Source organism: Liolophura sinensis, chromosome 10 (assembly GCF_032854445.1).
Source record: "Liolophura sinensis isolate JHLJ2023 chromosome 10, CUHK_Ljap_v2, whole genome shotgun sequence".
NCBI classification, from domain to species: Eukaryota; Metazoa; Mollusca; class Polyplacophora; order Chitonida; family Chitonidae; genus Liolophura; species Liolophura sinensis.
This window is the reverse complement of record NC_088304.1, coordinates 33,119,633-33,191,721: the sequence shown is the minus strand read 5'-3', so window position 1 is coordinate 33,191,721 and position 72,089 is coordinate 33,119,633. Positions and strand designations below refer to the sequence as shown.

The 72,089-nt window shown below is 39.5% G+C and overlaps 3 protein-coding genes across 3 annotated transcripts; 2 read left to right on the top strand and 1 right to left on the bottom strand.

Moving 5' to 3' along the window:
• The first annotated feature begins 124 nt into the window (after positions 1 to 124).
• LOC135477127 (protein transport protein SEC31-like) lies at positions 125 to 1,198 on the top strand. Its single transcript, XM_064757282.1, has one exon. The coding sequence runs from the start codon at positions 125 to 127 to the stop codon at positions 1,196 to 1,198; it is 1,074 nt and encodes a 357-aa protein (XP_064613352.1).
• A 21,481-nt stretch (positions 1,199 to 22,679) lies between these two features.
• Positions 22,680 to 52,045, bottom strand: LOC135477126 (GPI transamidase component PIG-S-like). The gene is made up of 16 exons (XM_064757280.1): positions 52,027 to 52,045; positions 51,412 to 51,551; positions 50,646 to 50,736; positions 49,545 to 49,646; positions 48,146 to 48,283; positions 47,229 to 47,338; positions 46,549 to 46,669; positions 42,662 to 42,723; positions 41,680 to 41,794; positions 38,421 to 38,510; positions 36,546 to 36,721; positions 34,809 to 34,859; positions 32,910 to 33,038; positions 31,492 to 31,594; positions 26,157 to 26,214; positions 22,680 to 23,334 (listed from the first exon to the last, which is right to left on the bottom strand). The coding sequence occupies exons 1-16, from the start codon at positions 52,043 to 52,045 to the stop codon at positions 23,211 to 23,213; spliced, it is 1,629 nt and encodes a 542-aa protein (XP_064613350.1). The 3' UTR covers positions 22,680 to 23,210.
• Positions 52,046 to 68,086: 16,041 nt separating this feature from the next.
• Positions 68,087 to 71,602, top strand: LOC135477125 (phospholipase A2-like). The gene is made up of 5 exons (XM_064757279.1): positions 68,087 to 68,210; positions 69,432 to 69,613; positions 70,056 to 70,215; positions 70,871 to 71,020; positions 71,521 to 71,602. Exons 2-5 carry the CDS (start codon positions 69,445 to 69,447, stop codon positions 71,600 to 71,602), a joined length of 561 nt encoding a protein of 186 aa, XP_064613349.1. The 5' UTR covers positions 68,087 to 68,210; positions 69,432 to 69,444.
• The last annotated feature ends 487 nt before the right edge of the window (positions 71,603 to 72,089 follow it).

The following is a 72,089-nucleotide window of genomic DNA, read 5'->3' as shown; positions in this document are numbered from 1 at the left end:
CTAGCACCATGGCTTAAGCCAAATTCCACGGGATAAATCACCAAATATCTGTAGCATAAATCCCCTAATCTACTGTTTCCTCTTTACAGGGTTCCTGAGGCAGTTTCCTTGGTATGCTCGCCGGATGGCCAGTCGCCCTACGACTTCGACCAACCAAAACCCACTGTTGATCAATCAAGGGCCGTTGTCTACCAATCAAGAACCGTTGTTGATCAATGGCCCTCTAAGAAGCACTAATACCAACAGTGGCAGTCCTCTTCAACCAAACTCACGAAACAATCAACAGCGGCAATTAAACAGCCAGTGGTCGGCCCCGTATAGATCTAATGTTCGTCCGCCTGCGAACCCGCCTGTGAGAGCTTACAACATGCCAGGGATCAGTGTCAGAGGCCCGTTGCTCAATCAAAGAATTAGACAGAGGGTAGCAAGTTTCAATAATCGTGGCCCTCTACTGGGCAGTGCACCAACGAATAACATGGTTGCAGCCGTTCCACTGGTTGATCCGCAAGACCCCCCGGATATGGTGAACGGAGTTCCAATCACGGAAGCCCCGGAAGTACCTGAGCCCCCGGATCCCACAGACCCACCAGAAGTACCTCCGGCAAGTTCTGGTAATGTCATGCCTAGGCAAGGTCCCGGGGGTTCTTTGCTGCCGATGATTCTTGTGGAACCCACCGACCCACCGGACATTACCGACCCCCCTGAATACCCTATGGCAGTAGCCACACCTGTACCAAGGAACACGATACCTCCGCCAACAATGGAGACGTTACTGCAGCCTGCGCCGAGCACATCAGCCCCCGTGGAACAGGCTACCCCGTGGCCCACCATGCAAAATGCGCTCAGCAGCCCACTGAGAACCCCAACCACACCCATCCCGACACAGCCTGTTATGGACAGCCAGGGCCCCGTGTTCCAGCAAGCTCCTCCGTACATAGTCACCTCGCCAGCCACGGCACCACCCCTCACAGCCACCCCACCTACCATTAACCGGCAATCCGCCACTAACGCGGTGAAACAGGCTACCGGACCCTCTCCTCTGCAAATTACAAACCTGGCGCCAAAACCGACACCAGCTCTCACCGCAGCGCCCAATACCGGCAACAGGCCGTCCTCGTGGGTCATGGGAGCTAATTTTCAAAATATGTCACCCTGGAGACGCATGTTGTGGAACAGATACTTTCTTAACTCTGCGTAACAATGCATGAAGGTATGTCCTGGTTGGAAAATGTGACCTTAGATTCAGCTTTATATCGATTAACCGCTTTTGCATAATATTTTTAGCCTGGTTGTGTTGAATTATATAATTTTTTTTATTAAGATTTGTTTTTCTACCAAATACCCATGAATTCAGTTTCAGAATTTGACGCCGCTAATAAAAAATTTGATTGGGGACTAATTAAAACCATTCCACTGGCTATGGCTATATTTTAATATCTTTGTGTAACAATTTTTGGATGAATTAGCACTTTTAATCAAGTAACATCGTTGAACACATATTATTATTGTGAATTAAACGAAAAATTAAAAATGAACCTTAAATAAAGTTGACTTCGGGGCGTCTAGAAGAGAATAACGCTGGAAATTTCTAACTAGATTATTTCACTTGCTTGACTTCTGGATAGAAAGATTATCTCCACCTCACAGATGCAACATTTTGTGGCTCCTAAACCTGCAAAACTGCATCTGAAAGTAAGAAACCTGTATGTGTTCGTAAAGCTCGGTTTTAGATTATGTATTCCATACTCTCAGTCAAGCCCGTCAAAGTCGAGGGACATTGGTGTTCATACATAACAAATGCTGATATACAAAGTACAGCATTCTAAGTTCCAACATGCCTTACCGTTATTAAATCTGAAAGTAATGTACAAATACGTGCTTAGTCCTAATTAAACACGATAAGTATGTCAATCATTTGTGAACGTATGAATAACACAGACGACCTGTCCCATAAGAGTCGGTCATCACTGACCATCCATCGATAACCTACAGCGCGTGAACTTCGGCGACAAGTGACCTGACCACGACACGTGGCCTAGCCACTGAGCCATGGGATCAGATATAACCACCACGATATCAAAACATAGGACATCCTAGTATGCATACATTGTGCTCACTGAATATTTATAAGATCAGTTTGCCGTTCACGTGGGGTCAGGTCACAGCATAAAATATCTGATGTATTGAAAATCGTCGTGTTATTTCACGTGAATATCAGTAATATTACCAATATCAGTAAGGTGTTTATAATGACCGACTAGACGAGGCACTAAACGGTTGTACACTTAGAATGGTAAATGTAATTTAGAAACAGGACTTTAAACGGTATTAGACGCTTTTTGTTTTCAGCCGTAATCAGAGATGAGGAAATCATATGACTACAATTCGGCTTCTGGGTGAAGGAAACAGTACAGTGGTCACTGTAAGTTTGGACTCAAGTCACCGACCTACACTTTGATCCGAATAACCATATACAATCTTGTGATGTCTGTCAGCCCGATGTACTTAATCTGGACACAAAACGAAGGACCTTGCTGAGAACCCAAACGCACTTAATCTTGACACAAACCCACAAATCCTTGCTGAGAACCCGACGTAGTTAATCTTGACACAAAGCCACAAATCCTTGCTGAGAACCCGACGTAGTTAATCTTGACACAAGCTCACTGGTCCTTGCTAAGAACGCAACATAGTTAATCTTGACACAAACCGACAAATCCTTGCTGAGAACGCAACATAGTTAATCTTGACACAAACTCACTGGTCCTTGCTAAGAACGCAACATAGTTAATCTTGACACAAAGCCACAAATCCTTGCTGAGAACCTGACGTACATGTACTTAATCTTGACACAAAACCACATATCATTGCTAAGAACCCGATGCACTTAATCTTGACACAAACCCACAGATTCTTGCTGAGGAATCAGGCTTGACAGAAGCCAGGGAAATTAATTTGCTAAAATCCAACGTGCTTAATGTTGACACAAGATCACAGGGACACGGACAAAGCCCTCCCCTACACAATTCATGTAATGTACAATGACACAAGCTAAACAGAAAACTATGGACTGTAAATTCTCCAGACCCTAACCAAAGAAATTTATCTGGTGAAAAAAATCCTGGAATGCCTGTGTTGAAACAGTCTGAGCAAGTATGTAATGACAAGTTTACTGGGGAGATTTGTCAAATTATCACGCCATCGTCACTGCTCTGATTTTATTCTCTGCTGTGGTCTTTCAATATCAGAATATCGTCTGTAATTAAACAACTTGCTAGAAGTTGGAAATGTTTATGTTCAAAATCTCTCCCATGGGAAACTCTCTAGAAAGGTTTTCTTTGAAAATTTCTATGGAGACTGAAAACATGTGTTGAAAATCTAACTTAAAAACAGACATTTCTATTGAAAGCTCCCTGGAAAAAATATCTCGTCTGAACTGTGGATGCTAGCATCTGATATGAAGTGTGATGTAGACGAACACAAGTTATCTTTTACAGATTGTATTTATTTTTTCGTAACAAAATGTGCGTTGACACATTAAATAACATAACTTAATATGAATCAGTAAGATTTACTAAGCAAAAGAGACACAACAGCTATAAAGCAAATAAATATGTTACATGTTGCTGAATAATTGGCACACTACAAGGATTTCCTAAAGACAGCGAATAGAGAATATAATGCAAGGAAGTGTCAAGTCGTTATAACAGGTACAGACCGAGGACTGGAACACACACTAGCACACCCCAGAGGTCATGGCGCAGCTCGACCCTGAAACAAAGATATCAGTTGTTATATTTCTTTATTTGTTACTAATTTTATTTGCCTTTAACGCCGTATTCCAGAATATTTGTCTAATGCGACATCAGTCAGATTTACACGTAGAAAAACCTGACCAACTTCCTGACATAGCCGCAGCGAAAGGAGTGAGAGCCGGATTCGAACCCACGACCTCATTTATCAAGAGCATGCTATAGTCGAAAGCACTATAACCACATCCCTGAATTGTTGTGAAAATGTAAATGCAATGTTACATTGTAAATTTCAAAGTTAGCTGAAAACTGAAGTAACCATCTTCTGTTAGAGCCTGGAAAATTGTATTATTTACATTTTAAGAATTATTCGAAAGAATAAAATGCAAGAAAAAATTTAAAAAAACGGAGATAGTCTCCGTAAACTATACAGCAGTATAATACAAGACGATCTCATGTCTATGAAATATACGGTATGTATAAAGAAATGAACAGATAAGAATTTGGATTTGTTACTGAATTGTGATATAGTAAGCATTTGGTATTGAGTGTGGAAAATTGCTGTTTTATTTCTAGTTATGATTATATCAAATTGATAGCTCAGACATAATCCGAAGTAAAGCGCACAAATATGGGGTTTGGTCAGAATTCTACATGTTATCTCCATTTGATTTTAGAACGTCAAAAAATTGTTTTGGTTCTGGCTTTCTCTTCGGACGACGAGTCAGACATGCGCTGTACAGTCTGTAGCACGTGCTTGTCTAGGAAGCAACTACGGCATCATGACGTTTTGAATACAAAGAGAGATAAGCCGTGAACCTGTTTCATACATTCTACATGGAATCGCAAAGATTTAAATAAAAGCAAGCGCAAATTCACAACAGCTGGAAGTTTTCGCCAATTATGCATATACATACATTGCAGAAAAGCATCTCTGTATATTTTAAATGCGTTTGTCAACAATCTGCGGATAGTGGTGGGTTTCCCCTAATTCTGCCCGGTTTCCTCTCACTATAATTTTGACCACCGTCGTATATATGAAATATTGCTGAGTACGGCGTAAAACACCAATCAAATAAATAAATAAATCAAGTAAACAAGCTAAGATGTGCTAACATTACGCGGCCAAAAATGCACAACTGTCCATCTTCTGCAGATAATGATACCGATTATCATTATCATTACTTTGACCCTTAACAATGACGAAGGATATTTAAGGCTTGCTTCTACAAATGATCACAGCAAAATACAAACAAATTATCATTAGGCCATCTTGCAGCGATCAAGTAAGCAATGGCAGTATGCGTCCAAACAGACATTCGTATACCAATCAACCAATGTGGACGTTCCAAGTCAATAATCACAAGGCCAATTCCCAAAACAACGTATGACACAAACCACCAAAGCACTGAGAAAGTATATGAAGGATGACGTCAGGCCGTAATCATGCAAAGAGAAGCAATCATCAGACTTTCAAACCAATTGCATTTATTTGTTTAAGGAAACCATAGTGTTCAAGGTAAACCTTTGGCAAGTTGCTGACAAACATTACCACGTTTAACATGCATATATATATATATATATATATATATATATATATATATATATATATATATATATATATATATATATATATATATATATATATATATAATTTATGGTAATTTATGTCAAACTGCGCCAACGGTCACGCGAGCACGGTCGACCACTCCATACCTCGCAAACAGTGATTACGAGAATATCCACAATTTCCTTGAACAAGGTCGGAATTAAACCCACACCTGTCCTCACTACTGAAAGTTGAACATCTTTACCACTTGGCCACAAATCGCTCCCCTATACCAATAAGACTCCCACAACCATAGTATATCTTCCAGTGGTTCAAGTGCATGATCTGAGCAGATCGCTCCAAATGAGACTGTTCTTAGTTTTCTGTTCCATATCACTATCTTACCTCCAAGACCCATTCTTTGGCTCTGATGCTCCTTTTGACACGACTGGGTCGGGCTGACTAACAGTTCTGGGCAAAGTTGTTGTCGTTGTTGCCGTTGTATGGGTTGTACTATGAGATAAAGTCAATACTGGAAGACGGGTCGGTTTAGGAGAGACAGAAACTGTCTTCTGAGGAACTGTGAATCCGTTCCTGGATGGAACGTTCCTAAAATCTGTTGACACAGTTTTTGAAGAAGCCGTTGTTGTATCATCAGTTATCGTGTTTACTGACCAGTCATCTGTCGTTGAATTTGACAACTTTTTTAGTGAGGCTTCCCTTGTGGTTGCTACTGCTTCCTTCCATGATGTTGTTGCGACTCTTGTTGCTGTTGCTGCAAATGCGGATGTTGTTGCTACATTTGTCGATGTTGTGGCTACTTTTGCCGTGGAGGCCGAAGTGGTATTGCGACCCATTGTTCTGTTTTCGCTCAATGGGTGGGATGTCGCGATACCGCTAAACGTACTCCTGTATGTTTCACCTGTATCAGAACGATCTGGTGTAACTTTTAAACTTTTTGCATCGCCACTAGGTAAATAATACGTAGAATTAAGCGCTTGCGTTGTTGTTGTAGCTGTTGTTGTAGTTAACGGCTGCTTGCTGGCTACTAACAAAGCTTGCCGCGCTGTTGAACTTACGTTTTGATAAAAAGCAGTCTGCCCCTGACTCAATCTCAGTCGATGGGTGCCACTGTTTATAGCACTGTTGTCCTGCAGGAATTGTCCGCTGGCAGGCGCTGGGGGAAGTATACGTCGGCCAAACGTCGTCGGTGTAAGGTTGGTTGCCGTAGGTTGATTCAGCTTCTGTAGAAAATCCATCATGACTTTGTTCAGAATGGCGTCGACATCTACGGAAAATGCAAATTCATAAGTTAATTTCAAACTGATGTCATCTTCCAGGAAAGCATATGTAGATACCATTTCCGACACCAAATTAAATCTATACCAGAGGAAATACTGACTCAGGCCAGACTGAAACTCGGGACATGATTATCAGCGTTAATTTCAGTTGCACTATAGATATTCTCTTCTATAGTACTTTATTGGCGCTCAACGTTCAAGGAAAACTTGGTGTCTGGTGTCTTCAAAGTGCCGTTCCTGTGAGTGTGTGTTACATTACTGAATTTTGCAGTTATTCATACTCCCAAAGAATACAGACAAAATAAACAAACCCTTCTTGACTACAACACTTTATACTCCTCAAAAAAGTACATGTGTTTTATGTTATCTGTGTGAAATAACTCAACATGTAGAATAAAACCGACAACAGTGTGACAGTTGGCAAATGGCCACACGTAACCGGTGAAATCCGGCCGCTTGTCAGTTTACCTCAGTTGGAGTCCTAACTGTTCATGTAAGTGATAAAACAACAGCAACTTTTCACATACCCCTAGCAACATGGTTTAAGCAGAATTAGTTAAAAACAATTGCAATGATGTTAAGCGCGATTTATTAAACGCCACTGATCGAGACAGACTCAAAATGCTGTGTTGCAACGGCACCTACTAAGTGTGACTTTTTATGGAACAAATATTGGCATAAATCGTGAGAACTTCTGGTGAAAGGAGACTTTCCTATCCCACTGCTGTTTAACACCTGTCGCACCACATTTTCATTTACACGACAACAGTAAGGCTTATTGGTCGTGGGAAACCAGAGTGCTTGGGGAAAACAACCTATACCCTCGTCAGATACCTGACAAAACCCCTGATTCATCTAACGAGAGCTGGATTTGAACCTACGACATGATGGATCTGAAGCGGAAATAACACTTTAAACGAATGAGTCGACTATCCAATTTCCCAAGGTGAAAGGATATACTGCGACGTATAAAGATACCCAACACTCTGATTGCGAAGGCCTTTAGTATGTGAAGTCGTTCATTACAAATAAAATGTGGGAAATGGACTCAAGGTTAAAATAACAGAACTGTATTTTTGTGAACTAACAATAAACAAGAGAGCGAGTTATTTAAATATTCAAGTAAACGAGCTTTTGACTCACGTCAATAGATTGAGACATTAATTGTGTGTGTGTCTTCATGTTTTCTTTTTAGGTTTTAGCACATCAATAGCACAGGGTATTGTCAAAGGTTGTACAGTGAAAACAGGGTTAAATTCAAATTTATTAAATGAGATACTTATCTGTTATATTTACATTGTCTCTACATCCGTCAGCTCTGTGTGAAGAGAATATATCAAATAAATGATATAACAGTAAGTTATCATCAAGTTAGATCTTATATCTGTTTACCGGACTGGGTATATAAGAAGATACGTCGCTGCATAATAAATCTTATAATTTATTAGATTATGCATAATTTTATCTGTTACACTTACTTAAGAACGTGAGAAAATACAACAAATATGATATCTAACCAGTTGTCTTGTCATTATTATGATGTACGTCTTTAATTATTTTGTCACTCCAATTGTGTGAAGATAAGCAGGATGAAGGGGCAAAGGGAGATAATTTGCTATGTGGTCTGGCGGTGTGTCAGGGTGGATAGATTTCTGAATGAAGGATCCTGCATCTGGAAAGGGATATACACCCAACACTATCCGATGTTTATTTTGAAAGGGAAATTAAGCACTGGAGCAGAGAGTACAACACCTGACATATTTCGATGCCAGATATTTACAACATCTGGTTTCTATTTAAAAATTTGCTGCTTTACGTAAACATTCAGAATACTGAGAACAGGCCGTATTTCACCTGTTCCGTAGGTTTGACCATTTCCGAACTACAAGCTGCTACTCTGGGTCTACTCTCTATATTGTGATCTATTATACTGGTAATGTGAATTGTCCACGCAACGGAAAGAATGATGAACTTTCTCCACATGACATGACATACGGTGCCGTGTTATTCGTATAATAGCCTCAATAAGTATCGGTACACTGGGTGCAAGTGCAATGTACAACGACAATGTGATACTTGGCAAATGTTAACCAGTGAAATACGGCCTCTTTGTCAATTTACCTCAGTTAGGGTTTCATTTAAAATGTTCATGTAAATTCTAGCTAATGGTAGCGATATAGGCGAGTCCTCGCACCAATCAAATAAATATATCAAATGAATAACAGTTGTGGTATTCTAGATCCTAAATAAAGAATAAAAGCCTTTGAAAATGTGTGTGGCGGTTAGGTGTTGACAGTAAATACCGGTACGGTTGCTGACGGTAAATACCTGTACGACCGTTGACGGTAAATACCGGTACGATTGATGATGGGGAATACCGGAACGATCGATGACGGTAAATACCGGTACGATTGATGATGGTGAATACCGGTGCGATTGTTGAGAGTGAATACCGGTACGATTGGTAACGGTAAATACCTGTACGACCATTGTTGGTAAATGCCGGTACGATTGATGATGGTGAATACCGGTGCGATTGTTGAAAGTGAATACCGGTACGATTGGTAACGGTAAATACCGGAACCATCGATGGCGGTAAATACCGGTACGATTGATGATTTGGAGTACCGTTACGATCGATGACGGTAAATACCGGTACGACTGTTAACGGTAAATACCGGTATGATTGTTGATGGTAAATACCGGTACGATTGATGACGGTAAATACCTGTGCGACTGATGATGGTAAATACCGGTACAATTGATGACGGTAGATACCGGTACGATTGTTAACGGTAAATACCGGTATGATTGTTTATGGTAAATACCGGTACGATTGATGACGGTAAATACCTGTGCGATTGATGATGGTAAATACCAGTAAGCTTGTTGATGGTAAATACCGGTAAGCTTGTTGACGGTAAATGCCGGTACGACTGATTACGGTTATTACCGGTACGATTGATGGCGGTAAATACCGGTACGACTGTTGATGGTAAATACCAGTACGATTGTTGACGGTAAATACCGGTATGATTGTTGACGGTAAATACCGGTACGATTGTTTTTTAATTATTCAACATTAAAACATGTTAACCAGACTTACATTGTAAAAGCATTCATAAATTTTCTATCACGCCGCGGCGAAGTTCGGGATAAATTTCCTCCCCTTTTATCCATCATTTACGAATAAATTTTCATGCATACAATGGCTTTTGAAATCATATTATATAATATTGTTATTTATGATAGCCGGTGAAAGTTAATTAAATCCATGGGCTCTTTAATATGTACAAACAGACTATATGACGCTGAAGATGAAGAGCGGTCCGTATATGGCTTAACTAAGCTGAACGTCCATAAATAATAGACGAATAACTGAATAAAGAATTTCTTCGCAAGTCGTTTCTCCGCTGTCAAAATATGACATAATACATTTTGAGAACCCGAATAAAACAATAAAGCATCAGTTGTTTGCTTAATTTGATTGATAATCCTTCCTCCGAAAAAAGGGGACTAAAATGTGAAAAACTCATAAAGCTGTTCATTGTTAGCGTTCCAGTTGAGAGGTAAAAATAAACAATGACATCTCGCGTTGCTCATGAACAGAGGAAGGGGATGACAAGAGTCTCATCAAGTGTCAGCTCATATGAAGTGAACAGTTATGTAAAAATGTAACTGGGCCACTTGTCGCTTTGCAAGGAAAAAAAACATCCACAAACACCTCTGTCTGTGATAGACGGTTGTCATTTGGATGTCATTACACACTAAAAATCAACCAAACGTCTGTATGACATCTAGGTTTTCATGTAGGAACAAGCAAAAAAGTGACATCAAAATGAATACATTTTAACATAAAAACGGGCGGTTGGGTAAGTCATTTTGTTCCGAAACAAGAGCGTCAGTGTAATACTCGATACTTGTACCATATCAATTGAAGACAACAAAATAATGACATCATCGCTTCGGTCGTATTAGTTGTATCGCCGTCACAGTTTAGTCCAGTTAATTGCATCTTCGTCACACTTTAGTCGTATTAGTTGGATCGCCGTCACACTTAAGTCGTATTAGTTTCATGTCCGTCACAAGTTAGTCCTACTAGCTGTATCGCCGTCACACTTTATCGTACTAGCTGTATCGCCGTCACACTTTAACGTATTGGCTGTATCGCCGTCCCATTGAAGTCGTATTAGTTGCATCTTCTTCATATCTTAGTCTTATTAGCTGTATCGCCGTCATACTACGTATTAGCTGTAACGCCGCCACTCTTTATCCATATTAGTTGTATCGCCGTCATACTTTAGTCCAATCATCTGCATCGCCATCACACTTTAGTCCTGTGAGTTGCATCGCCCTCACACTTTAGTAGTATCGCCGTCACACTTTATTCCTATATTAGTTGTATCGCCGTCACACTTTAGTCCTATGTTAGTTTTATCGCAGTCACAATTAATCCTATGAGTTGTATTGCCGTCATGTCTAAGTCGTACATGTATCATTTGTATCACCGTCACACTTTGGTCGCATTAGTTGTATCGCCGTCACACTTGAGTAGCATTAGTTGTATCGCCGTCACAATTTAGTCCTATTAGTTGTATCATCGTCACACTTTAGTCCTATATTAGTTGTATCGCTGTCACACTTTAGTCCTGTTAGTTGTATCGCCCTCACACATCAATCCTGTTAGTTTTATCGCCCTCACACTTTAGTCCTATATTAGTTGTATCGCCGTCACCCTTTAGTCCTATATTAGTTGTATCGCCGTCACACTTTAGTCTTATATTAGTTGTATCGCCGTCACTCCTTAGTCCTATGTTATTTTTATCGCCGTCACAATTTAATCCTATGAGCTGTATTGCCGTCATGTGTAATTCGTACATGTTTGGTCGCATTCATTTATACATTAAAGAACACAGCAACATAGACAGTAAAACCAGAGCAGCAACGAGAGTGTGATGTTTGCCCCCATATAAGAGTTAACAATCGTATCTGTTCCTCTGCGGCCGTAAGTGGGAATGTCTTCCAGCAACCTGCGGATGGTTGTGGGTTTCCCCTGGGCTTTGCCTGGTATCCTCCCACCCTAATGCTGGCTGCCATCGCATAAGTGAAACATCTGTTTTAAATGCTTTAAAAATAGCAACCTGCCATGGCGCCGTGCAATAAGCAAAAGTGAAGTAAGATATAATTTATCACACGTCACTCGTTGGATTTACTAAGAATGTTGTGTTATCATCACATTCCAAACATAATGACATAAGAACCCCGACGCTGATACCCCCCCCCCCCCCCCACACACTCAACGAGGTGATGCTGATATGCCACACACATACATATACCTATATCTCCTGACGCGATGATAGTTATGCAGCCTCACTCGATGATAGATATACAGCCTTTCGTGATGTCAGCTATACACGAAATGATAGCTAAATGTACACAACCTCAAACTGTTATTTTAATACAGGCACATGGCCAGGGTTTATCGGAGAGAGGCAAAACCGCGAAACAGAAACTCTGAGATCCCGCAACCTCAAAATCTTGCGATAGAAGTGTTGTACAGCGCAAGAAACTAAGAATTAAGGAATTATGTTAAGGATGAGTTTTCTTGACAAACTAGTTTCCGAACTAAAATAATTGTATGAATGCAATTCTAAACGAATGAATGAAATTAGATTTGGTTAAGTATATATAAATAGTGAGATAAATGTGGATAAAGTTAGGTCATTATCATTTTTAAGAAGAGCCAATAATCGAAATAAAACAAATGATAATAACCACAGAGAAGAAATAAACGATGTAGAAAATAATGCGAATGGAGAAAATACGTCCAGGCTTTGTTTCGTGGGAACCTAACAGGCTAGACAGGAAAGCAATATAGCAGGCCTTTCTATATTAACATCACATGAATTGCAGAAAATTAATTTTCAGAAAGAATTAATTTAATGAGAAAGCTTTTGTTAATTGTGAGGTTGACTACCCCCATTTCCGTTGCAAGACATTGAAAAGGCGTTACCAGGATTATGAACAATAAAACCGGGTTTATCCGCAGTCTGTCCATACTAAAAGATATGGTGCACAAGTTGATGGATGGTGCAGGTTTACATGCCGTCTCTTCATTGCTTTAAGATTATTGTACGTAAAGATTGATAACAACTGAGCATTTTGAGTAATTCTAGACCAGTGGCGTCTAATAAATTTCAATTAATATCACTTTCACCTAATACTGCTTTAAGCCATTGTGCTAGAGGGGGAGGCGGGGGGGGGGGGTCTAAGTTGCTACTATCTAAGCACTTACATGGACAAGTTAGCCCTGTCAAAGCATCACACTCAGGCATCAACTGACAAGATGTTGTTTACACCGTTTACATGAGACAATTTTCCAGCTGTCGGCGATGTTCGATATTTGCTCTCTGTGCTGTACATCTTGTCAGTTTACCTCAGTTAGGGTTTTATTCCAACTGTACATCTATATGTATAAAAAGTAGCAAAGTACACTTCCCCTTACACCATGGCTTTCGCAGAATTAAGTTAAAAATTGCAGTGATAACACGTGCAAATTACCAGACGCCACTAGTCCAGATTTACCCATCAATATCCGTGCGCCACACGTGGACAAGCTCGTCAGTGACTTGTCAATGGTCAATCATGTACTCCGCAGGAACTTTGGCTGCACCACACTACACTATATATTTCGGAATAATAGAAAGTTAAACCAGAGCAGTGACAACGATATATCTGACAAAAAGTCACATGTATTGCAATGAAATCCGGTCTCTTGTCAATTTTCTGCAGTTAGGGTTTTGTTATGTCTACATCCGTACAAATGTTGAAATGTGGAGGTCTGCCAGTAACCTGCCTCCCACCACAATGCTGACCCCGTCGAAAATTGAAATATTCTGGAGTGTTTTGTTTTGTTACGAGTAGTGCGTAAAACACTGCTCAAATAAATAAATAAATAAATTTTACGCTGTTGTCAAAAACATTCCACTTGTACTACTTGTATTTGTTCCTAGCATTTGTCCCCTGCTCCAGCATTTGTCCCCAGCTCCAGCATTTGCCCCCAGTCCCAGCATTTGTCCCCAGTCCCAGCATTTTGCCCAGCTCCAGCATTTGCACCCAGCTCCAGCATTTGTATCCAGCTCCAGCATTTGTCACCAGCTCCAGCATTTTGCCCAGCTCCAGCATTTGTCCCCAGTCCCAGCATTTGTCCCCAGCTCCAGCATTTTGCCCAACTCCAGCATTTGCACCCAGCTCCAGCATTTGTACCCATCTCCAGCATTTGCACCCAGCTCCAGCATTTGTATCCAGCTCCAGCATTTGTCCCCAATTCTAGCATTTGTACCCAGCTCCAGCATTTGTCCCCAATTCTAGCATTTGTTCCCAATATTTGTCCCTAGCGTTTGTCCCCAGCGTTTGTCCCTACCATTTATCCCCAGGTTTTGTCTAACATAAAGCACAGGCCTACGTCGGTTCTATACGTAGCTACTTTTTCAGCATAAACATGAACAGTTAGAATAAAACCCTAACTGAGGTAGACTGACAAGAGGCTGTATTTCACCGGTTACGTGCGCTCATTTGCCAGCTATCACGCTGTCGTCAGTGCAGTATTTTATTGCAGTATAAACCAGGATTTTGCTCGTGGATTAAGCATTTCCGACGTCCTGGTCCACTTGCATTGTATTAGTGTTGCAGTATGTTATTTATGGCGATAATACAGTATTTTTATTTTTTATTTATTTATTTTTTTTGATTGGTGTTTTACGCCGTACTCAAGAATCAGTATTTTGAATAACCATTGAGCAGTGACTTGTAATAGATTACAACTACCATCAATGCATTTTTTGAACTACAGTTCTGCTGAACTCATGGTGCTACGTGAGAGTATTTGCACACTACCGCCCTGTCGTCAGTTCTCTGCTTTAGGCTCTAGTGTTTTATCTCCTACATGTCAGTGATTATCTCCATGGTAATGCGGTGTCGTAATTTTGTCACCAGAGTTGCAGTCACCATGTACATGTTCTAACAACTTTCAACCAACCGCACGAGTAAATTTCTGTGTTTTTTATTCCCAAATCTGTAAAGGTTAATGCAGTATTACCGTCTGTCGAGTTGGAGTTACAACATAAAACCTTTATTTAGACACGACATAAAACCAGATGGCTGACTTAAATGAAGGCCTACACACAGAGTTGACAAGCTTATAATGTGAGAAGATGATGTAAAGCGGTGGTGTAAACAAGGACAGATCGATGTTGTATGCCAAGGACTATCTAAAGTGTCACGTCACTGGCGTTTGTCCGTTGGTTAGTAGTCTGGACCCGCAACACGACTCTACATTTGTTCGGATGTAGACAGTTAGAACAAAACCATAACTGCAGAAAATTGACAAGTCTACATTTGTTCGGATGTAGACAGTTAGAACAAAACCATAACTGCAGAAAATTGACAAGTCTACATTTGTTCGGATGTAGACAGTTAGAACAAAACCATAACTGCAGAAAATTGACAAGAGACTGGATCATATCAGTAAAAACAGCGTTGACTAAATGGTTTGTTTTTGCCCAGGTGATGAATTTTATTTGTTTGGCGTTTTACGCCGCAGTCAAGAACGGTGGCTAGCTTTATGGTGGAAGAAAGGAACCCCATGATCAAGTGATGATGAAGGACCTATTCCCAAAACAAGTTAGAAACCGTCATTTGTCAAATGCTCACATAGGTTTCATAAGCATAACATGTGTCTGTATGAATACAGAGTATATTATAAAAATTACATGCCGAAAAGTTGCTTCCCATTATTGGGCAGAAGGAATGTATACATTCCTCTTCGCAAAATTGTAATTTAGAACTTTAAAGGTGCCGTCTTTTACACATGAGTATGCATTATTCTCATATATGGAATTATGCTTGATTCTGGCTGTATGGTGTATAACAGGCTAAAACCGCCATTGATATGTATTGGATAGATTAGCGTTTTCTCAGGATAACTCCAAAAAACCAATAACGAAATAATAAGTTTCGCATGTTCCAACGTGTAAACATGTACACCTGAATATGTTAAAGAAATATAAAAGAAAAATGCAAGAACAGAAGGAAATTATGGCGGACTTGCTTGCGCAGGAGTTTTAAACAATAAAAACTGCAAGAAACGAAACTGAGGTGGGATTCATTCCACTGTCATGCACAAAAGCCATCTAACTTTAGAATTTGCATGAAAGCTTTGCTATACATTTAAACGTCAGAGACTTTCTTCATCAAGCAATCCGATATCCTTTGTTGTCCACTGGATGTGGGGATATAAATTTGTATGAACTCTTCAACCCTAATTGTGTTAGTTTAACACAATTTAGTTTTTTTACGATTTTCTGGCAATGCCCATCATCTGGCTTCACATTAGTCTAATCTCGTACTGAAAGAAGTAGGTAAGATAAACATTGTTTTTAAATATAACTCAACCTTGTAGTGTTCGATTAGATTTGCCTTTCTGATTTGTAACCTAAACTCACCTGTTCCCGTACGTTGATTGCCGCCCGGATTTCGACCCTGTTGGCCCAACACATCTGGTTTCACGCCGGCAAGCAATACCAGGACGTACAACAACTGGACCTTTCTCCTCCACAGAGACCGCAACATAGTGTCACCAGGACAGGCTCAAACCCAATCGGCGACAGCCCGAGTTGAGTTCATCAGCATATAGCCTCAACAGCCAGGGAACATAATTCTGTTGACTAGTTCGATAAAAACCTCACGTGTTATATAAACATTCCGTAAAGAATACGGAAACTGGTTTTGGACTGAATTCGCACGAATCCATACGCTAAAAGCTAGGTCAGTAAACGCCCCTTGATGTACTGCAGCTGATTGTGTCCACTGATATGCCGTGTAATGATGGCTTACTCCGAATTGCATATTTCATTTAATGCAGCATAGGCCCGGTATGCAAATCGTACGCATCACTACTCCTGAAGCACAATGGTGATAATAGAAATTAGCATTGTCTCCACTTCCATATATACATGTACGCTTATAGCTTGGGTACGAAACTCGTTATAAGAATTAAAATTTTCTCATGAATATGCGATATTGGTATACAGCATATTCGAATTTTTCGATGCCCCATTGCTTCTAGTATAACGGAAGGTTAAAAGTTATGGTTGGGTGAACAGAGGAGTATAAATATTTGATGAACTTAATGTAGACATAGTTTTAAATACACATTGTTTATCTAATATAGTCTATTAATAGAGCTCACTTCATGTCTGCATAACCCTAGCGGTCAGGTTATATATGTAAACATATAGTTTCCAGGGTCCTCCACTCAGTCAGTCCTCTAAACGTTGCTTTAACAATGATCCGAATGTCGTGTGTTCGAATACTGCTTCTGCAACTTTGGATGCGGATTTACCTATGGATCTCTCCAAAACGTTTCACAAAAGAGCGCAGTTCATCTGGGGATCGCTTTGCTTGTCGCCCACTAACAATCCGGACCGCAGTCGTATAAGTGAAGTATTATTAAATACTTCGAACTCAGATCAAAAATAAAGAAACAAACGAAAGTTCTCTTTTACAGCAGGGTTAAAAGGTTCAGCCGTAAATCCTTTGGAAAAGGTTCAAAGCCGATCACTTACCCCTGAAAAAGAGCACGAAATGCTATGAATTTTCCTCCCCACAAGGTCCAACCTAAAAGTTATAGGTTCGCATTTTCGTTTATTTCAAGTACCTGCAATTAGATGTTGGTAAGTGCCAAAGTAATTGTCTAGCACAGTGAATGCATTTTTCAGTGATCAATGTAGTGATATTTTTGAAAAACTCAAAAATAATAATTCGATAACATTTACATTACCAGTTTCAACTGACTTTTTTTCATTTTCAGTTTGGTTTGCTTTCATTTTACGACTTTAAGTCAGGAGGTGTATCAGTATCTAGCGACGGGCGGTGGTTTCCACCACGGGCACTCCGGCTTCCTCCACGAATGCCCCCAACCCCTTAACCCCGTCCTACGCGAACATTTTATGGAGCATAGCGATCAACACTAATCAAATAAATACATGCACATGAATAAAATCTGTTGCCCCGTTTCGTCCAGATATATCAGTTCAAATCCATCTTCTTGAGTACAGCGTAAAACACCAAACAAATATATATATATATATATATATATTTGAAGAAATTGAGGAAGATTCCCTGTTGAGGAGAATTTACATAGGAAAAAAAATAATAAAACGCCTTCTTAACTTTCTACATTCTGTTATATCGCAAGTGCAGATTCAAACTATTCCTTAAAATAACATGAAGTTTGAATATATATATATATATATATATATATAAATGAGTAATACTTGATACATTCCTCCCCTTCATTCGTCTATTTTAAAATATCTTGTCTGTACAGGATATACTTAGGGCTAAGATAAGTCAAAACAAAGTAATAATTAACATGTCAGAAATGCGTGACAGGTGGAAATAGTCAGAAATAGTTTGTGAGATATATATATAATTTTAATGGTCACCAAACGTTCAAATGAAGCAACATGACACAAATGATAAGCTATTTCTGAGGCTTTTCAACTTTTACGCGTGGGAAACTTGGTATTCTGTTTTTAATTTACAAATTGAAGCATATGACAAATTGCGTCTGATTAAGAAATTAACGAAAGCAGATTAACGTCTATGCTGTAAATCTTTTACCATAATACTCAACTTTTGTCAAGATTTCATCTTGCACATTTTTTACCTGTTTTTAACCGCTGCTATCGATAATCCGATGTGAAACAATGCCAATGGTGTTATGTATAGCCTTTATGTATGAATATCTGATAACAGATCAGCAGGGAAGTCTTCAGCATAAGTTGCTCAATGACCCTTACACATACAGCTGTAATTGGGTGTAAATGCGATCCACTCGTCACGCTCCACTGATATCCCCGACACCTGAACTAGTCGGTAACTTTGATGTTCGCCGCCTGAAACACTGCTAATCAAATCGCCCGATGACACCATCGTAAGTGTTCCCATACATGTAGCAAGTCAAACACACCTCTTGCATGCTTGTCACCTAGCCCAAAATCTGCATTATGCTATATTCCGAATTATTCATTATTAATAATTACAATTACGGTATCTGTTGATGGTTGTGCCATGTGTGTAAAAGAACAGCAACAATTGAGACAGTTGCTTGCATATGTATGTATCTATATCAAAGGGACATGAACATCTGCTTTTCAACTATAAAACAATACAAAACAAGTAATTAAGGTTCCTTGTGTTAAATACGGAACAGAAAACATTCTGCATGTACTTGCTAATACAACGGTTTCACACTTGTAATTTACAAATGTACATGTCGTGTGATGGTTGCCGCATACCGAAAAAAGCTGAAAGAAAAGTGTTCTAATTTGGGTTAATTATTAAATTGCCAGCATTTATCCGTGGGAACGGCATGGTCATTCAATTCTGGATGAATTTTTCTCTGAGTTCAAAGCAACGTGTTCCTGTCATGCTAAACTGGTATAAACACCGGTTTTGAATGTCAATTACAATCCTATAATATAGCAATATCCCGAATCTGAAACAACAGAATTCAAGTCAAATAAAAATGGCAGCTGAGATATGAGACGCCAGTGGAAACAATGAATTGTCAGTCACCTCTGATAAAGCAGGGCAATTGCACTGAGAGAAAGTACGTGATTATAACTCATATGTACGCAGAGAAAAGATTAAGCTTTTACTGACAATATTTAACATACAATCAATTTGCCTAAGGCTAATCTGTATTTATATACCCCCCCCCCCCAAAAATTAAACACATTGGGTACACATGAGAAGATAGTGTCAAAAGGCTCTATGTACCATTATATTTTCAGTCGTCAAGGGCGTGGAATTCAAACGCTTGTTTTTCATTACACTTCAGGTTCATCGATACCACCGCAAATTCATTTCGTAGTGTTTCATGTAAATGTCATTTCGAATTAGTTGAATTTTTCCCTACGTCGACAAATACATACATGTAAATGAATGCGCTTACCAGATAGTCATGAATATTAAATTCACATACAGTAGCCTATATGAACAGCCACAATCATCTTTATGGCCGTAATAAAATCGGCCAGACTGGGGGGGGGGGGGGGTGAGGGGTACAAAAAGCTGGAACATGAATGGACTATATTCAGCAAGCCGACTGCCCTGATGTCGATCTGCATGCGTGTCTTAGATCCCGCCTTGAGGTTCAGAGTAATTCGACAAGCTGTCACTACTATCAAACAAGGTTTGACAATAAAGCACGGTGTTTTCAGGTACAATGATGGAATCCAATGTTCACATAAAGCCTGCAACACATTTATAAAGATACAAATGCTTTTTCCGTTTTCTTGGTCTTTTTGTTGTTGTTGTTTTAGTCTTAAATTTACGTATTTTTTGGCAATTTGCGCAGTAAACAAGATCATAGGCTTATACCCCCATCTAGCATGCATGCAAGCTATGCGATTAGTTGTGGACATACTGGATATTTACCGCATTAGTCAGGCCTACCTGAACATGTACTTGCAAAAACGACGTAAAATGACGTCTAAATGTAAATATATTACAAAAATATGTCCCGCACAAAAACTTTTACATCAGAGAATTCAGTGTCTCTCAATCTGATATCAAAAAGTTCCAACAGCTGATTCGCGCTCGCCTGTCTGACCTCCGCTGAACTCGTGACCTAGTGTTTGTTGCTGACAACTCTCTTACTCTCGTGGCAACTCTTTTAAAGTCGATTTTTGCAACAAAATCTAGTCGCTATGGCAGAAATTTACAAGACGTTCGGTGAAAGTGAAACGATATCACCTGTTCACTTTATTTATTCATTTGACTGCGTTGTTTAGTGGAACACTTTTCACTATAAAGTTTCGCCACGATATGGATGAAATACTGTCGATATGGTGTAAAGCCATAACCATTCATTCACTATAAAGACAGCTGTCATTTTTAAGGTCGGGGGGAAAGCTGAATTTAAGGTTCATTAAAGGCACTAAAAGCGAAATGAACAAAATGTGAGGGCTTTTATTTTTTTATTTTTTTGATTGGTGGTTTACGCCGTACTCAAGAATATTTCACTTATACGACGGCGGCCAGCATTATGGTGGGTGGAAACCGGGCAGAGCCCGGGGGAAACCCACGACCATCCGCAGGTTGCAGGCAGACCTTCTCACGTACGGCCGCCAGCATGAGCTGGACTTGAACTCACAGCGACCGCATTGGTGAGAGACTCCTGGGTCATTACGCTGCGCTAGCGCTTTAACCGACTGAGCCACGGAGGGCTTTTAACATCACAGGTTATCACAATTATATTCATTAGAATATAATTATGTTTATATTCTAATAATATTGCTGAGAAAAACGTAAACACCAATCAAATAAAATATATAAATCAATATAAAGCCATACTTTAGAACTTTTTACTTCTACTATATATGTAAAATGTCAGTACATGTAAGGCTGTACCTGGAGAGCATCGCTCACCACGAAGGCTTCGAAAACAGATAAAGCAAACAAATCCCTCAAGGTGCACTATTAGCTTTTCTCGGTCAGACACACCACGTGACTCTCAAATTCCCGTTTACAGCAATGCTCCAACATTACAAATCTCGCGTGATAATGCGTCAAAGCAGATAGTGCTCAGCAATTCAGGGAAATGCCTCCATATTTTCAGGTTGTGTACCAAATTATACACTGTGACATTTAAGTCTAATCACATTTACCCATGATAAATTTCTTTTTTCACTAAAAATGTCCCAAATTTGACTATATATAATTATTTCAGAGACTAATGACATTAAACATCCTCATGGAACAGGTACATGTTTATTTTAAGGTCTTTTGCGATTTTTACATAATATGTATAACAAAGCTGACACCGACGCCAGAAAAAGACAATGACTTACATGTGACAACAAAAGTTCTGTACACAAAATAACAGTCCAATTTACACCATTACTTTTGTCATGCCCGTGTTGGGTCAAACCAAAGGCCTTAAAAATGATTCTTTTTGCTGCCTCACTTGGCACTTAGCACTGAGAGGTTAGAGCAAGAAAACATGACTGGTTGGCCCGATGTCAGAATAATGTGACTGGGTGACATGTCTGGTGTCTGACATGATACTTCAGTGGCGGCAGTACTTTAGCGGCATGACCTCCCTGCCACAAGAAGACACCATATATGTACACACACCAAATGGCTCTTTGAAAACTGTTCAGTAGAACGTAAAACCCCAAGCATACATACGGTTTTCTCCTCCTTTTTTTCAACCTTTTCTTACTTCATACTCATACTTCATCAAAATAACCTCTTCACTCAACCTTACACACACACACATACAGAGAAGGACAGTTTGCATACAAATAATACAAAAGTATCAAACTTCAGCAAATGTACAAATTTTACATACATATACAAATTGGGTGATTAATGCTTAATTGATACATATTTTAACCACACACTGAAATATATATAACTTGCAGCTTGCTGGGTAGTAAAATGTAAAATTCAATTTTGAATTTCAAACAGTACCCAAGTTACTGCATTCATACAGTAGCCCAATTACTGGAGTCACACAGAAGCCAAATTACTGGATTAGTGCAGCAGGCAAAATACTGGAGTCGCACAAATCCAAAGTACTGGAGTAACCCAGTAGCCAAGTTACTGCAGTCACAGAGATACCAAGTTACTGCATTCATACAGTAGTGAAGTTACTGGTTTCACACAGTAGCCAAGTTACTGGAGTCACACAGTAGCCAAGTTACTGGAGTCACACAGTAGCCAAATTACTGCATCCATACAGTGGTCAAGTTACTGGAGTCACACAGTAGCCAAGTTACTGGAGTCACACAGTACCCAAATTACTGCATCCCTACAGTAGCCAAGTTACTGGAGTCACACAGTAGCCAAATTACTGGAGTCACACAGTAGCCAAGTTACTGGAGTCACACAGTACCCAAATTATTGCATCCATACACTAGCCAAGCTTCTGAAGTTTAACAGCAGCGAAGCTAAGGCATGCACCCCACTCCTACCCTGGCTAGGATGTTTAGAGTGCTGGACATGATCCTGCCCCCATTTTTTCAGTGCCGCACACTGTTAACACACAGCACACAACTGCCTCTCTGCCCTTCATTGAGGTTTTGAAAGAAGCCCCCTTTGCCCCCTGCTTCTTTTCATCTCTAGCGAAGGGCCTTTCAGGCATTGATACAAGCTTGCATCAGCTCAGGCTCAGACCTAACCGCAAAAAATTCCTTCCAATTCAGCATTATGCTTTCTTGCATCAAATTTCCCTGAACACCTGTTCACAATGTGAACTTGTGTAAAAGTCGATCCCAACCCTGGAAAAGCTGCCAACATTATGAACTCTTCTTTCCTTTAGTATGTTATACTTTTCGGTCTAGGTGTGCTCACGAGGCATTTACCAGGAGCATGTAGTAAGCAAGAATTGCAGCTTTACAACAAAAAACGTCAGTTGACATCAGTTTGGTCCCCTTTGAGTAGTCCATCATGTCTTCTACTTCCATCCTTGCAATTTTCAACCCACCAAACCCACTTTGCTTCCCACCCTCCCAACATCAGGAAGATTCATGGTCAATCCTTCTTGATGTGTTGATCCGAGGTGGCTGACTTGTTTTTGTACCACTTTACCGCCTGAAGTATAGACATGGCCACAGGGATACTGATGGGCAGGAACAATGGAATGTAAATAGCAAACCTGAAACACCAAAAATGTGTCTTATTTCCTTTACATACATATTTACATGGTGCGTTTAAGTAAAACGCCGGTGATGCAGTATCAAGAGTGAAACTGCATGTAAACAATGGAGGGTACATCAACTCTCATGTCGCCATGATAAGGCTGTGATATTCCCAAAGTAATAATAATAATAATAATAATAATAATAATCTCTTTATTTTCTCGCCACGATATGGCTGAAATATTTCCGATGTGGCGTTAAGCCATAATCATTCATTCATTCTCAGAGGGTAACAATCTCAGTCAATATGATAGTACTGATCTTCCCTGAGGTGCTTCATTTGGCAGGCAAACAGGTTATTAAACAAATAAATAAATAAATAAATAAACAAAAAAAAATAAATAAACTTACACAAAGCATTAACCAGTTCAAAGTTAACATATAGGCCTATAGAACAGCCGCAGAGTATGACAAGCTCTAACCCTTAAGTTGTTCTGTGTGGGGGAAAAGGAATTTTTACTGTATTGCTTGTACATGATCTTAGTTCATGATGGGGCTCTTCTCTGATTGGGAACAACTTTCTCATATAGTCAGGATAGTGGTCATTTAAGGATTTGTAAACAGTCAGATTTTTTTGGTATAGGGTAATTTCATGTATAGTCTTTAAGTTTAACATTTCAAAAGTTTCAGCTGATGATTTATTGTTATCTTTGCCTAGAATAGGTTTTGGAGCATTTATTAAAGTTTATATACTCAATCAAGTAGGCCTTTGGAACAGCTGCCCCAAATAGGGACAGCGTACATTAAATGAGGAAGGATATAACTGTTTTAAAATAATAGTTTTTTTTAAAGGGAAGAAAAGGCTTCTGCCTCCTCAGTATTGACAATAGCTTAGACACGGTACTGCCCACTGAGTCAGTCTGCCATGAAAAGTGTATGGTCTATATGCAGGCCAACAAGCTTCAAATGTTGTACGTTATTAACTGTCTGTCTGACCATTGACAATGACAATGAGTGAATGCTGATGACAATTTTTTAAATTCTGGGTAGTTCCGATAAGGACGGACTTATTAAGAAGCATTAAGAGGCATTTTATTTTCAAAGCACCACTGATTTATAAGTTCCATATTAGAGTTTACTTCTGATTCAATTTCGGATAAAGATTTGGAAGGGTTGTACAGTATGGTGTCATCAGCATAAAACTCAATGTCTCAGCCGGAAACATTTAAACAACAGTCATTTAAGTATATTATGAATAGTAAAGGGCCAAGAATGGAACCCATCGGTACTCCTGATTTGACATTTAGAGATGAAGACAACTTGTTATTCATACTAATTTTTTGTGATTGACATTCAAGGTAAGAAGTTATCCATTTTCTAGTTAAGATGGTGAATCCATGAATATTTAATTTTTCAACAAGAATCTGATGGTCAATACTGTCAAAAGCCTTTCTAAAGTTGATCATGATGGAACCTACGATTTTGTTGTCGTCCATTCATTTATGCCAATTTTCAAACATTTTGGGGAGAACAGTGAAACAGGAATGCTGGGGGCGGAAGCCAGATTAGTTGTCGTTTGGGACATCATGGTAAGAACAGTGAAACAGGAATGCTGGGGGCGGAAGCCAGAATGGTTGTCGTTTCGGAAATCATGGTAAGAACAGTGAAACAGGAATGCTGGGGGCGGAAGCCAGATTGCTTGTCGTTTGGGACATCATGGTAAGAACAGTGAAACAGGAATGCTGGGGGCGGAAGCCAGATTGCTTGTCGTTTGGGACATCAAGGTAAGAACAGTGAAACAGGAATGCTGGGGGCGGAAGCCAGATTGCTCGTCGTTTGGGACATCATGGTAAGAACAGTGAAACAGGAATGCTGGGGGCGGAAGCCAGATTGCTCGTCGTTTGGGACATCATGGTAAGAACAGTGAAACAGGAATGCTGGGGGCGGAAGCCAGATTGCTTGTCGTTTGGGACATCATGGTAAGAACAGTGAAACAGGAATGCTGGGGGCGGAAGCCAGATTGCTTGTCGTTTGGGACATCATGGTAAGAACAGTGAAACAGGAATGCTGGGGGCGGAAGCCAGATTGCTTGTCGTTTGGGACATCATGGTAAGAACAGTGAAACAGGAATGCTGGGGACGGAAGCCAGATTGCTTGTCGTTTGGGACATCATGGTAAGAACAGTAAAACAGGAATGCTGGGGGCGGAAGCCAGATTGGTTGTTGTTTAACAGATTGTTGTTGGAGATGAACTCATAGAGATAATTATGTGTGTGGTGTTCTAGAATTTTTGACAGCACAGGTAAGATGGAGATAGGTCTGTAGTTCTCAGCCTTGTTTGAAGGACCGGATTTGTTTCATGGCATAACTTTTGATTCCTTCAAGCTTTGCGGAAATATACCTGTGGAAATACTGAGATTGAGGGTTTTTGTAATAGCAGGAGCAATTATGATGGCACCTGATTTCAGGAAGGGCGGACTAATCGCAACAAAAAGCACAGGCTTAGATTGGATTAGTTTAATTTTTCACATATACCATGGCAGTCAGGTTTGGTAGTTCAGGAAACTTAGCTACCAGAAAATAAAAAAATAAAATCTACTTTTGACAAGAATCTGACAAACAACATGACCTATATAAACTGGAGCCAAACCAGCGATATCTGGAGTTCTCTGCTACATATATGTGTACCACATCAGCTAGATCAGGTGTTGATCAATGTCAGGTGTTTATCAATGTCATGTGCTGATCAATGTAAGCTAGTGATGGCCCTACACTACAAAAGTATTTATTACAAAAATAATGTTTTGATTTTAATTAAATACTGTCAAATAAATACTTACTTTTGATCCTCAGGGAAGTACAGCAGCTCCAGAAGTGATGGATCAAAAAAGGCTTTTTCTGAAGAATAAAAAAGCCAAAGAGGGACTTGGAAATTAATGACATCGAATAACATGTACATATACCTCGAGAAAACCAACCATTGTTTTAACATAAGAAACATGACTGACTGCAGGGAGATGTTTACAGCATTAGTAAGACAACTTGACATTTATGTCATATTAAAGCCACATCAAACATTTCACCTATCTAACTTGATTCACTGTACCCTAACTCCTCAACATTTCTGCATATGAAAGAGCAACTTTCATGTAATTTATGCACATTTTGGATTTGATTTTTAAGACAAAACTACATTGATCAGATTGGCCAGTTCCAGGGCTTCACAAAAAGCAGTCAATGCAGAATAATGCCTTCAGAAAATGCTTGAATAAACACCTTGCAAACAGGTGAAAAGGTTGAAGAATTACAGTACTCACTGAAACGTTGCTTATGATATATATTGTCTACTGTGGCACTGTCTCTAATAGATTTATTTATTTATTTGATTGGTGTTTTACACCATACTCAAGAATATTTCACTTATACGATGGCAGCCAGCATTATGGTGGGTGGAAACCGGGCACAGCCCAGGGGAAACCCACGACCATCCGCAGGTTGCTGTCAGACCTTCCCACTTACGGCCTGAGAGGAAGCCAGCATGAACTGGACTTGAACTCACATCGACCGCATCGGTGAGAGGCTCCTGGGTTATTACGCTACGCTAGCGCGCTAACCGACTGATTTCTAATAGAAGAAATGACAGTGACATATGTTGAACCATAAATACATCTGACCTAGAATCTTCCAAACAAACCTGAAAACATCTTTCTAAGATCAACAGAACTCTTAAGAATCTGACAAAATGATTGACTAAGTCATGGGACAAATTTTAGGTAAAATACATTGGCTGTACATTTCATCAGAGGAACAACATTTATAGTACTTTGGAATATCGTCTATTTCCTGTCCATACTTATTTTGAAGTATTTAGCTAACATTTTCGGTACATATAAATACCTATTCACAATGTAAACAGAAACATTTTAAATTATTTCACTTTGCTTCAGTGATAACCTGTTTGACCTCTTCACTGGTTAAAACAAGAAGGAAAAGAAAACGGAATGTTCTACCTGACAACAACATCCGAGCATGTTTTCACCAAAAAAAATTTGTTGTCTGTTTAAATTCCTGCCCATCTTTTACACGAAGCACAGTGTCTGTTATTACATTACAAGACAAAGTTTAATATCTGACATGGAGAGGTCAGGGATCATAAATTCAAACGATGTCAGAGGTGAAAGCAAATCATGACATTCAGCTTTATTGGATAGAACAGGTTACCCTTGACAGCTAATAACAGATAGTGATTCTGTATCAACTGAAATTCTTGTGTGTTGCATCTCTAAACTCCATGAAACCTGAAATGTAATGAAATATATGGTGGAGGGCTAGTATTTCGCAAACTACATTTGATGCTGAGTGAAATGTCGTCTGAAAGCTTGAGAATATATGTCATCTGGTTTTACTCGCTATGATATATGTATCTGGTTTTACTCGCTATGATGCAAGTATCTGGTTTTAATCTCTATGATGTAAGTATCTGGTTTTACTCGCTATGATATATGTATCTGGTTTTACTCTCTATGATGCAAGTATCTGGTTTTACTCTCTATGATGTAAGTATCTGGTTTTACTCGCTACGCTGCAAGTATCTGGTTTTACTCTCTATGATGTAAGTATCTGGTTTTACTAGCTATGATATATGTATCTGGTTTTACTATGATGTAAGTATCTGGTTTTACTCTCTATGATTTAAGTATCTGGTTTTACTCTCTATGATGTAAGTATCTGGTTTTACTCGCTATGATATATGTATCTGGTTTTACTCTCTAGGATGTAAGTATCTGGTTTTACTCGCTATGATGTAAGTATCTGGTTTTACTCTCTATGATATAAGTATCTGGTTTTACTCTCTATGATATAAGTATCTGGTTTTACTCGCTATGATGTAAGTATCTGGTTTTACTCTCTATGATGTAAGTATCTGGTTTTACTCTCTATGATATAAGTATCTGGTTTTACTCGCTATGATGTAAGTATCTGGTTTTACTCTCTATGATATAAGTATCTGGTTTTACTCTCTATGATATAAGTATCTGGTTTTACTCGCTATGATGTAAGTATCTGGTTTTACTCTCTATGATATAAGTATCTGGTTTTACTCGCTATGATGCAAGTATCTGGTTTTACTCTCTATGATGTAAGTATCTGGTTTTACTCTCTATGATATAAGTATCTGGTTTTACTCTCTATGATGTAAGTATCTGGTTTTACTCTCTATGATATAAGTATCTGGTTTTACTCTCTATGGCATAAGTATCTGGTTTTACTCTCTATGATATAAGTATCTGGCTTTACTCTCTATGATATAAGTATCTGGCTTTACTCTCTATGATGTAAGTATCTGGTTTTACTCGCTATGATCTACCTATCTGGTTTTACTCTCTATGGCATAAGTATCTGGTTTTACTCGCTATGATGCAAGTATCTGGTTTTACTCTCTATGATGTAAGTATCTGGTTTTACTCTCTATGATATAAGTATCTGGCTTTACTCTCTATGATATAAGTATCTGGTTTTACTCTCTATGATATAATTCACATGTATTTATTTATTTAATTGGTGTTTTACGCCATGGTCAAGAATATTTCACTTATATGACGGCGGCCAGCACTACGGTGGAAGAAAACCTGGCAGAGCCCGGTGAATACCCACAACCATCCACAGGTTGCTGATAGACCTTCACATGTACGGCCGGAGAGGAAACCAGCCTGAGCTGGACTTGAACTCACAGCGACTGCATTGGTGAGAGGCTCCTGGGTCATTACACTGCAATAGCACGCTAACCATCTGAGTTCTATGATTTAAGTATCTGGTTTTACTTTATATGATATATGTATGTGGTTTTACTCTCTATGATATAAGTATCTGGTTTTACTCTCTATGATTTAAGTATCTGGTTTTACTCTCTATGATTTAAGTACCTGGTTTTACTCTATATGATATATGTATGTGGCTTATTCTCTATGATAAACGTATCTGGTTTTACTCTCTGTGATGTAAGTATCTGGCTTTACTCGCCATGATTTTAAGTATCTGGTTTTACTCTATATGATTTAAGTACCTGGTTTTACTCTATATGATATATGTATGTGGTTTATTCTCTATGATAAACGTATCTGGTTTTACTCTCTGTGATGTAAGTATCTGGCTTTACTCGCCATGATTTTAAGTATCTGGTTTTACTCTCTATGATTTAAGTACCTGGTTTTACTCTATATGATATATGTATGTGGTTTATTCTCTATGATAAACGTATCTGGTTTTACTCTCTGTGATGTAAGTATCTGGCTTTACTCGCTATGATTTAAGTATCTGGTTTTACTCTCTATGATTTAAGTACCTGGTTTTACTCTATATGATATATGTATGTGGTTTATTCTCTATGATAAACGTATCTGGTTTTACTCGCTGTGATGTAAGTATTTCACATTTAGGCAAGACTACGCAGCTCCACAAGTCAGTCGTTATTTCTCCCAGTCCCTCACTCCCTAACCTGGGCCTCCTGTCTAACAAGGGCCTTAGTGCTAGACAACACCAAATCCTAAACAGGGGATGTTGCAGCTACTGTGAATTAATATTTTTTTTCCTCACAAACATTAATCACTGGTTTTGTGAAATTTAATCCATGATGGTGTCTTTTCAGACAGATATATAACTCTGAAGCGTAAAAAATGCTGATTATTACTGGGACTAGATTTACTTCAACTTTTTCAATACTAATTTTTAGGACACCTGGTGTGCTCTTTTTAGCCAATATACCTGTAACTGTAGAAGGAATATTTTATTTCATTTTTGGTTCAAATGGTAAGTCCATCTAATAAACATATTCATATCTTAACATATCTTATCTGGGAGAGAAACGTAATTCTTTGCTTTCAGCAATCCTATCCTAAAAATTAGACGAATTAAAGTGAGATCGTTGCCCAAATATTGCATATTTTTGAGTTATTACAGAATTACAGGAGTATTGGGCATTTTACTCAAGAAGTAACAGTTACAAGCTTTTTGTTATTCCCAGCCCAAGCATTGTATGTTACGTGAATGTTTTAAAAACAACTAAAAAACTGAAAACTGAAAATTATGCCAGAATATTTAAGTGAGGCGCTGTCAATTCAGTGGAAATGTAGGTAAACTTCATACTTAAACATTACAGGCATAAAAGAAGGACTCAAGGATTGCTTGTGACAGGACTGGCCAAAAAGAGGCATAAAACAAGAGCTTGGCAGGATGACAAGCAAGTCTAGAGTTGAAAATGGTGGTCATTTTGAATGGTGGAGTACACTGAAGAAAGAAAAGGGTCTCACGAAGCACAAAGACTCTTAGTTTAATGAGAAGATTATTCGTAACCTTTTCTCAATGTTCTTTAAAGGAGAAGAAAACTTGAAAACATGACACTATAGGCTGAAAATAGCACATTTTTTAAAATCTGGTGGTGCCTGTTGCATAATTCTGCGATTTTTTCTCACCATACACGTCAAGTCTGAAAACGGCGAAGCTGGCATAAATCGCATGAGCGAAATGCAATTTTCAATGGTATTTGATTGATATTTAAATTTTCTTCTCCTTTAAGCTGCTGCACTCTGCATGTATCTATGTGTAGGTCGACTGATTGAAAGTCGGCATCACAGGGAACTTTCCCAACGCTGGGAATATGCTTTGGACCCTACCAGTGGAATATTAATGAGGCAAAATGGTTCACCCTCTTTGTGTTGAGTTTCAAATAATGGCAGGACTTCTCCAGGCTCATACAAGCTACATACTCAATGAATATTTTTTATTCCAAAGTGAGTAATTTATTTTATGAACCAATTTTAAAACTTTGTTAAGACGTTGCAATCAGAATTTATTTAAAAATCCAAATTTTGAGCATCCTTGAAGTAAAAAAATTCAAGAAAGAAGTATGCTTACGTTATTCCAGTGCTAGCAGAAAAAATGCACAGATCTTCAACAGCTCTGACATCCTCAAGAATTAAAAGGATCTAATATATTGACTGTGGCCCATGTTAAGAGATAGGCTGTTGAAAGTTTGAATAAGGGGCATTATTTCAAAAGTCGAATTTCAACTGCAACTTGATTTGTACCCTTCCTCTCCCCTCATCTGACAGCGCTGACGACAGCAAAACTATTGTCCTGCAACATGTCAAATACAGCATGAGAAAGAAAAATGCATACCTGAGGAGACTATAGCTTGTCTTGATGAGAAGAACGCTTTCTCGAGATCACCCAAGGATAGAAACTGGTGAGTCCTTCTGATGGACTCCACTGAGATTTGAACCTGTTGAACAAAAACATTTTCTTCATAATCTTTCTTCACACGATTTTAAAGGAAAAGACCTCTCAAAATTGAAGTCGGCATCGCCGAACAGATCACTTAAAACTATGCATAAATATACTTTCATTTAAAACTATGCATAAATATACTTTCATTTATTTTTTGTGTCTTTTGTGAAGAAAATAAACTTCAAACATTTAAATTCTAAGGTGGGCTTTATGGACCATACCACAAGTGTTAAGGAAATCCAATGTAACAAGAAGTGTTCCCATCTCTAATCAAGATACTGAACGTTGGAATGACTCTGTTAACCTTTGAGTAAAAGATTACTGAAATACTGTACTCAAAAATTCCTCCCTTTTGGTGAACATCACACAAAAAAGGTGACGTTACATCAGAGTTCCTATATACCATCAGTATGGACCATCATAGAGTTCAAACATTTCAATGCCTTTAAACACTCTTTAACTTACTTCAACACCCTTTTCACAGCCAATTCTATCTAAACTTGCATATAACCACAAAAAAGCTCGCCTGGAAACGGTTATGCAAATTAGAAGTTCCCTACTGCAGTTATCAACAAGAAGACATGTATATTTAGCATCAAGTGTTCCTCGTAAGCAAGGGGTGAATCCAGGCATTATTACCTGGCTCTGAGCTTGAATTTGTCACTGTGTTTATTACAACTGCTCACATTAAGCTTTTTCGTTTAAAAACAAAAAGTATCCAATTATACTGAAAGTAGGAAATTCTGTGACGGTGATAGCCACGATAGTTCTCGACCAATAAATGAAGTGTACTTTGTGCTTGAACCTGTTCAAATTCTCCACCATTCAGCAGATTTCAGCTTATATTTTCAGCCTTCAATCATTTGATTGAATTGATTGGTGTTTTACGCCGTACTCAAGAATATTTCACTTATACGAGGACAACCAGCATTATGGTGGGACAAAACCGAGAAGAGCCCGGTTCTTGTCGACATACCATTATCCATATTATTTATTAACAGAATATAATCCGACCTGCCTTACAGCGCTAGATGGTACTCAGGATGGTATGTAGGAAGGCATGCCTACAACCTGCGGATGGTCGTGGGTTTGCCCCAGGCTCTGCCTAGTTTTGTCTGACCATAACGCTGGCTGCCTTAGTATAAGGGAATATTCTTGAGTATGGCGTAAAACACCAGTCACATAAACAAATATAGAATGACACCCAACCAGGATAAGGATTATTGATACTAGACAGACCTGTAATTTGCCAATCCCCTCATATGGGACATGTTGAGTCAGTAAGTCACCAGGACGCTTTTAGCACTTACCTCTTTGCCTATTTCATCCCTGATGACAATGTTACTGATCTGACCAAGGAGCTGAGCAAGGGAGGTAAGCGTGACAGTGGAGGTGGCCAGATTCTCCAAGCATCGTCCTCTGAGCCAGCTATCTAGCTCCTGTAAACAGATACACGCAAATTAAAACAATACATCAAATTTAAACGTGTGGATTTCTTGTTTTTGAAAGACTTTATCAGTGAAATGATATTGAGGTTTGGCTGCTAAAGAAAATGTGTTCATCTAGACCCTCATATCGATCCTACAGGCTCAGTCATACTACTATATGTGTGTACTGTATATAGATAAGGAAGGACAAGAGCTGAAACAAAGTTTTACCTATTTCAGAAATAAAGAACTTCCCTGTTAGTTTTATACTCACCTCTACTTTGTGATGCCCTTCAAGTGTCACACAGCCAGTAGTTTGTCAAAAATATCCACAATGTGGACAAATCCATCAAAATGTCAGCACATAGATTAGTGATTTATCTGAACACAGCGTTTTTATCTTCTGTCAATTCCATCTCATATCACCTATATCATACGATGGGAAAGTGTAAGACAGAAGGCACTGCCCCTGTGTTCTGACTCTCGCAGGACACCAAGAAGTAGACAGCAGTGTAAAAATAACAGAGAAATGCTTTATTTCTGAAATACATGTAGGTACAAAAAATTTTCTGACCTTGTACAGAGCACACATTAGTATAGACAAGCCAACAGGATCACCAAGGGCTTGTGGCCTGTGTCAGGACTACAATAAAACTGACAGAAATAGTGGTTGTATTAGCTGCAACAAGACACTCTGTAAGTCAATCTGTCCATCTTTTAGACGTGCCTACCCCTAATGAATGTTATGTGTACAAACACTCATGTTTACCTGTACAAATCAAATTTTCTATGTACAAAATCACGACAACAATGCGGCAGATATATTTTTAACCCTTCCTAAAAATCACTTCAAATGGAAACACCAATGCAAAAAAGTTCTGAAAACCTTTTACTTGTATCATTGAAACAGAGATGTCAGAAATTTCCATTAGAGGTGCTAAGGTGTCTCAGAGGCAAACAAAAGACATGTTTGGTGTGTTAGTTTGGGTCACTACGAGGAAAATTCTTCATGTTCTACTTCAAGATAATGAGGTTATTAAGGATATGGCATGTTTAGCTGGTGTAGAATCTTTGATATGCTCTGTATATTTTCTGTGACCAGGCTTTTTTTTGGACGATTTGCTTATTGCTCTGCAAAACAATCGCAGATATGAACAAATGTCACATATATGGATACCCTAAAACATTCGTGAAGGAGCCATCTTGAATTCATTAACGGCCGTTCTTGACCGGCGATCTGTACTAATCAAGTGGTAAAGTAGATTTTCCAGTTGTGATGCTGTAATTCTGAGAATCATAAAGGGCACTTGTTCAAGAATTTCTCACTTTAAGTGACATCTGCTTTCTTCGTGCATCTCACCGCCAGACATTTAATAGCCAGCCATTCTGCCGGGAAAAACATGCTCAACGACAAGGGTTGACATAAAAAGATGTAAGTTGGGGGTTTCCTACCAGATCCTTGCTGTAATGGGAATGCTAAAATAGTGGTTCTGATACTAAAAACAATAGAAAACAAAGTCAAGCTTTCAATTTATTTTCTTTTGTATATGGCGTCTAAGCGTATTTTATACTTCTTTGGCGTACGCCCATATTTTCTACATGTTTAGCATACAGAATCTGCTGTAATCGTAGAAGTAGGCAGATTTGATCTATCTGTCAGTCTGTTGGTTTATCAGTTGGTCAAATTTCTGATATCTTATGTTTTAGCATGAGGGCCCATGGGCCAAGATAAAACCGAATGTTTGCATATTTTGTATTAAGGCATCTTTGTCATTCACTCACCCACTGTGTAATGCCTCTGTGTCCCGGTGATGCTACTCCTGAACCTGAGGTCTGTGCAATGAAAAAAACAAAGGGCATAACTCACTCAGAGCTGACTGGTGAATTTAAACACTGAAATACAAGGCATATGTTTACTCTCAGCCAATGAGTATTTTCTCCTTGTAACATCAACCACATTTTTGGCAGGGCGACGTGCCATAGTGGCCAAAGCATCTCCAAATGCGTGGAGACACTGAACAACCTTGATCTGGCCGAAGAAACCAGCTGTTTTGGTCACATGCTGAAACCTTTATCATGTCGGTCACTAAGTTTAAGTCCAGCTAATGCTGGCTTCTTCTGCAGTCATACATGGGAAAGTCTGTCAGTAACCCCATGCTCTGCCCAGTCCAGCTAATGCAGGCTTCCTCTACAGTGATACATGGCAATGTCTGTCAGCAACCCCATGCTCTGCCCAGTCCAGCTAATGCTGGCTTCCTCTGCAGTCATACATGGGAATGTCTGTCAGCAACCCCATGCTCTGCCCAGTCCAGCTAATGCTGGCTTCCTCTACAATCATACATGGCAATGTCTGTCAGCAACCCCATGCTCTGCCCAGTCCAGCTAATGCTGGCTTCCTCTACAGTCATACATGGCAATGTCTGTCAGCAACCCCATGCTCTGCCCAGTCCAGCTAATGCTGGCTTCCTCTACAGTGATACATGGGAATGTCTGTCAGCAACCCCATGCTCTGCCCAGCCCAGCTGATGCTGGCTTCCTCTGCAGTCATACATGGCAATGTCTGTCAGCAACCCCATGCTCTGCCCAGCCCAGCTGATGCTGGCTTCCTCTACAGTCATACATGGCAATGTCTGTCAGCAACCCCATGCTCTGCCCAGTCCAGCTAATGCTGGCTTCCTCTACAGTCATACATGGCAATGTCTGTCAGCAACCCCATGCTCTGCGCAGCCCAGCTAATGCTGGTTTCAAATAAAAGAGCGGAGGAAATCCGTCCTGCAACAAGGAGGCACATTACACATACATGCACCCTAAGGATTCCTTCGTCGTCATATGACTGAAAAATGGTTGAGTGCGACGTTAAACCCCAAGCACTCACTCACTCACTCACTCATGCTGGTTTCCTTTACAGTCGTACATGGGAATGTCTGTCAGCAAACCCCATGCTCTGCCCAGCCCAGCTAATGCTGGCTTCCTCTACAGTCACATGGCAATGTCTGTCAGCAACCCCATGCTCTGCCCAGCCCAGCTAATGCTGGCTTCCTCTACAGTCATACATGGCAATGTCTGTCAGCAACCTCATGCTCTGCTCAGCCCAGCTGATGCTGGCTTCCTCTACAGTCATACATGGGACTGTCTGTCAGAAACCCCAAGCTCTGCTCAGTTTCCTCACACCATAATGCTGGTAATTGTTGCCCGACAGTGAGCAAAATCTGCTGTCAATGTCTAGAGTATAATCCAGCCATCATGCAATGGTCGGATCACAGTGCCGCCACTCGCATATGATTTTACAACATTACCATGGCTGGCATACGACTTTAGACTTGAAAATTTAATTTACTTTCCTGTAAAATTATAAAATTAATAAAAATTGCTGGCTGCCAAATGAGCAGCAACAGGTGCCATTTTTACAGTCTTCGGTATGACCTGACCCAGGTTTGATCCTATGTATCCTGACTTCGAGGCGAACGCTTTAACCATTAGTCCACTGAAGTGTTATCTGATGAAGTACAAAGACATTACCTGTGACTGGACGCCCAGGAGGAGCCTCAGCTGTGACAGGAAGACCTCCATCACACGTTTGATGTTGATGTCAACAGGGGCAGGTAAATTTGTACCAGGAGCAGGAGATGGGACATTATAGATATGAATTCCTCCCCACTGTGGGCTCAGGAAAGAGTTACTCTCTGATCTCCCTCCTGCCATAAATACACAAAGACTAGTATGATGGAGAGCAATTACAAGCAAAGCCAAAAACACTCATCTAATTTTAAAAGAACGGACAACACAGGGCCAATTGTATATACACATTTATAAAACACCTAACATAAATACACACTGATAAAACACTTATATAAACACACACTGATAAAACACCTAAAATAAATACACACTGATAAGACACCTAACATAAATACACACTGATAAAACACCTAACATAAATACACATTGGTAAAACACCTAACATAAATACACACTGATACAACACCTAACACAAATGCACATTGATAAAACACCTAACATAAATACACACTATAAAACACCTAACATATATAGACATTGATAAAACACCTAACATAAATACACACTGATAAAACACCTAATATAAATACACACTGATAAAACACCTAACATAAATACACATTAATAAACCACCTAACATAAATACACATTGACAAAACACCTAACATAAAGCTTAAGAGACAATTTTAATGATGCTGCACAACTGAGACACTTCAGTTCATGATAGCTAAACTGTCCATAGTGACATGGTTGAGAAAGTCTAACGTGATTCCAAGTTACGAAGTAGGCTGTTCTTTCCAATGTCCCACAAACCCTGTTTTACCCTTTAACCATTTATGTGGGGTATTAGAGATGCTACATCATGTTTGCAGATTCTCAAATAAGAGTTCTAGGTTCAAGTAAAAATTGATTGATAGAGTTACAAAGCTACTGTAAAACCAATAAAACAGACTTGTAGACAACATCAAACTGTTGTGCACAGGTAGCTTTAGTGCTGTACTCAATGCAAGGCTTTAAGAATTAGAGGGCACTTTAAATAATTGAAGAGTGCAAACCTCTGCCCAGCAAAATGTACAATTTCCCACAGTCACTACAAGGGGACAATACTCTTTATCTTTAACTGTCTTAAAATACTGAAGAATTATTTATTTATTTATTTATTTATTTGATTGGTGTTTTATGCCGTACTCAAGAATATTTCACTTATACGACGGCGGCCAGCATTATGGTGGGTGGAAACCGGGCAGAGCCCAGGGGAAACCCACGACCATCCGCAGGTTGTTGGCAGACCTTCCCACTTACGGCCGGAGAGGAAGCCAGCATGAGCTGGACTTGAACTCACAGCGACCGCATTGGTGAGAGGCTCCTGGGTCATTACGCTGCGCTAGCGCGCTAACCGGCTGAGCTACAGAGGCCCCAAAAGAATTATTTAAGAAACTTCAGAATGTGGATGACTTCCAAAATTTACTGGATAGCTCCTCCATGACAAGTGCCCCCAGTAGTGCCCCCAGAAGCGTCACCAGGAGCTCTCCCAGAAGCGCCCCCAGAAGCTCTCCCATAAGCTCACCCAGGAGCCACTCACCAATCCAATCACTGTGAGTTCAAGACCAGCTCATGCTGGCTTCCTCTCCGGCCAACAACCTGCGCGAGTTTCCCCGGGTTCTGCCCGGTTTCCTCCCACCATAACACTGGCCACCACATTATAAGTGAAATATAATTGAGTATGGCGTAAGACACCTATCCAATAAATAAATAAATCAATGACAAGCTGTGCACCAAATTTCATAAAAAACTTTTTTCTGTAAAGCTGCTTACAGAGACAGATAGGCAAATAAGTGACGCAAACACAGTACACACAACACAACAGCATCCTACCTTTCTCTTTGTAGATATACAGAGGGCTTTGGTCTCTATAAGGAATATAGACGATGAATTCCAGGCTTGGGTTAGTGGATACATGTGAGCCTACAACATTCACACGTAACTAAGGTAAAAAATAAGGTACAGATTATGTGCTGTTCAAATGATGGGTACATCAGGGAGAAAATCTTTTGGCTTAAAGCAGTACGTGTCTTCCTAGAGACCTCATTCATACTGGTAATTTTCCAAATGATAATTTATAAGTTTTATAGTAATACATGAAAAATTTTACACTTGTTTGCTGTGTATGTACTACCAAACAGCTGTGACAAAAAGCACAGGGAACATATTTATTAATTGGAAGTTGCTATGAAACCATATTCACGCGCTCACGAGCACCATTTTACTGATGGTGGTACATGTCATCAGAATAACAATATTACCCATGCTTACATGCACACAACCTTATAATCAAGCACTGACCACTGTCACTGACCACTTTCACTGACCAATGTCACTGACCACTGTCACTGACCACTGTCACTGACCAATGTCACTGACCACTGTCACTGACCAATGTCACTGACCACTGTCACTGACCAATGTCACTGACCAATGTCACTGACCAATGTCACTGACCACTGTCACTGACCAATATTGTCATCAAGGCTCCATGAGCAATGAGTTTGGGGAATCTAATGTGCAACTCGAGGACCCACATTTCATGTGCTTCATTGTTTGTACTTGCACCCATTTATGCATGCTCTCACTGAGCTCCACAAACAGAACTACACTGTTTGTAGTTGCACCCATTTATACATGCACTCACTGAGCTCCACAAACAAGAACTATACTGTTTGTACTTGCACCCATTTATGCATGCTCTCACTGAGCTCCACAAACTGAACTACACTGTTTGTAGTTGTACCCATTTATACATGCACTCACTGAGCTCCACAAACAAGAACTATACTGTTTGTAGTTGCACCCATTTATACATGCACTCACTGAGCTCCACAAACAGAACTACACTGTTTGTAGTTGCACCCATTTATACATGCTCTCACTGAGCTCCACAAACAGAACTACACTGTTTGTAGTTGCACCCATTTATACATGCTCTCACTGAGCTCCACAAACAAGAACTACACTGTTTGTAGTTGCACCCATTTATACATGCTCTCACTGAGCTCCACAAACAGAACTACACTGTTTGTAGCTGCACCCATTTATGCATGCTCTCACTGAGCTCCACAAACAGAACTACACTGTTTGTAGCTGCACCCATTTATGCATGCTCTCACTGAGCTCCACAAACAGAACTACACTGTTTGTAGTTGCACCCATTTATACATGCTCTCACTGAGCTCCACAAACAGAACTACACTGTTTGTAGTTGCACCCATTTATACATGCTCTCACTGAGCTCCACAAACAAGAACTATACTGTTTGTAGTTGCACCCATTTATACATGCACTCACTGAGCTCCACAAACAGAACTACACTGTTTGTAGTTGCACCCATTTATACATGCTCTCAATGAGCTCCACAAACAGAACTACACTGTTTGTAGTTGCACCCATTTATACATGCTCTCACTGAGCTCCACAAACAGAACTACACTGTTTGTAGTTGCACCCATTTATACATGCTCTCACTGTGCTCCACAAACAAGAACTACACTGTTTGTAGTTGCACCCATTTATACATGCTCTCACTGAGCTCCACAAACAGAACTACACTGTTTGTAGCTGCACCCATTTATGCATGCTCTCACTGAGCTCCACAAACAGAACTACACTGTTTGTAGCTGCACCCATTTATGCATGCTCTCACTGAGCTCCACAAACAGAACTACACTGTTTGTAGTTGCACCCATTTATACATGCTCTCACTGAGCTCCACAAACAGAACTACACTGTTTGTAGTTGCACCCATTTATACATGCTCTCACTGAGCTCCACAAACAAGAACTATACTGTTTGTAGTTGCACCCATTTATACATGCACTCACTGAGCTCCACAAACAGAACCACACTGTTTGTAGTTGCACCCATTTATACATGCTCTCACTGAGCTCCACAAACAGAACTACACTGTTTGTAGTTACACCCATTTATACATGCTCTCACTGAGCTCCACAAACAGAACTACACTGTTTGTAGTTGCACCCATTTATGCATGCTCTCACTGAGCTCCACAAACAGAACTACACTGTTTGTAGCTGCACCCATTTATGCATGCTCTCACTGAGCTCCACAAACAGAACTACACTGTTTGTAGTTGCACCCATTTATACATGCTCTCACTGAGCTCCACAAACAGAACTACACTGTTTGTAGTTGCACCCATTTATACATGCTCTCACTGAGCTCCACAAACAGAACTACACTGTTTGTAGCTGCACCCATTTATGCATGCTCTCACTGAGCTCCACAAACAGAACTACACTGTTTGTAGTTGCACCCATTTATACATGCTCTCAATGAGCTCCACAAACAGAACTACACTGTTTGTAGTTGCACCCATTTATACATGCTCTCACTGAGCTCCACAAACAGAACTTAAATCAGAAATAATCTGAAACCCTTAATACATCATTGAAAACCATGTAAATCTAATTTAGATATCCTTTCCACAAAACCATATTGTACGAATGAGCTACTCCACACAGTTATTGGGTAGACACTATTTCGGCTGATCAACACTTAGAACCCAGCTCATTATTTAACTGCATTCTAAATTAGCTCCGGTAAGTGGGAAGGTTTGTCAGCAACTTGCAGATGGTCATGGGTTTTCCCTAGGCTCTCCCTGCTTTCCTCACACTATAATGCTGGTCACTGCCGTATAAGTGAAATACTCTTGAGTAGGGCGTAAAACACCAATCAAGTAAATAAATAAATACCTAATTATGTATTTATTTCACTGTTGTTTAAAGTATTCAAGAATGTATGACATTGGTTAGGCACAAATGTATATGGGTAGACAAATCAATATTCTGTGTCTCAGAAGTTCTGACAGTATCCAGTTGAAAGATGTTTCAGTTGTATGACAATGGTTAGGCACAAATGTATATTAGTAGACACATCAACAGTCTGCGTCTCAGAAGTTCTGACAGTATCCAGCAGAAAGATGTTTCAGTTGTATGACAATGGTTAGGCACAAATGTATATTAGTAGGCACATCAACAGTCTGTGTCTCAGAAGTTCTGACAGTATCCAGCAGAAAGAAGCAAATCCAGTCAAGCCACAGCAACTCCTGTCTGTCACTTACCAAGCTTGGTCTCTAGTGGGTTGATGATATGTGGGAGATCAGCAGCGGTGTAGTAGTAACAGTTATTTCCCTTGTCTCTGCGTGGTTGACGAACTAAGCCAGTGTAGTACAGCACCTGTGTGTAAAGACAGAGATACGAAACATGGGCTAAAAGCAAAGTTTTACAAACCAATGCTTCTTTCATAAGTCCGTGCTATTGTTGTGTCTAGCACTTACTGTATATTGTTATCAGGTTGTTTACAGACATATTAGGGCAGCCCGTAAATTATGGTGGAGGTGAATAGAGTGGCGGGATTAAACCAGCCACCTTCAGCAACTTGCTGGCAAACTTTCCCTTGTACACGACATAAATCATGCTGATTGGAATCATCTCCTGGAAACGTCATGTAAGGCCACACAAGAGATACTACTTCTTGTCAGACAGACCCCAAGATCAATGGAAGCAGAGGAGTCCAAACAGTTCCCTGCCCGAGACCGGGATTGAGGCCACGCCTCAGGTGACCCATAAACAACAGACACTTCTGCTACTTGAGTCTCACTTCAGTTTCACCTATATCAGTTTCACTTAAATATATTTCACTTAATGGCCATTCCCTATACTGACTTGGCAGTAATTATATCCGAAGAAATACCTTGTCAGTCAGTCTTCTGCTAGTCCAATAGAATTCTTACTTTCACAATTGGAGATTTGAAATCAGCTGTTTCACTCATTTACCTATTTAAACGACGATTCTGGCTGGTTATAAATTTTGACCTCAACAAAAGAGGAGTAACTTCAGATTTTAATAGCTACATGTAGCAACTAGACTGTACCAGCAACAGGTATTAGATCCAACATTAGTGAAATGACCAAACTTTACCCATGTGAGATGAAATACAAAAATGTTGTGTATGCGAAACTAAGACAGTCTGGGACAAATTCTAATGGAATGTCAGAAGAGTTCTCTTTATCAGAGATGATGTGATCCATGGAGATTCTCACCTGAGAGTTGATGTGAAGTCGGGCATACTTCTCTAATTCTTGGATGAATGGTTTCAGGTAAGCTAGAGAAAATAAAACAAAACTCTAAAAGTCGAACACTTCTATGTATACTATAAAATCTAAGATTTATTTATTTATCTATTTATCTGATTGAGCTTTAACACTGTAATTAAGTACATTTAACTTAATGGGATAATAATGGCAATCAGTTTTACGCGTGGAGTGAAGCTCTGCGGTCTTTAATGAAGCAGGTGCAAATTGTGCCTCTCGTTATCTCCATGACAACTTACAGTGAAGAGATACGTCACCACACTAAATGCGCTTGTCATAGTGTAAAACGACAGCTTTGTAAAACGGGTAACCCTGGTCTCTAGTTAGTTTATCTACTACTTTATCCACATGTGAGATGAAGATTTTCAAGCCATTCTGGTGGAAGAAATGTGTTACTAAACTAATCCCACATACGCCCTCGTCCGTTTGTTGTCACCTACACATGTAAGCCCGCAGACCTAGAATTTCGAAATTTTTTGCAAGAATCCATAAGGATTCTCAAGGTCAGAGACTGCGAGATTCCAAAAAATCCAAAGCTCAAAAAAGCATTATTTGCTTGGACAAATGTAAACTATACCGAAACCACTAGTCCTCAGCCTTTTTCGTACCTGAAATAGTGACTTCAGTTTACAGGAAATGAAAGTTAAATGAAATTTATTAATTGAAATAATTTGACTGTGTACATGGGGTTGCCAAACTTTCAGGAAGGGAGATTTTCTAAATTTACTGAAACAAAATCAACACCTCAAAACATGACAAGCTACACACTTATACCAAAAGGTTGAGGATTCAAGGTAACTTGTATTATTCATATAATTATTCGATTGGTGTTTTACACCTTACTGTCACAATGATTTTCTGCTTTTTACAAACCGGCTCACTCGTCTCATACTCAGTGCACTTTCTATGACCATCTGAATCCATGTGCCGACGCAGGTTCATGAAAATTTTGCCTTCGTATGATTTTTTTATCTTCTCGCAATGTTTCTGGCAGATTGCCAACACTCCCTTATAACATGACACATCAAACACGAACTCATACATGTAGTTGTCTCTGAGGTGACTTTTTGGAATACACATTCTGCTTTATCAACAAAGACGTGTCCACTTTTACCGCAATGGTTAGCAAGGAGAAGACCTGTCTGTTCTCCAAACAGTGCGAGTACACCTCTGCTGTATTTGTTTACTATTATCATAATTGAAAGCGTTAAGTGTAACCCTGAATTTACTAAGTGTTTATTTAACACAGACGAGGACTGTTAAATTGATTTTAAATAATCGCGAGTGCCTGGTGAACACAACCACATCGGCAGGGATTGTCACCGCTATGCTTTCACATCTTTAAGTGTTAGGTGATTGTATAGCCCACAGCCACTGGACAAAATTTCCCGATTCAACCAATCAAGGAGCTGGGAACGAACTCAACCAACAGAAGTTGAAACCAAGCAGACATAATCGTTTCCGAGCGATGTACTTTAAAACAGAATTCATCGTGCTCCTTGTGGAACGCTTCAGAAGAAAGAAATAAACATTTCCTCTGCACAAGTCCATGTGGATTCTCATCGACAAGTATGGCACGAGTCTTTGTGCGAATGGACTCCCAGATTCACATCAAAATTCTAGGTCTGATTTTAATAGCCACACCAATAAACAGAGGGCAGGAGTATAAAATTCCAGTGGCACATGTTGAACTGACACCACCTGTGCCACCAGTTGAGGTCTCTTGCTTCTGATGCACCACAGCTCATTTTCATAATTCTCTGTTGCCTTAACAATTCATGTTCATTTATTTACTTATTTATTTATTTATTTCATTAATGTTTTACGCCGTACTCAAGAATATTTCACTCATACGCCGGCTGCCAGCATTATGGTGGTAGGATACCAGGCAAAGCCCAGGGGAAACCCTAGGCCATCTGCAGGTTGCTGACAGACCTTCCCAGATACAGCCGGAGAGGAAACTAGCAAGACCCAGACTTGAACCCACAGCACCCACATTGGTGAGAAACTCCTGCGTCATTGCGCTGCGTTTGCATGTCCATATGACATTTATCATAATACTGATTCCATCAACGCCTCTCAGAAAACATGGCACGGATTTCAAACTCCCATCTCCTTCTAACTTATGGCAGTCCAAATCACTTCCTCTGTGCATTCATATTCCAATGGAATCTCCAATACCATTCTCTTAATTTACTATCCACACCAATACTTCACTCACTGCCTTGTGGTTTCATGGACTGCTAAAGCTTCAACCGTCACAAGTGTCACAAGACCTAATTCTGGGGTTAATATGCAACTGAGATTTGGCATTGGAATCCTGGAAAAAAACTATTATACTTCCACTGCTGTTTGCAAGAACAACTTCAGTCTTCATAATTCAAACCATAAAGGCATACAAACAAGAACATGCACTGTAGTGTAGGTAAGTTTGGATGCTGTCAGTGCCGACTTCATTGAAATTGGTCTCATTGAGTTGGAATGCACAGTTGTGCGGTGATGTCTTTGAGAGGCATTGATGAATTCAGTGTTATAATAAATGTCAGAATATTAAAATAGCACACTATACATATTTTACTGAACACCACAAGGAGTGGCACCAAGATGACCGATATAAAAGTCAGGTTTTAACTCTGGATAGAACTCTGGATCTGGTGTTTACAAGGCACTCTATCCATGACACCAGCTATATGCTGTTCAGGATAAATGGAATCACTGGATCAGAGGAATCACAAAATTACAACCACCTGAAGATACTGTAAATGTCTAACCACATCAACCACCAAAACACTTTCTTCAGTGAAATTTATACATACACTTATTACGAAAATGGCACCCAAATATGATTTGTTTGTGTCAATAAAAATGAAAGCTTCCTAAAACTGTGCAGACTATTTCTCTACACCTCACAGTTCTGTGTTCACAATATTGGTGGCAGTGGTGGTTTTAAAGGTTGAAAAAGGGTAAATAGATTCTGTTGATATATTTGTCATCATTGACCTCAAATGTTACATGTAATGTTAAATATTACAAGCTGGGGAAGGTCATGGGTTTTCCTGGAGGAGGGTTGTGGGTTTTCCTGGGGGATGGTCATGGGTTTTCCTGGAGGAAGGTCATGGGTTTTCCCAGGGGAATGGTCGTTGGTTTTCCTGGGGGAAGGTCATGGGTTTTTCTCCAGGAAAACCCATGACCATCCCGTGGGTTTTCCCTGGGGAAAGGTCATGGGTTTTCCTGGAGGAGGGTTGTGGGTTTTTCCTGGGGAATGGTCGTTGGTTTTCCTGAGGGAAGGTCGTGGGTTTTCCCTGGGGGATGGTCGTTGGTTTTCCTGGGGGAAGGTCGTGGGTTTTCCCTGGGGGATGGTCGTGGGTTTTCCTGGGGGATGGTGGTGGGTTTCCCTAGGGAGGGTCGTTTGTTTTCCCTGGGGGATGGCCGTGGGTTTTCCTGGGAGATGGTCATAGGTTTTCCCTGAGGGATGGTCGTGGGTTTCCCTAGGCGAGGGTCCTGGGTTTCCTGGAGGAGGGTCGTGGGTTTTGCTGCAGGAGGGTCGTGGGTTTTGCTGCAGGAGGGTTGTGGGTTTTCCCTGGGGGTTGGTCGTGGGTTTTCCCTGGAGGATGGTCGTGGGTTTTCCTGGAGGAAGGTCGCGGTTTTCCCTGGGGGAAGGTCATGGGTTTTCCTGGAGGCAGGTTGTTGGTTTTTCTGGGGGATGGTCGTGGGTTTTCCGTGGGCTCTGGCCATCTTCCTCCCACTCAAATACTGGCCATATTAAGTATTACAAAACATATTTGACAGTGATCATATAATTAAACAGGCACTGTCAATTCAAGCATTAAACCAACCTTCTATGCCAAAGACGATGTCCCAACGAATGTCCAGTAGATCAGGTTGGGGATTGACCAAGGTGAAGGTCACATCGTAGGCAGGGTTGGACTTTGCCACACGCATGCTCTCTTTGTCAGGCTGTAAGAAAGAGAATATGCTTATGTTGATAACTACATGTATATTTCAACCAACAGTACATACATGTATATTCAGTCATTTATTAATAATTATTAAATACATCCAGAAAAATATTTAACTGTATAAATACTATACAGGTGCGTTTAACAAGTGGAGGAAGGGGCCTCCAAGATAGTTAGCATGCCAGTGCAGCGCAATGACACAGGAGTTCGTCCACATCATGTTGAATTCCTCTCCGACCACTCTGACCACAAGCAGCTCAGAACCCTGCCCAAACTGGGATTAAACCAACATTACACCAACCATGGCAAGCTGCGTTGATTGTGTATTCTACTATTTATTTATTTATTGTTTTGATGAGTGTTTCAAGCTGTTATTCTCCAATTATACATATGTGCAATACAATTCATTTGAACATATGAGAAATAAATATTTATTGTACATATGTAGAATTCATTTATGCATGTGTACAATATCTTTGGTATAAACAATGTCTCACATCTGTTTACATAGGGGAGACAACTCCAGCTTGTTTGACAATACTTCATACACCACGAACCTTCAGAGATCTTAATCCACGTAGCGACACCAGCTTCTTCTCCAACTGGTTGCCCCTGACAACCACATCCTTCACTGTCATTTTGATTACATCGGACAAAGATTTTTCATCTGTGTAAATATAGGCAAAATGTCATACTAGAATCTGTTAGTTCTTCATCATATACATGTAAATTCACAAATCCACATAAAGCTCATGGACGCCATGTTTGAGGTAGTAGAATGTATATATAGGCCAATGAAACTTGATTACTTGCTCCATATTACAATATTTTGGATAATTCGTGCGGGAAGCATTTTTCCAGAGTTTAGAAAGACTTTGTGCCTTGTCCTTTCTTATCCAGGAATATACAGTTACGAGGTCTTTTGCCCACTTAAACAATTGCAAATATTATAGCATTTCATAATGAGTGGACTGACTGGAAGCCATAGTATATATTCCATATATATATATATATATATATATATATATATATATATATATATATATTTGTAATTATTGGTATTGTTTTCTATATTATTGTCAGTTGTATTATTTGTCTATTTTGTTAAAATTTATGTACTTAACTTATTCAAGCGTCGTTGTGTTTTTTGTTTGATCTTGCGTTAGGCCTATCGCTTATGTGAGAGTTAAACATGCCATCTATTTCTCATCTTTACTCTAAAATAGTGGTACCCTTAAACAGCATAAAGTCTGAATGCCTAGATAACAAAAATGACCATGACATACTGCATTACATTGGTCAAAGTATAATAACACAAAGGATAAATCCAAGTTATCCAGAAAGAATGTTATCTCCCTTTGTTTAAAATCTGAACTCTTTTTGCCAAGCTTTTTTGTGTATGTTTACGAACCAGAAAAATACCAGTTGGCAAATCTCCAAGGTTTTTCCAAACAGGCTTTTCATACAGTCATACCTGAAACTGGGAGAATGATATTTCGGTAGGTGCCGACATACACGTTTGGAACGGAAAACTTTGTGGACTTGGGCAACAACAACACATGAATGTGGTTCATGTCAGCTCTGAACAAGTTTGCAATGTTTTCGTCCAAATCTGAAAAACAAGCACAAATTTCATTCTATTTAGTGTTTCATTGTAATTTTGTGTTGAAGTACAATCGCAACTTGGTCACGGTTTTCCACCCACCATAATGCTGGCTGCAGTCAAAAACAAGTAAGTAAAATATTCTTGAGTATGGCATAAAAATACAATCACACAAATAAACCAATCAAACAAATAAATATTCTTCTGCAATTTTGACACTTGTCAGTAGGCCAGTACAGCCATGCCATGAATACTGGACTGCAGGCTTTTTTTTCAACTTAAAAGAATATATGAAAAGTATACATTTTTTGAAAGAGTATTTCCCATAGTTTATGAACATGAAAAAGAGCAGCTTTGACCCCTGATAGCACTGACTGACCAGTGCAAAGTGCAGGGTCATTGAGGTCACTTCCAGGTTCAAACAGGTCCAATAACTTGGTCATTGGAATTTTATGTGTAAACTCCACATCAAGGAAAGTGTTTTCAGCATCACTGTTCAGAGGAGAATTGGTATTGTTGCAGTGCTCAGAAGAGTCTCTCTAAAACTTTTTCACCTCAAGCTACAGGACAAAAACATATCAACATGAGTTATAAGGTAATTAAATGCAGTAAATAAATGTTACCAAAAAAACTAAGACCATGTAGGTTGGTACTTTACTTTTAACGTATTATGCTATGGTAACTGGAAAAGCAGAGATTGTTTTAATCAATTTTAAAGTCTCCATGAAACTCTGTCAAACAAGCAACGTCACGCGAGGCACAGTGTTTAAGTGATGTCATTTCTACTTTTTTACACAGATGTTCCGAGTCTGTTCTGCACACAACATTTACCCATACAGTGTACCATAATTTGCATAACTTTCAATACTGAATTGAGACACATATAGGTCTGGGAAATTTTTATAGCACTGGTGAGGTAGACTTGGTTGACCAGTGTAACAGTGCACTTGTACTTGACTTGCCACAACATTCTTACAGAAATATTTGTTTATTTATTTGATTGGTATTTTACACAATACTAAGTATAATGTTTTACTCGTATGATGAGGGCCAACGTTATGGTCGGAGGGAAACCCATGACCATCCGCAGTTTGCTGGCAGACCTTCATATGTACGCCCAAAGAGAAAGTCAGCATGAGCTTGACCTGAACTCACCTTGACTGCATTGGTGAAGGGCTTCTGATTTGCTATGCTGCGCTAGTACACTAACCACTTGGCCACAGAGGCCCCGTCTTGTACAGAAAAAACATAATGTAATAATAACACTGACCTTGTAAAGTGTTGACTTTTTGGAAAGCCGTGAGTTCATCTCCAATAGCCTTCCTCACTGTTATCTCATACTTTTCCACAATATTCTCATTCTCAACATCCACTGAGGAAATACAACATTTATAATCAATACGTGTAAGTATTAAAAGTCATCAACACAAGACGGATTGGTGAATTTCCTTTTGCGAAATGTACGTGACATAAGGTTCAAACAATGCCTCGCTCCAGAATTGATCCAGGATTGACCCCAGATCTACCTGTTACATGTAGGTAAGAAAAGACCCTAACCCCCTACCCACAACATTGCGCTGTAGATTCATGTCGATGCCAAGCTTAAAACCTTACACTGAACCATAATTCCATGGAAGTTTTCACCAGCTCATCACCTTAGTGTACATGTACTAACTCAACAATTTCTCATATGAAAAGAGCAATTTTCAGTGCTATTTATGCACATTTTTAATTTGATTTTGGAGACAAAACTACACTGGTTGGATTGGTCAATTTCAGGGCTTCACAAAAAGAATAACTTTATCGAACAACACAGAATAACGCCTTCAGAATATGCTTGAATAAACACCTTGCAAACATGTGAAAAGGTTGAGGAATTACAGTGCCTTAATTCCGCAACATTATGAAAAAGATATATTTTCGGTGCAATTTATGCAACTTATTCGTTTGATTATCGGAGACAAAACTACATAGATTAGGGAGGTTAATTTCATAGCGTCACAAAAAGCATAATTTTATCAGTCAACACAGACTAATGCCCTCAAAATATGTTTAAATAAACACCTTGCATACATGCAAAAAGGCTGAAGAATTAGGGTAACTTAGTGAAAATCGTGTGAAATTGTATATGGCTACCAGTAAATCACATTTAGAGTCACATGACTTTTCAACAATTATGAAATCGCGCTCCTGTACTAGACTGCACAACAGGGCAAATGGTGAAAAAATTTCCTGAATTTACAGGTGATTTACTGTACACTTTGACCATACTACTGTGAAGTTTACTTAACTTATATTTCCCACTTTGTCCTGTGACATGACAAACAACCCAGCCATCTCTTTAGAGCAATGACACTATTAATATACTTACTGCCCTGGAGATGTTTTGTGAGAGAATTTAGCGTTGTCGGGGTAACCTTCTCATCAAAACTGATGACATCTAGCCGAACAGAGTAGCGAATCTGTAGAAAACATGGGGGTATAGCATAAATCATTAGTATCCCAGACAGGTAAAAGAGAACACTTAACGATGAAGATTTCAAACTTTTCGGCCCAAAATTCACATTTTCTATGCTACTTGGAATACATGTATATGGTTATAAAGGTAAAACAATGTAAACTGACATTACCGCTTCATATAAAACACAGCATACATTAAACAATTTTCAACTCAGAAGGCTACCAAACAGCTTTTGTAATATTGACTCTAATACACAATACACTAAGTCAGCAATTCAGTAATTTACGGTGTTTAATATGTACACACCAAATCAAGGATGGAATATCCCCCTTCTCTTACTCTGTTCTATACGTGTTCCAACCCTGATCTCAATACCTGCAGTACTTTCTAAGACACCACCCCTGACATTTTGTTTAACATTGCTTTTCCTGTTATTGGACACCGACACTCACGGTATGATATAGGCTACAGTACACCTGCTAAAAATGTCAGAAGCAAAGTTCTCCCAGGGGAATATCAGCTTACTATATACAGTAGCTACTTCAGTGTGGTTCTTTGGTCTCTGTATATATCTTAGATCAAAACTACAATATTTATAAAGGTGTCATGACAGGAGAACGATTCTACGGAGGCCGTGAAGTGATGCCATGACTCTGTACAGAGTTAGATAGGGTACCTTGTAATGTCCGAGCTCATCAATATCATTGTAAGGCAATTGCACACGATACACCTCAGTTGTCTTCCACCAGAGGGGCACACCCACAATCAGACAGACAAACCCCACTCCAAGGGCAGCATATGCCTGAGAGGCTTTCTCTGAAAAACAGACAGTAAGCGATCTATTCAGTTAGACGAGTTTTTCTCAGTGGATCAACTTCTGACTAGAAGTGCAGCATGTCCTTGGGCTTATCACAATATACAGTACGCTGTAAATTCTACTCCACCCTGAAAATTTTGTAATCTGAAATTTACTGATACTACGAGATCCCTGCCATCCTTGGCCCAACCTGAGCACCAAATTACCACAGTGTATTAGTGTTTAGCTATCCTATCAGCAAGTTTGCTTCATACATGTACATGTATGTCATAAACAACACCTTAATCCCACTGATACATTTTTGGTCCGTAGGCTGAGGCATTTGCCCCGAATATTACTGTGGACATCATCTCAGTTGTGATCTAGGCCTTACTCGATATTAAAAGTTTACAACCTATTTCTTAGCTACAGGTTCAATTGGTTGAAAGTTATCCCATAATCTCAAGTTCAAGTAAATTAACCGTTGAAGTCTACCTTCTTCTTTCAGAGGCATTTAGGAATTGGGATGGTATAGATTGACAGAGGCATTACTTATGGATAACAATTCCTGGATTTATTGTGTTGGTGACGTTTCGATGTAGGTTCTTACATCGATATCAAACCATATGAACATATAGAGATACAAGTCAACATATATACAGTAAGAGAGTGAGTGGTGTCAACAACAGGCAACAATGTAACATAGATGTACCGAAATATACATGACAGAATTTGAGCACAAAGCCTTAGCTGCAAGCACCATCAAACCGTTGTGTTGGTTCGATAAGGTAGATGACACATTCGTAGCACTAAACAAGACTGACAACCCCCAGTCCCTACTTGACCACCTCAACACCCAGAACAACAGGATACAGTTCACCATGGAACAAGAATGCAAGAGGTACGACAAACTCCTCACTTCAGTATACCGCAAACCCACACACTCAGACCAATACGTGAATTACCAATCTAACCAACCTAAACGGATCAAGAGAGGAATAACATCTACCCTTAAAAAACGAGCCCTACAGATATCCAGCATCAACCTCCAAGAAGAAATAAAGCACCTCAAAACAGCCTTCACCACCCATAACCGATACCCCCCACAATTATTGGAGAGAACGATCAGCAAAACCCTCAATCCGACTAACAAGACCAGAACAACGAGACCCGACCCACCCCAATATATATATAACCATTCCGTATATAGGCACCCCAAGCTACCAGATAAGACGACTCCTGCATGACAAACTGAACATACAAACAACGTTTACCTCCGCCTCTAACCTTAAAACCCTACTCAAAGCCAATGGAAAAAAACAGCCAACCCATAGGGAAGAACCCAAAGGATCTGTGTACTGCATTAATTGTGATTGTCAACAGCAATACACTGGAGAAACCGGTAGACCACTCAATATCAGAATTGCAGAGCACAAGGCCTCGGTGGAAAAATTAGATGGAAAATCAGCCCTCAGTGACCACATCAGAGCCCATCCAGAACACCAACTCCAATGGAGCACAGTTCATACCCTACAAAACAACCAGTCAGACTATAAAAGAAGAAAACTGCTGGAAGCCATCATGATCCGACGACACAATCCACAGCTTAACCGAGACAGCGGGTACCACCTACCGAGCGCCTACAATGACCTCATCAGATTAGACAGTGACCGCCTTAAACCCTGAAGCCTTTACCCTGAAGTTACTATCTAGGTTACATTGTTGCCTGTTGTTGACACCACTCACTCTCTTACTGTATTTAAGTTGACTTGTATCTCTGTATGTTCATATGGTTTGATAACGATGTAAGAACCTACATCGAAACGTCACCAACACAATAAATCCAGGAATTGTTATCCATAAGTAATGCCTCTGTCAATCGTTGAAGTCTACTTTCAACAATTTTTCATATTTACTAAACAGGTAAATATCAGATCTCAATGTTGACTTAACTCAAGTACGTTACCCCCACTCTACAATAGCCAAGCTATGACCTTTTAAGATGGGGTTAGGAGTAGATCAAAGCAGAGGTGTCTTCCAGGTTAAAATAGTGGAATTCAAAAACAGCTTAGCTCAGAGAAACTCTGCGGAACAAAAACACATGCAAAATGAACCAATACATGCATTAACCGGTCAAAACGTCAATAAATTATGTTCACCAAGACATTCTCTGTTCCTCTGCCAATTTTTTCCATATTCTATAGCCTTTACGACCGGTACAAGTAAATCTAAGATAACAGCACAGTTATGACAGCGCACACATGCAGTGTCAACATCATGACCTAGTAAATCAGGTCATTCCTCCCCGCACATACAGGGTTGACCTTTCATGGTGTCACTATGTTTTGATCGGCTGGCTGTTAGTTTTGACAGCAGAGACACGAATTGCAAGCGACTGAAGGCAACAGTGCAGAATGACGGACCCACAGTTTGTGCCAACTGTCAAATTAAGCTTGCAGTGAAAATGGGGGGTGGGGGTATATTCGGCATCCGTTCCATTCAATTTCATGGAAAAGGTCAACCGCTGCTGCGCATGCGTACCTCCCTGACCCAGATTTTAAAAACATGGCAGCAGATGGCAGCCTAATAAATATGATCCTATTTTCGACTACGGATAAAATTTCCAGGAGAAGGGTGATGTAAAGGCAAATAGCGATTGTGGCAAAACGTGCCCAAATATTTCAGCTTTCTGAATTGCCGTGCTTTATGTGTACTCAGGACGAATCTTACGCGCACGCATCAGAATTGAATGCGGGGATAGCTCTTTGTAAGCCTTATGCCGAAACCACATAGCTCTCGGGCTAAGGGTGCCCGGCGGTCCCCGCCTATTAGTATATATAGGCCACCCTTAGACCGAGGTGTCGGGTTAACTCTACAACTGGTGTCAGTTATGAAACAGCAATATGTAGAACGGTCATCCGAGCTTAGAGCGACATAAAATCCGTAAGTTGTTTCTTATGTCAGATTTGTGCCGCAAATCATGCCAGCATCAGTCACATCAGCATCAGAAAGTGTTGACGGTGCAGCGGTGTGTGGTATTCCCCGAGTGATGAGGTTTATTGTGGGTCCATTTATCGTTACACCACACTCATCTGCATTTACCTTCATCGTGTCTCTTGGGGAAGTCATACTTATTTCTGTTGGAATGTCCCAGAATGTTGACTACTATGACGACTTTCTACGTCACAAGGTAGATTACCAAAGCTAACGACCCGGCAAATAAGGCATCTCTAATGCAGCATGAAAGCTCGCGATATTGCCAAAATCTTCAACAGTAAGATTTTGAAATAGTCCTATCGTACGTGACCTACTTTCAATGCAAACTGCTCTTTCCCTTAGGGACTTTCGTTTCGCCCTTAATTCTTCCCTCGCTTCGCGTTCACTTTGGTGCCATCGTATTCCTACATGTATATGTTGCACAACCATTTCCACAATACGCGTAATACGAGAGAGCCTTTAATATCCGGTCTGGATATTTTTATACCCTTTTCCACACGTAACATAATTTACTCGGTTTGGAAGTTACATTGGCTAGCTAGCATCCTTAATTCTTGAGTTTTTATAACGGAACATAACATATATGTAGACACTAGTTTGCGAGATAATGCGTATCTGACTTGGTTTTCTTTTAAGTCAATGCCAATTTATTTTAATCACTTTCATAATTATATACATCAGTGCTTGCCTTTTAAGTGCAAGAACGTACAAAAAAGGGTTAACACGTCAGCGCTTTTTGTGCATCGTTAAGTTCCCTGAAGACCACGCTTGCCTTCCACTAACATATGGTGAGCGTATTTGCACGTCCACGTGGAAGGCTGGTCAGTAACTTACCAAGATTCAGTGGTTTACACTGGACACTGCATGGTTGCCTCCGCCCATAAAACTGACTGCCATACGCTGTATAAGTGAAAAAGTCGTATATTCAAACAACAAACAAATGGAATTCTTGTATAATTAAATAGGCCTATATAGACACCTAAATGATCCATGAAAACTTAAATAGAGCCTTCATGTTCTGTGTGATTGTATGCCTAAATCGTGTACTTTAAACCAATAATATTGAAATGAAAACTGTTCATTTCGATCCTTTTGGCGCACAATTTTGCTATAGGCCTATATAGCCTACATCATGTAATTATAATGTCCGATTATGCATGCATTTATTTTATGCACTGAGAGAAAAGTCTGAGTCAAATGACTCAAACATGGAAGTTATACAATTGAGCTAATTATGTTCAGAAAACTCATCTGGTTATTTGTCGACTCACTTGGTTAGTCGGAAAACTCAGGAGAAAGGAGTTTTTCATCTCCGCTGATCTGGTCATATGACACAGTTTTCTGAGCTGAATTAGCTCATTTTATAACTCAGATTTTTCAGTCAATTGTCCCAAACTTTTTTGTACTTAAATGTACTCCTAGTAGGTGGCCGAACAGTACCCTTTCACCGATCATCCTCACATAACGGCTGACGACGTACATGGACATACGAACTGTACAGAATAATAACCTGTTAAATTCAACAGAAAGTTTCTAGTCTGAACGATGCTGCAAAGTATTCTGTTATTACAACTTAATACTATGTTATATTCAACAGGATAGTTCTGTTAGCCTATTGCTGAATTAAGTTCTTCATGCTGAATTAACAGAATGTGTGTGTTATATCTGACAGAATAATCTGTTGCAATAGCAGAGTACAATCTAGCATCACTCAGACAACACTAAGACTTTCTGTTAAATTTAACAGATTACTTTTTGAAAGTACTGATTTTGAAAGAATTTTTTGACTTCAAATATGCGGTGGTCATGTTTAACCCCAAGGAATGAAGAAACCGGAGAGACGTAGGTGAACCACCGCCTTTCGTCAGGTACCTGAGCAGCTTTCAGGCTTAAAGTCACACTCAAACGACAGATAACTTCATTGGAACACGCGAGCTTAAGCACATGACAGTTGCATGCTCTGAGCCATGCATGCTGTACTTGAACATGCAGTCTGAACCAGCGCATGCTCTGAGTCATGCATATTGTACTTAAACATGTAGTCTGAACCAGCGCATGCTCTGAGCCATGCATATTGTACTTGAACATGCGGTCTGAACCAGCGCATGCTCTGAGCCATGCATCCTGTACTTGAACATGCAGTCTGAACCAGCGCATGCTCTGGGCCATGCATATTGTACTTGAACATGCAGTCTGAACCATCGCATGCTCTGAGCCATGCATGCTGTAACTGAACATGCGGTGTGAACCAGCAAGTCCCTTGTTAATCAAAGAAATATAATTTATACTGTAACACTCAGAAACTCTTGTCAATATTTTATAATTAAAAGTCAACACTAGAAGATCAGTATGTGCAAAGCATCCCAGAGTGTCCAAAGTTTTAAAAACATAACATTTTGTTTTTCTGAAGTTGCATAACCGAAATATCGCAGTTCAAAGTGAACAGAATTATGCACTTTGGAAACATGAAAAGCGCCGCCATGTTATTAATGTTAACCTACCAGGCACGATTTTTTCTGTAATTCGGGAGCGCGCCTGTTTCCGTTGTTATGGGAACATTGTTCTGCCTTTCAGCCGTTTGAACGTGGTGTATGGAATGGCTGTGGCCGTGAAGGAGGTCTGTTTCCCTCCCTCTTTTGAAGTAACAAAGGTTGTATTATTTTTTTAAATCTACAATGCCACTGAATGAATTAAATATTGGTGCCAGAACTTATGAACGCTCTCCTAAGTTCAGTCCGTATACGTGCACGTTACCCTCATCGTATAACTACCATGCATGGTGACGCAGGGAGAGGACGTATAATACCGAACACACTCTAAAAACTAATCTGTTAAATTAACAGAATACTGTTTTCTGAGTGATGGCCGGATATATAGACTACATTTTTGCTATAAATTAATGTGTTATTTATGGCAGACCTGTTCTGTTATTTGAACAGAGGACTTTTTTCTTCCTTTTTTTGGCTTTAGTACAACGGGGTATTGTGTTGTGCACAACATGGCGGTTGTTTCAGTAACATAATCTAGTATGTATATTATCACTCACAAAACATAGCTTTGTAGTGTTAGACCAGACCGTCAGTAGTATAAGGGTCAGACCTTACCTAGATGCTCAATGGAATCAGTATGTGGAGCACATACATCTATACCTTTCTCACACTTATGGGTAAATAAGCAATCATCAACTGCCTTATACTGGTCGTGTTTCTAAACCTTTAGAGGGTATAGCAGCAGAAATTTCCACAATACATGAAATAGCAAATACTGAGACAATTGCAACATTTTCCGCTTCCAGAATCATTGATGCTTTACATGGTGGTCAGAGGAATCAATTTTACGTCTGTCTATTTATTTACTTATTTATTTGATTAGTATTTTACGCTGTACTAAAGAATATTTCACTTATACGATGGCGGCCAGCATTATGGTGAGATGAAGCCGACCAGAGCCTATGGGAAACCCACGACCTTCCGCAGGTTTCTGAAAGACCTTCACACGGAAGGAAACCAGCATGAGCTGGACTTGAACTTACAGTGACCGCATAAGTGGGAGGCTCCTGGAGCATTGCGCCGTGCTGGCATGCTAACCTTCTCGGCCACGGGGGCCCCATGCATCTGTCTAAAGTGTCTGCTATGTAACCCACAAAATACAGTTGCATCTCATTAAAAGTAAATCGTATTTTTATTAAATATTAATAGATCGTAAATTATAGTAGCATGCAGTTTTACGGCTTCCATGCCAGCGGTCTGTACACTCGCTGATTTCAGCGTCTGATTCAGAGCATGACAATGCAACTGTAGGCCTAATTAGGCAGCGCAGCGTCGTTACCAACGATCAAAGTATCGGTATATTATACGGCAAACGGCCGTATATCTACTGCCTGTTTAAGGGAATTTGCATTGAGCTGGTGAGAGCATATCTCTCCCATCCACCGTTACATAGCAAGGGCTATTTAATTAACAATATCACTCCAACCATTACTAACTCAAAGCTCGCAATGTTAAATAAAAACTGTGCAGCTTTCTAGAAACCTGGATTCATTCTGGTTTACTTGAGTACGCTCTAATGCATGCATAAAGCATGTTCGAGAGAAATCAACCATTTAACTGATACTGAACTGTCGTGCGTTCTGAACTTATATATTACAAGAGTTGTAACGTTTTCGACTGAAACTGAGGCAGTATGTAGATATTTCCTGTTACCGTGGCATTTGTTTTTTTTTTTGTTTTTTTTTTTTGTTTTCTTTTTTTTTTTCTGGCATTGAAGGCTTCATGATCGTCACCACGAATTGAAGTTTTCAGGTGTTGCCTGACTTGATCACATCATTTTTCACCATTTTCGTCTCGTTTTTGATAGCCGTAGTCTTCAGCGAATCTTTTCGCTCCACCAACTTTGTTTTATTAAAGACTTTTATACTGTTTTAACAATGTCAGATCATGTTTTCCGCGGCTTTCTCTGATTCCATTTTGATTCCCATGCCACTGATCTGCACGCGCTTGGCAAAATTATGAATGTATCTTCATAAAAAAAACCAAACTTGTTTAAATATTACTTCTGTCATAAAATATGTGTTTACTTTTATTAGCTAACACCAGTAATTTAGTGACCACAACATTGTGCCTAATGTTGACCACCTCGATATTTCATTACACATTCTTAATTAAGTAGGAAAACAAAATTTCATTTTTCAAGTTTGTGTGTCTGAAAAGAATCATTCGGACACTGGTGTAGGCCTAAGAATGGCAACTGAATCTCAAATGCTGATCGTGGAAACATTAACGTGTGAAAAGCGGCCTACTTCACCCAGCTTTAAAGCTAGTTAAAACATTTTGCCGCGTTAATCCAAACTACTGTCATGATATTTTCACACGTGTATAGACGTATAGGCCTATGCCAACTACAGCGTAGCATAGTCGATAACATGAGGGACAGCTCGATAGAGCGACTTCAGTTACTATACACAGGATGGGTAGCCCAAAGTAAGCTACAATGTGTTGTGTCCGCGGGTTGGAGGAACCAAGATTATCGCCTTTTTTGTTTTACTCTCTCTCTTTCTCTCTCTTCTTCTTCAGGAGAATGTAAAATAAAGGGAGGTAACTTGGCTCGCGTCGACGACGAGAACGCGTGTAAACGCATCAGAGGAGAGCTGTTTGGAATTCCACCTGCTCGAGAAAGTGAACCGTGTGTTTGGATTCAGGGTCGTTTATATCAAACAAATTGGATTTGGACTGACGACACAGGTATGTTCCGAATTTCAAGTATTTCAATCAACGTCACAAGTTATTCACTGCTAAACTGGTGTGTCAGGATATTTCATTAAACGCCTGTTCTGACACTCTGCTTCGTAACCGCGTCTAATTCAACTTAACCTCGCACTATACAGTCCGTTTACATTTGTCGTGTTGAATTAGATCGCCACGGTGGATCATGTTGGCCTATGAACAGTTGCAATCAAAGCGAAACTGAGACAAACTGCTTTATTTGTTTTATTTGTTTGATTGGTGTTTATCGCCGTACTCAATAATATTTCACTTATATAACGGCGGTCAGATTTATGGTGAGAGGAAACCAGGGAGAGACCGGGGAAAACCCACGACCATCCGCAAGTTGCTGCAAAACCTTCCCACATACGGCCGGAGAGGAAGCCAGCATGAGCTGGACTTGAACTCAGAGACCGCATTGGTGAGAGGCGCCCGGGTCATTGCGCCCTGCTGGAGTGTTAACCACCTACTTTGATTATCGACAATTTACAAACTACCATGCATGGTTACGTGCACACGATTTGGATACTTCTTTCCCGCATTCGCCTATAACATTTCTTACGTCTGTCCATCATCATTGAAAACTGTTGACAGGTTATTTCTCTGTACTAATCCGTTCCAATGTACTTTATATAAACCTACTTTCGTAGTCCTTGGGTGGTTTGTGTTTAACGGCGATATGGGAAATAACCTTGCTACATGTACGTCCGTTTTGGTTGACGGCTTGTATACGAATGTCTGTTTTGACCCTTAATTTACTAGAAGTACATAGACATTACATTATATCGATCGCTACAATATATGTTACTAAGGCAAGTTGATTATTTGTTCAGTATCTAGTACTTTACATATAGGCTTACTTATTAGAAGAATACCCTTACGTCAGGTTTACTGGACGATAAAATCTTGCATACTATGAAGAAAATCAAAAACTCAAGAATGAGTGCAACACTGAAGTACCTTGCCTCAGGATCACGAAGCTGTGTTTGGATTAAATCAGATTTTGTCTTAATTTCTCATTTTTGTTTTTGTTTTCAAAGTCTGAGGCAAATCTTAGTATCAAAGAAAAAGTATGGTTCCGGTATCACAAAGAGATCTTAGACTTCAATCATTAAATTTTGTAGTCTCTTTTGCATTATTCTAGCTGAAATTTATTATACAATGGTACATTTTTTACATACTGATATTGGTCTTACAATATTATATATTGTGATATAATTGAAGTATACGTGACATGTTAATAATTTGTCCTCTTCGAAACTGTGGTTCAAACTCGCCAAATTTAAAAAAATTGAAGATTTCTACGCTCTTATTGTTGGTCGGGAGAGCGTGAAAAAAAGACACATGGCCATTTGAGGTGTTATATCAGTGCGCATGCCCAGAACATGATTAAGTTCTGCCCTGGTTTTTTCCTAACTTGTCGACTTGAAACTATATGCTCGATTTATTCAGGGCCAGTTAGTCAAAAATGTATTAGTTTAATTAGTTTTGAATAAAGCTAAGATTAAGATTTAAACCTAGCCTAACTTTTAGTACATATTGGCACAACGAGCTCCAGTTTGGCGTCACAAATATATATAAAAAAAATACAGAATGGAAAGTAAAACCAGCGCAGCGACTACAGCGTGAGAGTTGGCATGAGTTCACACGTAATCGACGAAATCGACCTCTTGTCAGCCTACCGCTGTTTTATTTCAGGTATTCATGTAAATGCCTAAAAAGTAATAACATAAAATTTATGATACTTGCTGAATATGTTGTGACAGCGGATGCTCATAATACTTAACACTTGTAGATACGTGAATCTGTCCTGCAGAAAATTCAAACAAGCGTACTCGAAGCGTCAGCTTTAGGCAGAAGGTGACTCTTTATTTAACAGTTAAGAAAGGCGAGTGTAAGGAAAATTAAGCCTTATAGTATATTTTTTAATTTTTATAAACTAGATGTGCACATCAGTAATCAAAAATCATACTCAGGCTGCTCATATTTTATTACAATCGATGGCTGCAATCAAAAAGTAAAAAGATGAGGAGGAAATTAAACGGTAGGACAATTTCTCACATTTGTCTGATGTAGCGGTTTTATTCCTTTTCTTTTCTTTTTTATCATTTAGAGGCACCACTAAAATTCTTGGGTATTTGGAAAATATTCATTCCCGTTCAAACAATGAGAGTGGATATTTCCGGGTATTTTGGTAGTGCCAAATGCTTCGCTTATCATTTGAATTTACTTTGCTGGATGAACGCTGTGAAAAAACCTGTTTTTTTTTTATCTGTCAGTATGGTAAGAATTTCGTTTACACATGTCAATATACCTATGCATTTATTTCATCTCCAGTAATATAAATAAAACACAAAATAATATATATTCTTCACATTCAACAGAGCCTAATTTATATGAGAGAATAAAAAAATTAAAAGTTGTCCATGGTTAACTTCCCTTTCACAAATTGATGTTGTACTATATTTAACATTTTTTAACGACTGCATCCCTTAACAATACACCACAAGCCTAAAAATCAGTGGCATAAAACAAATGCAGCAAATAAATAAATATAATACTTTGTGTTCAAAATTCTCATCGAAAATAACATATTGCAAATAGCTTGAGATGTCTACATGCATTTGTTATTCTGTTTATTGCTAAGATGTATTGTCCTCGACAACGGAACGAATGGACATCACATATCAGCAGCTGGACATGGAAACAACTGGAAAACCGAACATGGAAACAACTGGAAAATCGAACATGGAAACAACTGGAAAACGGAGCATGAAAACAACTGGAAACCGAACATGGAAACAACTGGAAAACCGAACGTGGAAACAATTGGATATCCGATCATGCAAACAACTGGAAAACCGGACATGTAAACAACTGGAAAACCAAACATGGAAACAACTGGAAAACTGAACATGGAAAGAACTGGAAAACCAAATAAAGAAACGAACAAGCAGCTGGACGGAATAACCACACCAAGAAAACCACGAGGCATGCTGTGTTGTCTCACTCCTGCAATGCCCAGTGTTATCCGGTTTTCATTTTCCCAATGTCCAGTGTCAGTGGTTTGTTCATTCCGCCAGTGCCCCATCTTAGCGGGTTTTTTTATCCCTCCGAAGCTCAGTGTTAGCGGGTTTATCATGTTCCCAAAACCCAATGGTTTATCATTCGTCTAATGGTCAGTGTACGCGGTTTTTCATTCGTCCAATAATCAGTGTTAGCGGTTTTTCATTCGTCCAATGGTCAGTGTACGCGGTTTTTTATTCGCCGAATGGTCAGTGTACGCGGTTTTTCATTCGTCCAATGGTCAGTGTTTGCGGTGTTTCATCCCTCCAATGGTCAGTGTGAACGGTTTTTCATTCATCCAGTGGTCAGTGTTAGCGGTTTTTCATTCCTTCAAAATGGTCAGTGTGAACGGTTTTTCATTCGTCCAATGGTCTGTGTTAGCGGTTTTTCATTTGTCCAATGGTCAGTGTTAGCGGTTTTTCATTCGTCCAATGCTGAGTTTAAGCGGTGTGTCATTCCTCCTATGCCCAGTTAAAGCAGTTTTTCATTCCTCCAATGCCCAGCGTTAGCGGATTTTCATTCCTCTCATGGTCCATGTAGGTGATTTTGGATTCCTCCAATGCCCAATTGTAGCAGTTTTCATCATTTCTCAAACGATCAGTGCTAGCGGTTTAGCATTTCTCCAATGCCCACCGTTAGCAGTTTTTTAATCCGCCAATGCCATTTTGAGCGTTTTTGTATTAATCCTATGCCGAGTGTTAGCGAATGTAACTCTTCTTATGACCATTGTAAGCGGGGTTTTTTTTCACTTCGCTAATATCCGGTGTTTGCGGTTTTGCATTCCTCTAATGGTCAATGTTAGCGTTTTTCATTCCTCCAAGACCCAGTGTTAACAGTTTTTCATTCCTGCCTTAGTCAGTGTGAACAGCTTTTCATTCCTCCAATGATCAATGTGAGCGGTTTTTATTCCTCTAATGCCAAGTGTTAAAGGTTTTCCATTCCTCTAATGCCAAGTGTTAAAGGTTTTCCATTCCTCTAATGCCAAGTGTTAGCGGTTTTCCATTTCTCTAATTCCCAGTGCTAGCAGTTTTCCATTCCTCAAATGCTCTGTGTTAGCGGTTTTCCACTTGTCTAATGCTCTGTGTTAGCAATGTTCCATTCCTCTAATGCTCTGTGTTAGCTGTTTTCCATTTATCTAATGCTCTTTTTTAGCAGATTTCTATTCCTCTACTGCCCAGTGCTAGCGGTTTTTCATTCCTCAAATGCTCTGTGTTAGCGGTTTTCCTTTCCTCTAATGTTCTATGTTAGCGGTTTTCCTTTTCTCTAATGCTCTGTGTTCGCGGTTTTCCATTCCTCTAATGCTCTGTGTTAGCGGTTTTCCATTCATCTAATTCCCAGTGCTAGCAGTTTTCCATTCCTCGAATGCTCTGTGTGAGCGGTTTTCCTTTTCTCTAATGCTCTGTGTTAGCGGTTTTCCATTCCTCTAATGCCCAGTGCTAGCCATTTTTCATTGCTCTAATTCCCAGTGCAAGCGGTTTTCCATTCACCTTATACCCAGTGCAAGCGGTTTTCTATTGATCTAATGCTCTGTGTTAGCGGTTTTCCATTCCTCTAATGCACTGTGTTAGCAATTTTCCATTCCTCTAATGCTCAGGGCTAGCGATTTTCCATTCATCTAAGGCTATGTGTTAGCGAGTTTTCATACCCACAATGCCCACTGTTAGCGGATTGTCATGCCTCCAATGTCTAGTGTTTGCTGGTTTTGAATGCCTTCACCATCCACGGTTAGCGGTTTTTCTTTCCGCCAATGCCTGGTGCGGGCGATTTTTCATTCCCTCAGTGCTTAGTCTGAGCGGTTTTTCATTCCCCAAATGCCCAGTGTTAGTTGTCTAGCATCCAGTGTCAGCGGTAATGCATACTCTCAATGTCCATTTATTTATTTGGTTAACTTTATTGGGTTGTTATCGATAAGAGAATAATAGGCAATGAATAACTTGAGTTATTCCGTAAGTGGGGTGGAAACAGACCTAAACAGGCACAGTCATTGTTTTCTGACGTACTTAGTAACTGGACAGGTTTTAATCAGGATTCTTTCTAGGCCATGGGATGCGCCATGTTAAAGCAGCCGGACGAACGATGTCGCGTCACTCGCACCTCACGGTCATATGGCTAAAAGGCTAAGCCAGGGTTCAGCTGACGATACCGGAAATACATGCGTCCGCAGGTTATAGAAGCAACTTGCTCCTAGTTGGTTTAAACTGATAACATGGCGACGCCTTCGATTGTCTCAATTTTGCTTACTTTGAACTGGGATATGGCGATTGTGGTACATCACAAAACACAAAGGTAAGCTTTTTAGACTTTCTGTGGGTTACTTTATTTGTGTGTATATACATTTGGTGTGGTGTTGTCTTTTCCTTTAACAAGGCATTAACTGAGTATGAGATTTTGGGTCCCTAAGATTGGAACTTACTGCAATCCCTCCCAAAAATTCGTAAATTGACATCTTGGTTTTATCTGTCAATTAATTACAGCAGATCCAGGAGGTCAAAGTCTTGAATCTTGCTCTCGCTGGTTCTTTTACATGATTTCCTGAGCTCGGTCTCCTTTGCTTACAAACCTTGGAGCAGTCACAGAGACAAACAATGTCTCATTCAAATATTTAAATGTAGCTCATTCAAATCTCTAATTCTGCTTTTCTCAAGATGGGCTTATGTTTTGTCTTTCCACAGTTAAAGCTGAGCCGACCAACATACAAATGAAAAAATGTAGTCTTTGTTTTTAACTTTAAAGTGAACATAAAGGCAGCCCCTCAGCTGAATTAATCAATAAATTAGTACTCCAGAAATGTTTTTAAAATATTTAAAAAATTTTACACAACTTATCAACAAAACAAATAGCAAACAATCGCCAGCACTTAGCCGTTCATTTGATAACGCCATTTTGCCATGTTATAGCTGTCTAGAGTGACATAAAACATAGGAACTCTCTCGTACCATTGGTATTAAACAATGTGACAATGAGAAAATACAAAAACGCCTGATACCCAAACACAGAGTATCAGCTCTGTTCCGTGTTTAAAGAGTCAATGTTTATTTAGTTCAGAGCTCGGCCAGGGCGATCTTCATGGACACAAGCATGGTGTTTTATCGGCCCTGCTCGTCCTCGTCCTGCATGGATGTAAGCATTTGGCCAAGCTGGTTGTACCGACTTAGGGAATTTACTGATCATAGTAGGACCTTACGATTGATAACAGACTCTTTAATTTTGGGGTAATAAATCTGACTTTGCTAAGGAAAAATAATGCAAAGTCACAATACTTTTCTTCAAGCAATGACTCTCCCGAGGCGGTTTTCTTGCCAGCTCTCCCTGACAAGTTACTGCAGTATCCTGTCCAACATGTACGCATTGTGACACGGGCAGCTGTTCTCAGTTCCCTGCTCATACATGTGTGGTCCCAAATGCATCAGTTTAACACTCAAATTAACCGCAAAATCCAATTTATTGCATCGATATCTGTCTATCCACTATAAGAAACCAAACTGACAATCGAGAGCTGACAGTGTTTTTGACGTGACAGACAATTATCACATGACGCTTTCAGCGCTAGTGATTGGCCAAGTACATCATGGCTATGTCCCCAGTGCTGAACTTCATCTTCTCTCAAAACTGTATGGAATTTTTGATATATTTTTATGTGATAACTCTGTCCTGTATCATTTTCATGTATATATAGTAGCAGACTTAATGTTCACTTTAAAGACGTTAAGCGCAGTGAGTATGTTCATGTGTCAATACCCTGTCAGTTACAGTATCACTGGTGTGTTTGTCGCTTTTGACATTTGTCTCGTCTTTTATTGGCACATGCTACACACAATCTCGGCTTTAAACGTGAAATGTCATTGTAATACTATATGCATGCAAAGCAAACTACATGTATATTATGAAATCGACAAAAGTGGAAATTACGAAGTGTGACTTCCATTGAGAATTTTGAAATGATTTATGATTTATACATCAGTGGAATCCCAGTATTTCCTTAAGTGATAAAAATGATATCTTCACTAGTTAGATATGACTTTTGTTATTATATTTTGTTATTAGGCCTACACTGCTGGAGACCTTGATCCATGACCCACAGTTAACCTTGCCGAAACTGCTTTTGTACATGCCGTCTGCTACATTCATTGTGTCACTTCAGGCAGTCTTCATTGACCGCATCAGAAGGCCGTGCACTTCCGCGCAATATATATAGTTCGCCAAAAAAAAAGAGGTAGAAATTCTTCATGTGCTTAATCTACCTAAATAACTTTATAGCATTAGCATTAATCACCTTTGTAAAATGTATAATTACTTACAGACAGCGTTTAAAACTGTAAAACGGGTTTGTGAGCGCGGACATAAACGAAATTGCAGCGCGTATGAATAGAATCAGAAGTACGACGAAGATGGCACATTGCTTATTTTTTCGACGGATGCAACAGATAAACTGATACGCATTTATTTACATGTAGAGAAAATGTCAGGATATAAATAATAAATAGTATATTTCACAGTAAAGGTTGAATACCATAAATATTGTTCTCGTGAATAGTAGAAATGATAACCCACTCAACGCTTCGCGTCTCGTTATTATTTCCACCTCCCACTCGAACAATATTTAAGGTATTTAACCTTCACTGTGCAATGTCCTCTATTTATTCACACAGTTATTCACACTGTGCAATATCCTCTATTTATTCACACAGTTATCAGACGATACTTTAGAATCATACCCTGGGTAAGGACATTGCTCATATCCAAGCCTTGTAACTTACATTGTAGTTTTCATGGTTTCGTTTCTGTAATTATCTTCATAGCCATATTAACCAAACAGTCAAATTTGAAAACGTCACGAATTGAATACTACAAATGTTGTGTCTAATCCTTATTTTTTTAAATCATTTCTTGTGGTAATAACCGTTGATCAAAACTTTTGACAAAAGAGATATTGTGGGTGAGTCATGTGGCTTGTTCTGAGTGAGTAAGTGCTTGGGGTTTAACATCGTGCTCAACAATTTTTCAGTCATATGACGACGCAGGCCTGTTCTGAATGCAATATTAATATCATGCACCCGGTTTATGACCCCGAGACCCTGAGTAGTATGAGACGAAATGTGTGCTGACCCGTGCAGTGACGTCACTGGCCTATTTCTCATCATTGACCGCGGTCTACCAAATGTCCCCCATGACCTTTACCGCGGCACAAAGCTGCCGCTGTGTTCCGCGTAGACATTTGCCTCTCCAAGCAACAAAGAGCGGTAACATTTTGAAGAATTCTGGACAGCGCAATGAAATGCTTGATAGAATGGGGTATAATTAACGCAGAGATCCGAATCAGGGACGCTCAGCGAGCCGCGGCAGTAGATCACAAGTGTAACTTTTTATGGGCTAAACTTTAAAGCATTCAGTTATCAAGTCAACGACACAGTTGTAATTTTCAAAGAGCCCTATTATACTGCCTTGACTTTGTTGTATGTGCTTCACATCTCGACAAGGCAAAACATGTAAATATGCCCACTGAAATAAATTAGCAATAATCCATACTATAATGAAATGTTTTGCAACGTAAATAAACTTTCAAATATAGTCATCAAGATGAGAATGGTAATATTACGATGAGTTACGTGTACCATGTACAACCTTTGGAAATTTGGCAGAATACAAAACTGTAACGCGTCCTGGATTTAATGTAACTCATTGCCAAGGTTTTATTCTTCAACAACGTGGTGTAGTTCTACTTGTGGGTCACTGATACTAATCTCTGGCGTGTAGAGCTCATTTTGTCTCCTCTGTATTTAGTAATTTATTTTTAGATGATGTTGAAAATTTGTTTCCGGCATATCAGCAAATAATTTTTATTGAGGACTATCTACTGATTAACTGTTTATTTTGTTCAGAAATTCGATGTACTTTTTATTGAACACAAATCACGAAAATTGCTGGAATCATATGTACTTTCCATACACAAAATCGCGAGATCGAACGTCTTCAGTTTGTGTTAGTCATGGTTAAGGTCTGAGACAGTATTTATTTATTTATTTAATTGGTGTTTTACGCCGTAATATTTTGCTTGTACGACGGTGAAAACATTATCGTTTGAGGAAATCTGGCAGAAAGGGGTGAAAACTATTGACCATCCGCAGGTTTCGGGAGACCCTTCCTCGTAAGACAGAAGGCCAACATGAGCTCGACTTGAATTCACATCATATTGTTTATTTGTATATTTGTTTGTTTATTTCTATTGTGTTTAAGGCTGTACTCAAAAATGTAGTACAGATGTGACGGGGGATACCTTTAATGTACTTTTCTTTGAGGTGTTTTGCTTCCAGGGAGTGAACAAGGGTAGGGCATACAGGGACGCGCATGGCAAAATCTTCGCAGCATGAGACAATGAGACAATGTATATGGGTGGGGTATAAAAGCTAAAAGAGAGGGAAGGGGTGTCAAAGAAAATATTTGCCTTTCAATACTCCTACATGGGAAAATTCTTCACTGCGGAGTGCAAGGTAACTGCGCATGCGCACTTGTCAGTGCGTGGGAAGTAACTACCTATAAAGCCTAAGAGATGTGTCAAAATAATCACTTGTATCGCAGGTTGGGGAACAGAATGAGACTCGCTTTATTTTTCCTCGCTGTGGCCGTTCTACAATGTCTGCCGTCTGAGGGCACACGCATTAAACGTGGATTTAGCTGGAATCCGACCACATGGAACTTAAACCCTTCCAAATGGATTAAAAAGTTCGGCAATTCGTTCAAATACACCACGATTTACCCTGGTAAGCTGCACTTTACTCACCTAGATAGTAGACCTTTACTCGAGAAAACAACAATATTATAACGGCTATGCAATTGGTACCGAGATGACAAAGCTGTAAATTTATGATTATTTATTTCTTTAAATCCTCATTATTGGACCTCGGGAGTTTAAAAGGGCTAAGGCGTGTTATGTTTAAACGATGTTTAAATGTCTTACAGTTTAAATTTGTACGGCCCTGTATGAACTAGGCAACACTGATGTTCTAAAGTTTTACTCGAGTCAAAAATGATTTCTTTGAAATCAGCCTCAGGATTGTTGGAGCAAAAATTGATGCCGGGTATATAAATTTATGGATTTACTCCCTATGCTGTAGGTTTTCACACTGAGCACAATACAGTCAAGACCAAATTCAAGTAAACTGTCACAGGAAGTCCATAAATACACTTTTTTGTTCATAACAGGGACAAAATGGTGTGGCAAGGGAAACTTGGCTAAAAACAACAATGACTTGGGCTCTCTGAAGAAACCAGACCGGTGTTGCCGCGCTCACGATCTGTGCTCTACCAAAATCAAAGCTGGCAAGACAAAATATGGCATCAAAAACAAGTCAGCGATTACATGGTAAGCCATCTGCTCTGTTAATATACAACCTTGTAGTTATTTTACGTCCTAGATCCCCTAACATCCTCCCCTCATCTTCAATGCCTAGCCCCTCCACGTCGCTCCACAGTACCGTAATTGTTCAATATTTTTGCATGTCTTTAAACAGTTCTAACCAAGGAATGTTTTCAGATCTACCTGATAAAAATTGGGTTATTTAATTTTTACATCTGTTTAAAAGTATCTCAGATATTCACACCTCATTACACGTCTGATGATAAACTGCGACTTTGATTTAAGAACCGGATAAACTTAACACAAGGTAACAATTGAATTGATTGATTAACTGATTGACTTATCGAGTGACTTATTGATCGTTGCTTAAAGCCAGTACATTGTTACATCCATAAAACTGTGCAATAAAAGCTGCTTGAGCTGTTTTAAAATGCTAATACATCTTAGGCTGCCCGGTTTCATCCCATCATAATGCTGACCGCCGTCGTATAAGTGAAATGTTTTTCTGAAACACCAATCAAATAAATAAATATATAAATATAACTTAAGTATTTGTCCCTTCGGTAGCAAAATTTGTACCAAAGCTTTCTTCTTGAAAATAACCCCATTTTACGTCTTGCGCAATTTGGGAGAATAACTAACACGATCTGATGCCTTTCAGGTCTCATTGTGACTGCGACAAAGCGTTCCACAAGTGCTTGAAATCGGCAAACACCAAAGACTCTGATGTTATTGGAGTCAGCTATTTCGACATTCTGAACAACAAGTGTATTTATCAGGGCTACCCCGTCAAGTGCAAGAAGAAGTTGTTGTAAGTATCTGAAAACAGCACATACATTAAAATAGCACCGTGGAGCTAGAGATCGTAATCTATACACTGTAAATTCGATTCTCATACCAATATATATGATGCATTTTAACATACTAGTGACCCCATATCATGCTTAGAATTCGAGTTCGTATAACGTATTAGCAGCAATTAACTTTCTTAAAATAACACAATTAAGTTGCACCTGATTAATTTACCGTTAAAATTAAAAAGGAAGACATTTATTGGGGAACTTTTCCCGAATAATGTAGTAATTCAGGTCCAAGCTATGTAGTAAATTGCTCGTTGTTGCTTTGCTATGGAGATTTATTGACAAACTTGTAGCGTGGTGTACTCTTTCATTACAAGAGAATATTGATCAATCCAGCTTGAACCCGAGCCGTCATTGCCCGGGAAAGTGTACCGTGGCATCATGTCATGTTAATACACCTAAGTGCATGCCGACTTAAACCTTGACCCATGGATGTATGTTTATGTTTCAGTGGCCTGTATAAAAAATGCAAAACGGACAAGTCAAAACCGAAAGTATGGATGACAAAAACTGTCGGGAGTTATTTGTTTTAATTTGTAAATTGATTTATTTTGAATAAAACGCAGCGGGCTGTCGATATCCTGCTGCAGCATGTGAGTTCAAGAGATTTTCTTTATACAAAGTCGTCACTATATATGGCTGCAATATTGCAGTAATCATTGTTTGCATTAGGGCAGGGGCTTAATTCCAGATAAATCAGGGTAACAATTGGATTGGTTGACTGATTGGTTGACTTATTGATCGTTGCTTAAAGCCATCCGCTCAACAAAATATTATAATCTTAGTTATTTCAGAAGAGGGATGAAAACAGACTTTAAGTGTCACAACCATTTCGTTTCCACGTGTTTAATAGCTCTGTAAATCAATTTTTAATCTGGAATTCTTACTGGACCATGGGATACGATAGCGGAAACAGGTGCGTTTTTGGATTACACAAAAAATTCGTGTCTGGTTGGATAAAACATGGCGGCGGTTTCGAATTTCCCAGTGTGCACGATTTTCCTTACTTTGAATTGCTAT

Bases quoted from the DNA above. Each gene is read 5' to 3' on its own strand.
- LOC135477126 (XM_064757280.1), bottom strand. The intron at 47,339-48,145 runs GTATGACTGTAT...ATATTTACACAG, and splicing joins TATCATTCTCCCAGTTTCAG to ATGAAAAATCTTTGTCCGAT. The intron at 23,335-26,156 runs GTAAGTATTTAT...TTGGTGTTTCAG, and splicing joins TACTTCCCTGAGGATCAAAA to GTTTGCTATTTACATTCCAT.
- LOC135477125 (XM_064757279.1), top strand. From the start codon at position 69,445: ATGAGACTCGCTTTATTTTTCCTCGCTGTGGCCGTTCTACAATGTCTG. The intron at 70,216-70,870 runs GTAAGCCATCTG...GATGCCTTTCAG, and splicing joins AACAAGTCAGCGATTACATG to GTCTCATTGTGACTGCGACA. The intron at 71,021-71,520 runs GTAAGTATCTGA...TTTATGTTTCAG, and splicing joins AAGTGCAAGAAGAAGTTGTT to TGGCCTGTATAAAAAATGCA.
- LOC135477127 (XM_064757282.1), top strand. From the start codon at position 125: ATGGCCAGTCGCCCTACGACTTCGACCAACCAAAACCCACTGTTGATC.